This window comes from Scaptodrosophila lebanonensis, unplaced genomic scaffold (assembly GCF_003285725.1).
Source record: "Scaptodrosophila lebanonensis strain 11010-0011.00,11010-0021.00 unplaced genomic scaffold, SlebRS2 tig00000024-arrow-pilon, whole genome shotgun sequence".
In the NCBI taxonomy this organism is placed as follows: domain Eukaryota; kingdom Metazoa; phylum Arthropoda; class Insecta; order Diptera; family Drosophilidae; genus Scaptodrosophila; species Scaptodrosophila lebanonensis.
Genome location: NW_022060538.1, coordinates 16,748,896 through 16,820,984, shown reverse-complemented (window position 1 = coordinate 16,820,984; position 72,089 = coordinate 16,748,896). Strand labels below are relative to the sequence as shown.

At 38.9% G+C, this 72,089-nt stretch overlaps 1 protein-coding gene across 1 annotated transcript; it reads right to left on the bottom strand.

Annotated features, from left to right (window-relative positions):
* Positions 1–29,472: 29,472 nt before the first annotated feature.
* On the bottom strand, positions 29,473–67,015 carry LOC115621286. The gene is made up of 6 exons (XM_030514889.1): positions 66,487–67,015; positions 47,162–47,376; positions 44,816–44,951; positions 39,397–39,530; positions 30,452–30,734; positions 29,473–30,284 (listed from the first exon to the last, which is right to left on the bottom strand). Exons 1-6 carry the CDS (start codon positions 66,716–66,718, stop codon positions 29,962–29,964), a joined length of 1,323 nt encoding a protein of 440 aa, XP_030370749.1. The 5' UTR covers positions 66,719–67,015; the 3' UTR covers positions 29,473–29,961.
* Positions 67,016–72,089: the final 5,074 nt, after the last annotated feature.

The following is a 72,089-nucleotide window of genomic DNA, read 5'->3' as shown; positions in this document are numbered from 1 at the left end:
GAAACGACAAGCGCAATAAATACTGCACAGTGAAATCATTTGATGGAAAAAGCTCTTTCTATTGCACTCCATTAGCATCATTAGAGATTTGCAATGGATTTGCTCGTTCCTGGTCTTTCTACATCCTTGATTTCACGCCATGTAAACAAGTAAGTTAGCCAGAGAAAATGCTGTTCAGAAATTTCTTAATAAAATGCATCACATGTTAAGCACGATTTAGGATTTCAATTTTTCATAGAATTTTTTATAAGGTAAAGGAATAATATTGGAGACGACGTATCCTCAGCACATATCGCATGTTTTTGAAATACACTACAGATATATTTACAAGAATTTGAATTTCCCGAGTTAGTCAAATCCGAATTGCAATCTTTTGACCGTTTGGCTTTTTCAGCGGATCAAAAATCAAATATTTACAATAAAAAGGAATTGGAATTGTCGAAATTATATGAATTATGAGCTAGTTTAAATCGAGGGTATTGTATAGTGTATTTGTAGATTGCAGCAAAACATTAATAATTTTTCGGGAAGTAAAATGGGATGAGCTTATGTTATCTAGTTCGCAACTGAAACAATAAAAGATCACACTGTAGCTAGAGGAACAAGTGAAAAGACTACATAGGATTAGTCGCCACATTACATGGATGCCTGCCCGCTCGACAGTTTGCCAGCCTGTTGGGCAACAAGGTTTTCTTTTTGGCCAGCCAACTGGCTGCATTTTAATATAAATGAAATGAAATTGGCAACAGCAGCCACAATCACGCTTACTGAAAAAAAAAAAGGAGTCGGCCCAGCCACAAAGTTGTGTTTGTGTTTGCATTTGACTTAAGCCCCCGCAATACCCATTGTTAAATCAGGAACAAGTGGATGTAAAAAAATTGTACACTTTGCAAACATAAATTCCTTTTTTGCAGCAACATTTTTGCATATCAAAGCCATCAAATATTTATTACAAAATGTCATCGCTGTATTTGATTTTGTGCAATAGCAGCTCAGATCAGCACAGCATTCATTCCCCAGACACGTGTCACTCTCACTGGCAAGGAGCAGTGAGTAGCAACCAGGACTCAATATTCTCTACATACGTTCATATTTATGAATGAAGCTGCTGTGGCTTCAGCAAATGACGATGGCGTCAACGATGGTGGCTGCCTCAGAAAATGAAAATAGCAATGGCAAAATAGCAACTAAATCTCAAAGGGGCATGCAAATAGAAATGCCAACACAAAAGCATGAAGCGAAAATAAATTATTGCCCGGACCATCATGGCGATAGTAATGCCATCAGATGATGACGATGGCATCGGCGATGCGAGAAATCCACACAAATGAAATCGAATTGGTTATTGGATTTTATAATATATGCACATACCTTGGTATTGGTATTGAACGAAGAGTTTTGGGGGTTTACTTTAAGAATTTATTCTAAATTTGAGGTTTTGCATTCACTTAGTTAGTTGGTTTTATCTGCTAAGCATTATAAATGATGAAGCTTTTTTGAATCATCTGCTTTCGAAGGCATCATTTATTGTCACATACTACTGACTACAACTAGAACTGTTAAATTAATACGCCTACAATTTGTTACTTCATATTTTGACTATTGGTTCAAAGCTATAGAATAGGTACAAGTATAAACACCTATATAAACAAATCCTTATCTGCATCTCAGATTTTTTATTGTAAGAGTCTACTCGACTAGGCACAATGGTATGTTTATAAGTAGTGGTAGGCCACATCGCTTTATAAAATAAATCGGTTATTTCGATTCATGAAATATATAATAGTAGATGAGCATGTACGGTATATAATTTGGTTTTTAAGTACTGTTCTATGAAATTAAACGGTTGATTGTAATATATTCTTATTATCAAATTTATGAAATAAATAAATATCAAAAAAGAATGGGGAATTTGGCGTTTGAGCTGCTTGAATTCTTAATATATTGTTTACAGCCCTTTTGTATGCCAATCACAAACAACTGGATCTAATTGGTATTCATATAGCTGCTAAACAAGCTGAATCGAAAATAAAAAGGCTGTTTATGTCAAAGCATCAAATAAATATAAATAGACACTTTTTTTGGAACGCTGCCATCGTTGATCTTTCAATTCTTAATTTTAAATCTTACGAACAGATACGTGTTTGTATTCCATACGTAGCTTAAAATAATATTCATAGCAAATATAAAAAACTGTTGACGTACGAACGAACCAAGCAAGTATAGTAACTTGTAATAATAATCGTGAATAATAAAGCTGAAATAAGCTAAATTTGTTCAGAACATTTATGATTTAAATATTCTAGCTGTTGGCAAGAATTACGACTCCGGCAGTGCTCAACTTACCTTCTGGCTGCCTGGCATGCTGCAAAGGCATGAAAATCCACTGTCGTGACAATAAAGTTCATAACTTAACAACACAGAAGCCAACGCTTGAGGTACACACACACACTCACTCACACATACACACACATGGACATGCGCCTTTGTAAAATGGAACGCGACGATGGTTAGCTCGAAAATGCCGAAACTGCAAAGCAAAACACAGACGTGCTTACTGCGCTTGCATTGTAGGGATGTGTGTATATGTGTGTGTGGCTGACGAGTGGTTTGTGTGTGTGTGTAAGTGTATGATCATAATCCAAAAACGTACTAAAAATTCCAAAAACACTTCATGTGTGAAGCACTTTTCACATACGATTTGTGTTGAAAGGCGTCAAGGGACATTATTTAAAGGTGACAGGCAACATGAGATCTCCACGACGATGCCAACAGCAACAACCAAAGCGACAGAGACGGGAGGAACAGCAACATACGCTGCACGGTCATAGAGACACAGTATGCGCATTTTCAAATTTTGGTAATCAAAATAACGTTTTTATTGAAACGGTTCATGCACAAACATAGGCAATTAAATACAATCGACAGTTATGATGGATTCATTCAGTTTATTTATAGGATCATCGTTTTATTTGAAAGTCAATCAATCAATTAAACCAAAAGAATCAAGCGCATTTTATGGTATTACAATTTTACTGCATTCTATTCTTTATTTGATTTTGAGGTTTGAGTTTGTTTAAAAATATCTTTTTATAGCACATACTTGATAAAGCGTTTGACTAAAATTTAAGGCCCATTCTAAATATTTATAAATTCGGTTAAGTGAGTAATAAAATACTTAGTTATAATAAAATACTACTTATACTTAAATAATACATAGCTCTACATTTAATTTATTAAGTACCTTTTTGTCATTCTAGCAGTAAGAAATGTTAAAGCAAGGTACTACAATGCGGATATCATGATCTTTTACTCAATTCAGCAACCGATATGAGCTGTTTCTAATTAAAAGAATGCTGCTTCAAATGAGTATGGAGTGCCATATCAAGCTATGAATAAAAGCAAGATGTGCGAAAATGTATTTCTGTTCACCCAGATTGCTGGATCTGCACACTGTAAGTCGTCGTGTGGCCTCCCTGTCTACCTGCTTGTATGTATGTACCTTCGAGTGTCAGTAGCACACGCAAGCAAAGTTGGCCAAACACAGCGACCAGAGTTGGGTCAGGTGGCGCATTTTAACGCTCACAAAGGTCACTTAGTCAACGAGCAACTATCAGGCCGCAAACGGCAGCAGTGAGCAGCAGCATCCGTGCACTTGGTGGGTGCAATGCCAGCACTTGTCAACATGAGTGGAGAGCAGCAGAGCGGCTAAAGCAGCAGCAGCAGCATCAGAAGCAGCAACAGCAGCAAAAACTGTGTGCCAGGGCCAACTGTCCGCCTGCTGATGGCTAAGGCTAAGTGCTTGTGGCATTTGTTGTCGTTTCAAATGTGACGAACTGATGCTCGCTGTGTGCTCTCGACGCTGCTTTAAGGTTCGCAAATAGTTTTCTTGAGCATTATTTTCACGCATTTAATTTGCTTATGCAAATGCACAAATTTTATTGCCTTGCCACAGTTGAGGCCCAATGCGGCTGGCAAATTTGCATCTGCGTTTTGCGTTTGCTCATTTTCTTGCTACTGCTACTGCTGGTGCGGCAAATGAGACCACAGCCATCGTAGCTTATTAGCATAGGCAACGAGCAGTTGAAAGGTGCAAAAGCCGAGACAGTGTTTATTGCTCGAAGCTAACTGGTAATGTGCGGCCAAAACTAAGCTTATGCACCCGAAACTAAACCTCTGCGGCTTGTTTGCCTAGAAGCAGAGGCGTTTGTTATTAAAATCTTGGCATCTCCACTGAAATGAGCCCGACAGTCATCCAACTGCAGTTGCCGACATCCCGTCATGCTCTGGTTTTACCCTCACAAATGTTGTGCAACTACTTCACAGTTCAAATAGCAGCAGAATATGTGTTTATCAACATTTTCACGATCATAGAAACTTTTCCCAACCTTTAAGCAACAAGAGTGGCTAGAAATTGAAAGGTATTGTACGTGAATACACAAAGCATACCAGAAACGGTTATTCAAAATAAACATAAAATATATTTGTGAAACTTTTTAAGTGATTATTGATTAAAAGTTCACGTTTTCTTCCTATTTAGTCTATAAGAAGCAAATTTCGACTATATGCATCAAATTATTCCGACTACGAACTAACAAGTAGAGAAGCTAAAGTCGGGGTCCCGACATTGAAGTACTCTAGAATATTTATGCGTGCCTATCGTGTTTGTGTGTGTCTCTGTATGTCTCGTGTGCCTGTGCAAAGCAGCAACAACAACAACAGCTGTAGGCAGTTCAGGTATAACTTCCTGCTAAATAGTCCTGTCATAATAAAACTTGGCATACGGACTTAAAATCACTAAGTGGATTTTCTGAATTTCGTTTTCCAAAATTCTAGGAAATACGGGATCTATGAATCAGTGAATGCGGTGGAGAGGGGGAAGAAGGGAAATATATCCAAAATATTAGGCATCTGGGACTAGGTGTCCCTAGATTTTATAGTCTCCGAGATATAGGTGATTATACGAATGGAAAAACGGGAAATCCCCGATAGGGGTGCAGTGGGGGAAAAGGCATCTTTGTGCAAAATTTGGTGGACAGACAAGGCTAGATCAACTCGTCTTATCATGCTGATCAAGAATATAAATAGCTCGCTAAACAGTCGTAGCTTTGATTTTCCATTACAACATCTTACAACCTAGAGGTATTTACTTGTAGGTCTAGAATAAAGTCTTAAGTTCGTGCTTTAAGATTCATATTAGCGTTTTGGTGTTATGCGTTTATTAAGTTTCGGACAACTTTATTAAATAATCTGGCCGATTTTAATGTGCTCAAGAAGTACTATTTTAGACTTTTTTATACTCATTTCAGGTACTCTCTTCTAATACCAGAAGATGGCAAGTTAATGATGTTAAGAAATTGAGCTTAAATGCTTTGATCTTAAACGGACATTCTGCTCTAAATATACTTATTATGATTAGGCAGCTGAATACTTGATATCTGCCATATTTTTCAATATAAGTATAAATAATGGTTAATTTTATTGCTGTAGTTAGAATTTCGTCACAAATTTAGCAACATTTAGAATCATCGTTGTATCGTGCGGGCACCCCCACTGTATATGCTTCACTGATTCAAAGTATATTTTTATTTTAAAAGTTGTATGCCTTACTCCCTGCAATATATGAAGCTACAGCAAATATAGTTGTAAGCATATTTACGAGGAGCAACAAGAATCAAAACAACTTTTGGCAGCAATCAAAAGTCCAAGAGTTTATTAATATTGGACTTTTTAAGCACAAGTTTCACCCTGGCAAATCAATGTCTAGCCATTCGCAAGGCAATGCACGTCTATCATGTTTTGATTTGGGACAGGCGCCAAGACCACAGGCTTATGTCCGCCCTGAAGGCAGCCAGGCGAACACCCAGCCAGTTAACAAGGCAAAGGGCCTACAGGCAGGCCATGTTAACACGTGGCAGCAAGGCGCTGATGTAAACTAATAAAATCTTTATTTGCTCGAAAAAGGATTGAAAAGCGATAAAAGATTCTATACACACATGCATACACAAAAGGGACGCTAACTGGGCGATTGACCCGCAGCAGCAGTAGCTGGAGGAGCATTAGGGACAGCGCAAACAAACTCAGATATTAACCCTTTGATATTTGTTTGCAATTTAATTTATGTGCCAACGCATTTGGTAGCAAATTTATTTATACTTACTAAATTAAAATCAACACGCTGACGACTGTTCCGCAAATTGACGAGGATGGGCGGGCTGTCAGAGAGCCAGGGAGGCAGGGAGCCAGAGAGCCGGGGAACCAGGGAGCAAGGAGCCTTCTTGGCTGTCTGGGCTAATAAATAGCACATTGAAAGTGTTTTAGCTGTTGGAGCTCGTCGTTTTATGTGCTACGAATTTCCTTCATTTGGCGCAATTTAAAAACATTTATGCGTTGACTTGGAAATTGTAATGCGGCCGTCGCACAACATACGTAATAAAGTTTGTTCTCAAACTTTTCTCCTTTTTTCCTGGTATATGTGGGAACTTGATTCAACTTCAAACTAATGCGACGTTGGTTTATAACGCTGATGATGCTGATTGTTTGGCAGCTTGCGCATTCTCATTCCATCCGCATACCGTTCTACATAAATTTCGATTAATGAGCACAATTTCAACATCCGCTTCCGTTTGTGTTTGGCATATTTGATCGATTTTATGACGCATACGTTACGTGTGCCAATTCTAAACAAGTTTAATATGAGATTTGGCTTATAAATGCAGAGTTTTTAATTTCAATTTGGATACATCTAACAAAGGTTGCAAACTATATAATTTTCTAGTTAGTAATTAAAATGCACCAAAGATTCAAGGCGCGGCGCAAACTGTTCATGTCAAAAACGACCCTGGCCCGGCCAGGAAGGCAGGCGGCAGGCAACAAACATATTGTGGCAATTGCGCTGCAACGGAACACTAACCAGGCCAACGAACAAAAACGAAACGTGGTCAGAAAGTTGAAACTAATTATGTTAAAAGCTTTCGCTGAGCCACGCCAAAAATTAGTGAACTGTGCAGCGGGCGTCCGGCACCCTCATCTAACAAAACATGGAGAGCAAAGCATAATATGCTAAATTAAATAAAAACACGCAAAAACGTTGACAACTACAACAACAGCAGCAGCAAAAACAGCTATCTATGGGCGAGCCAAGCAACCAAAGACAGCGCCAAATGTCAAAGGCAGCCATCAGTCGGCGGTTGGCGGTTGACGGTCGCCATTTTGAGTGTCGCTGCTCTCGATGTGGCAATGTGCAGAGCTTTAATGAGCTGCGGCCAGGCGGTAACGATAGAGGAACAGCTTTGTTAATAATTTTCATAAATATAACTTGTGATCTGGCACCTTCAGGTCAACAATTATAGCGCTGACATTTTCGCCCCCTGTCAGTCAGTTGTCTACTTTTCAGCATTTTGATTACATTTTCCCCAATCTGCCGATTGTTCTATTTCTCAATATTAGTAAGGTACTCCAAGAAATTAAATCAAATTCGCGAATGAAATAACCAGATTAAAACAGATTGCTTAACTACTCCTTAAACAAGCCATTAAAAAATCCATAGCACTTAACTGAATCAGCAAATTCAAACATACACGATATTGATCGAAAAAAATACACATTTCGGAGCACCACACACTGAATAAAATAATAAAAGCAATATATGTATATAGTAAAATATAATTTTTCATTTTAATAAAACAGATAAAAAATAACACCTAAGTATGTATATCTATTTACATCTAAGTTCGGCCATTCTACCTCAGAATTTTAGAGATCCCTCCGTTCATATACACGGAAAGACAAAAGCAAAAACTCTGCCCTCTGTTTTATTCTTTTGTTGATAGTCATCATAGTAAAGTTGAATGTTTAAACAAATTTCAATGTAAATCAGCAAGTAGAATTTTTCTTATTTAATTTCATTTGTTTTAGTTGTGTTTAGTGGCTGGTTGGTTGCTGTGTGGCAGGATTTACACTTCATTAGTTTCAAGTTTTTCTCAAAAGCAAATTTTGCACTAGTTTGTTGAGTTTTTGCGTTCCTTTTGCCGCGGCCAGCTGCCGCAGGGAATGGTAGAGAGGAGCAGAGCAGAAGGTGGCACCAAGTGCAAACAAAAGAATTCATTTTGTACTACAAAGGAATTTCAATTGCTGTGCATACAAATTACTTTGTGTAAACTTTGTCAGGCAACCGCTCGACCCAACTCGATCTTTAGCTGCTCAGCTCGTGCTGTGTGTAATATTTTTTGTGCGCTTTACATGGCACTCCATTCTTGTTAGCTTATGTTTGTAAATATGGGAGTGAGTAGGACACTTTAGAATTGGAGAACAACATGTTGCTCAGGTTATTATTGTTGCTCTGACTGTGCGCATAAATTTCACAAGTTTGCTTCATTGCACAAACATTATGAAATGTTAAACAAAGTGAAGCAAGCGTTGAGCAGACCGACTCAACCAATATGGACAAATAACATATGTAGAGGAGCAGCAATATACACGGACAACATACCTACAAAACATAAATCATTTATTTGCAAATATGCATATTAAATATTCTATGAATTTATTGCCTAGCAGGCATAAACACACACACACGCACACCCAGTCTAACACGACACATCCAAATGCTGCACATACAGCCATAAAGCACAGCAGAGCTAAGCAAAACAAAACAGAGCGCAAGTGTTGAAGATGTATGTAGAACATATACCAGTAGAGCACACAAAGAAAGCCACACGCACGCACACGCACTCGCACGCACACGCATGCACATATACGCACGGGTAGCCACGGCCATAAACTACAACAACCAACAAGTCCAGCTGCACATGTTTACTGCTGCTGTTGTTGTTCTTGTTGTTGCCACACTAAACTTTAAGACACACACACATACTCGCATATTTTAAGAGTAAAACATTTAAATATTAAGCTATTTATTTTATTTAACGCTGTAAGTGTAAAATGTCGTATGCCAGGCCACAGAATGTATGCATCTGTAGACTGCAAGCACGCATACACGCATTAACGCTCACACAAATACAAACACATATACAAACACATATACAAACACACATACAAACTCATATACAAACACTGCAGCATACTTCAAGGCGGCAACAAGCGGCAAAGTTTGCAACAAATTAAAGTTAAAAGTTCTTTATTTTTTGAACGGAAATCGCATTAAGTGTCCACTTGAGCTTCATACAATTAACTTTAACTTAGACTTGGGCAACTGCATCGGCATCGGTTCTCCAGATATAACAACAACAACAAATAGAGTGAACTTTGGGGCCAAACTGCTGCAGAAATATGTTAAGGTAGCAGAGCTAACGCATGGTATGTATTTAATTGTACCCCACTTACGAGGAAAGAGTAATTCCTTTTAAATTGCAAATATATAGAATGAAAGGTAAAGGAAAAGAGAGGGAAATGAAATGTACTTGTACATGTCATGTTCTCCCCTCTTCCCGCACTTTAATGTGAATTGTCGGGCTTACTGAAAGACATAAACATTGAAAAATAATCTGTTTAACTATTTTCTTAAGCTACGAAATTTAATTTTTTACTTCAGTCATCACTTACACACTTATTCCACTTTGAACCATAAATACTGCAGATTTCACAAGACTATTTTAAACCATCCGCAAATAACATATTTTATTATGCATGGTTAATAAATCAGCAATATGCAATGACATTAAAATAGCCTAAAACTTATCTTATGTAAGTTGTTTTGTTCATACCCATACAAAAGTAAGAAGACCTCACCTGAAGTGCAACATTGCTCTCGACAGGCTTTTAGCTCAATTTGTTTCCATTAGCTCAAACTTTAAGGGCTCAAAGAAACCCAGATTTTAGTTGCACGCGGAAAAGCAGACTTAAAGAATGAGTGGTGCTTTTTGTTTTTGTTAAAAGTGAGCATTTTTAAAAGTGTTTTAATTTGTTTATTTTTAATGACTACATACATAGGTAACGAGAGTTCGAAATCATAAATATTTTATTGCAATCGTAAATATTTACACCTGATCATATTTTTAACACTGTCGATAATTGCAAATTGTGGATGGTATGCCCTATTCTGTTGCTTGAATAATTGTGTTTATGGTGAAATGTATTTTCATAGACTTTAGTTTGTCTCGAAATTCTAATCGGACGGAAGTTCATGCTAACTAAGTTGAAATTGCAAATCCAGTCGACGAAGTTTTTACACCAGAATATAAGCTGAATAAATGTGGCAAAACAGCAGACATACAAAACAACAGCCGAAACTCATAAAAAAGCTAAACAATTTTGTAGTCATTCAATTCAAAATAATGAAGAACGTGAGACATTCGCTTCACGCTCGACGCATATACGATTTTGGGCACTGTACTCGTAGTTCCCATCAAGAAGTAGCTTTTGTATTTGCCACAGACTTTTGGGATGCGCTGGCACATAAAAACAAATTTTATCACAAAACTTTTATGTTTGTTGTTCTTGTTACAGAGCAATGACAACAGTGAGATAGATAGAGAGAGAGAGAGAGGTGAAGGTGGAGGAGGCGGTGAAGAAAGTGTAAATAAATACAAAATAAATTTGACGAAAATTGTATAGAAAAGTTCATTTAATATGGATTAAAAGTTTTCTATGGGGGCTACGACAAGAACGACGCAACACGTCCATTTTGCCTCCTCATGTTGTGGGCTAATTTGATTTGCTGATTTGAAACAAGAGTGGGGGGATATTTTTCAAATCGGGTTCGAATATTTTATTATGATTGGCATAGCGTTAAGTTTCGCAAGTAGATACTACTCCAAAGTCAAATTGAGCAAATACAAGTACAACTTCCCTTGTGCCCAACAATTCATGCGTGTCTAGTAAAGACTTCAAGAAAGCATCATAGTCCACGGAAACTTGACTAATCACCAGTGTTCAACAGTCTGCCTCTTCCCGCTTCTGTCACATGCTCGCTTTCTTAGCAAATTAAATTATACGTAAACTTTCCAGCAGTTATTTTCCACTGCATAATTCATTATGACCCAACAAACAAAAAGTGACAACAAAAGCAACAGCAGCCCTCAAAATTTCGATAGCTCACAAGTTGAAAATTTGTGCACAAATTAAATTAAGCTTTCAGTGCAGTAGACCATCTTCCTCACTAAAACGAACGACCCACATGCTGGCCTTCCAAAGAAGGACTCTCAAAAGTACACACAACACTCAAGCCACACAAAGTTTCTTTGCAAAGTGTCAAGTTATAGTTGTTGTAGACGTTAAAAATTATATTTTTAAGTTTATTACGAGACATGTGTGCGAAGGTGTGATGCATGAGGCTGAGATCATTGATTCGAACCAAGAGGCAAGACCACGGGTCAGTTTAGAACTGTGTTTGTATTCGTGTGGTATATACATATTTCTATATGATGTAGGAAAAAGTTCGAATTTCTCAGAAGTCTACTATTATTTAACCATCTTTTTTTTAACATAAACGTACTTAACGGAATTCCTATATCACGATGGCTTTAATGGTCAATTACACTACTTGTATACAATTACCAATATTCAATAATTCGATTCTTATAAGTGCTTGACCATTAAAGGACTAAATGCAATTCGAATGATTTTTTTATCTTTATGGTTTTTGAGAAATATATACTCGTATAAAGTATATACTTAAATATGTCGTGTCATTTACATGCTGGAGTGAGTGTCATAGTAGCTGTTTCCATAAAGAAGTTGCAGTTGCAAACAGAATTTAATTGCTTTCTCCACAGCAACAGCTTGCCAAGCAATGCTTATGCATAAGAATAGCACAAAGGTATATTTAAGTCTGTCGTTCTTTCCAACTGTTCTTTATATTCGCCCAAGCTATTGGAACTATCGTAACGAATTTGTTGACCGAAGTATATATTTAATTTTCAAAAAGAGCGGAAAGGAACCACGGTCCTCATATAATATCAAATAAAAATCGTTCATTACTCATTTCTTTTTACCTGAAATATCTAAAAATTAGTTAAATACAAATTGGGAGAAAAAGCTTAACTTCAATAAAAACAAGAAAGGAATGCTAAAGTCGAGCAGGCTCAACTCTTAAATACCCTGTACCACCCCACAAAAAAGTAATTAAATTAATTAATTAATTTAATTTAATTAATTAACTAAATTAATTTAATTAATTAACTAAATTAATTAAATTAATTAACTAAATTAAATATAAAATATTCCATGCATGCATACATACATTTACATTTACATCAGAATCGTGCCTTATGCGTGTTTGTGTACTTGTACATATGTATGTATGTGTGCATTGGGCCTGGTTATATGGCTATAACTTTCTTTTCGATCATTCTGTCAATAAAACTTGGTATACAGATATATATTTACTAACCTAATATGACTACCAAATTTTAGTTCAAAATTCCAAGAATTACGGGAGTTATAGAAAATCGGTAATAGGGGGGGAGTGGGGGGGTGGATCAGAAAAAATGAACAAACTCGTCCTTTCTCGGTCTCAGGAGAATCTGTTTACCAAGTTTGGTTATTCTAGCTCTTATACTTTCGGAGATCCTTGCGTTCATACAGACAGACAGACAGACGGACAGACGGACAGACGGTCAGACGGTCAGACGGACAGACGGACATGGCTATATCGACTCGGCTTGTCATGCTGATCAAGAATATATATACTTTGTGGGGTCTACCAAGCCTCCTTCTGTGTGTTCCATGTGCACTCGCACAAAACTAATATACCCTTGTACCCTTTGGGTACAGGGTATAAAAACAAGAGAGAACGCTACAGTCGAGCAAGCCCGACAGTAAAATAGCCTGTACTCTCCACAAAAACGGAAAACAAGAACGGAATGCTAAAGTCGAGCAGGCTCAACTCTTAAATACCCTGTACCACCCCACAAAAAAGTAATTTAATTAATTAACTAAATTAATTTAATGAATTAACTAAATATTAACTAATTAAATATAAAATATTCCATGCATGCATACATACATTTACATTTACATCAGTATCGTGCCTTATGCGTGTTTGTGTACTTGTACATATGTATGTATGTGTGCATTGGGCCCGGTTATATGGCTATAACTTTCTTTTTGATCATTCTATCATAATGAAACTTGGTATACGGATATATAATTACTAACCTAATGTGACTACCAAATTTAAGTTCAAAATTCCAAGAATTACGGGAGTTATAGAAAATTGGTAATAGGGGGGAGTGGGGGGTTGGATCAGAAAAAATGAACAAACTCGTCCTTTCTCGGTCTTAGGAGAATCTGTGTACCAAGTTTGGTTATTCTAGCTCTTATACTTTCGGAGATCCTTGCGTTCATACAGACAGACAGACGGACAGACAGACGGACAGACAGACGGACAGACGGTCAGACGGACAGACGGACATGGCTATATCGACTCGGCTTGTCATGCTGATCAAGAATATATATACTTTGTGGGGTCTACCAAGCCTCCTTCTGTGTGTTCCATGTGCACTCGCACAAAACTAATATACCCTTGTACCCTTTGGGTACAGGGTATAATTAAAAAAAAATTTTTTTTTTAATTAAATTATTAAAAAAAATGAATGAATTAATTACTTAATTAAATTAAATTATAATACATGTTTATGTTCAGTTTTAACAGCACACATGCGTGTTTATATGTATGCAGCACAAAGTTGAACCAAAGCAGCAACAACAAAAGCTGCGGGCAGCGCTGCCGCGAGTTATGGAAAAAACATGAATTGCGGGGGAGTGGGGGGGTGTATCAGAATAAAAAAATAAACTTCACCTGCCTAGGGCTTATGGGAATCTGGATACCGAGTTTGGTTATTCTAGGTTCTCTAGTACCTTCTGAGATCCTTGCGCTCATACAGACGGACGGACAGACGGACGGACGGACATGGCTATATCGACTCGGCTTGTCACCCTGATCAAGAATATTATACTTTGTGGGGTCTGCCACGCCTCCTTCTGTATGTTACATACATTCGCACAAAACTAGTATAGCCTTCCACCCTTTGGGTACAGGCTATAATGATTAGCAAATTCATAACAACATAGGGAATTTTAGGGAATATCTTGTTTTAACTGTTGAGGGACAAATCACTGCAAACAGTTTCCTGCGTTGAATTTAAATATTTGAATACTCGAACTTCCTCTCGGGATGCAACACGCATGCAGACAACCAGAGACAACAACTCATTCCAGATTTTATTTATAAGTGCCAACACTTTCTTTAATATTCACGCTTCCCACAGACTGTTGGTCTGGCTCGCAACTGAGGCCTGTTGTGTTCTGCATGCCATCTGCAAAATGTGCAACTCTCCCCTACTGCGGAGACAGATGGCCGGCCTTTTTCCTTGTGAAAAAGTTTTGACTTGGCAGGTCAGGCCTTTTCATTCGTGTATTTGTGTTTCATATGCATTTTACGTAAATGACAACATAAAAATAAAGGAGAAACTTTTGTTACTGGCACCACTCTCCCTTAAGGCTCAACACAGCCGTTTTAAATGACTGTCGTTTCTCGTGTCCCCAGGGCGACTGCGTCGAGATATGGTCAGATATCGCTGATATTGTATTTATATCGTTGCACTTATTTATTGTGCACTCATATTACTTTGTGTTCGTTCTTTGCTCTTTAAGTAATTGCAAATAATTCGCCCGAAACTTTGTAAATTATTAAAGAGGAGGGGGGATGTGTCCGCAAATCCATCATGAGCTTTACAGATTAATCAATGCATTCATGCACAATTAATGCACATTTTCGTTAATAACGCTTCATCAGCGCATCACGAGTGTCATACACTTTCAAAAATACACACACACTCACTTATTTGTATATATATTTAAGCATATATATATACATTCAACTTTCAATCACCAACAATTCAAGTGCGTTGATAACGCCGAGTATCCGCTGCATTGGGTGCATCCTACAGGCACATATAATATACCCATATAACAATTGAGATACTCCTACATACAACTATGTGCAAGCAGGAGAAAATGCGAGCTGCGCATAAAAGTCTGATAAATTGCATAAAGGACAAACGTGAAAAATACATACTATAGTATACATGCATATACAGGCACATCATCATTTGTGATAAGCAGAAAATTTAATTGCCAAGCCATTTAATTAAAAATGTAAACCCTGACAAGATAAAAATATTTAAACAGTTATGGAAGTGCAAATTGCTGACGGGCTTGGCAGGGTTCCAAATATACTATACTTTTACAATACAATACCTTCACAATAGAATATCATTCACTACTGCTCTGCTATACGATATTCTTTTTATACTCTGTACATGAAATGTACAGAAATGTAACAGGCAGAAGGAGGCGTGGCAGACCCCACAAAGTATATATATTCTTGATCAGCATGACGAGACGAGTCGATCTAGCCCTGTCTGTCTGTCTGTCCGTCCGTATGAACACCTAGATCTCAAAGACTATAAGAGCTAGAGACACCAAATTTTGCACAAAGATGCCTTATGTGTGTATTCTATACGAGTTTGTTTTATTTTTTTGATTTTCCCCCCCACTTTCCCCCTATGGGGGTTTTCCCGATTTTCCATTCGTATAATCGCCTATATCTCGGAAACTATAAGACCTAGGAACATCAAATTTTAGTCCCAGATGCCTTATGTGAATACGCAGAAAATGTGTATTTTGGAATTTCCCTCCCTCCCCCCTCTACCCCGCAAATCGTAACTCCCGTAATTCTTGGAATTTCGCACTAAAATTTTGGAAATACCCCCAGTTGGTTATTATGTGTCCGTGTGCCAAGTTTCACTATGATAGACCGGTTTAACGAGAAGTTATAGCCATAAATATATTTGCTGCTGCAGCGCTGCTCAAGCGCTGCCCCCAGCTGTTGTTGATGCTGATGCTTTGGTTGACTGCAAACATGTTTACACAGACACGAATAGATGCGCATAGGGATACATACACTCACACAGACGCAATTGCTATGTAAATGTGCAATTATAAACCCTTTACGTGAGTTCGAATACCGAGAGAGGTAAAATCGATCAAATTTTATTTTTATTTTCCTAATTTTTTTTATTTTCTATAATTATTATTATTATTGTAAACATATGTACAGAGTATTTCAAAGTCGGGACACCCGACTTCAGCTTTTTTACTTGTTTTCTGATACCACTGTATATATTTACGAAACAATATGCATACTGACAAAAATGGTGTAATAACATTATAATTATTTTGGTTGTAAGCTCTACATAATTATATGTTATATTACTCACTGCTATCAGATATGTTTATCCTTTATAATTATTTAAAAAAAAAAAAACAAAGTAAATTAATATAAATTGGGTGCCGCGAGAGCAATCGAAACCTATCATCCCCTCGCGCACTGTATTAAGTATTTTATACATATGACCATTTTAATACCCTTTACAAAAAAATTTATATTAAATGTTTTTGTATTAATATCATGAATATTTCTAAATATATAATAACCAATTGCATATTAAGATGGTTAAAGATATTTAACGTTAATGGTTCTGCATTATTAGTGTGTCGCGAAGAATGAAAATAGCGAAGAAATTTTGTTGTAAGATACTATGAATATAACTTTTAAAGGGTCATGTCATTTTGGAATCTTAACTAGATTCTTTCCATGTTTATTTTAAAGATTTCAGATACAATTCTTACAACAACTAATTTGTGTACCAATGATCAGGCCTTTATATAATAATGGCAAATCATTTTTTATGACCACTATACTAACGAGCTGGGAACAAGATTTTGCTTTAGACAGATGCTTTGGTAAATGAAATTTATTAAATTTTGGCTAATTTAACATTTTGAACAAATTGAAAACTATACAATAGACGATTTCCGAACAAAAAAGTAAAACTTAAGTAACCAATTTAACAAAAATAAAATAAAATAGATGCCTTAACACATAAATACATGCAAATATGTGCAACCAAATATTTTTAAACATGCTTTGCTCAAGTCGATTTAAAGTAAACTTGTTTGCTCTAATAGCTAGAGGAAAACTTCGAAATGTGATGTCGCTGTCTATCACAAACAGTTAATTTTCCAGATAAATGCCAATCACAAAAGCGATTGGTGTTAGATCCTTGACATTAATGGCCAAGCTTAGACGAAATGCTTCGCTGTTTCTGCAGAAATGCGTATTGAAGGGGGGCAGTTGCCTGAGTTTTGTCATGATGTTGTCGTCGGCAGACTATGCCAGTTGATATGCTTGGCGCGCGAGCAATACCGCATTACTCTGATTTCTTCGTTATACTGATGTATTGGCAATCCTGCTGACAAATTGCACAGACTGCGAAAGGCGCGGCTTTATTTGCTTTAATTACGCATGCTACACACTGCATTTTAATTTCAACACAAATGAGTTTTTCTTCAATCACCCTATAGTATATGTACTTGGACACCCATACAATATACTTACATCATATACCAATCAGTGCGCGACAGTGATAAGAATATTGTTGACGCATTTTGTTCATGGCAAGGCAACAAATAACTCAACAGATGTAGACGTGGGAAAATCTCGCCCCCTGCCAATCCATAAGTCTCTGCTCAAACAGCGAGTTACAGGGGTAAATGCAACTCTGAGTGCGAGGACAAGGACGAGAACGAGTTCACCAAAGTCAAAGTCAAGCGTTGTGCGACCCGCTGCCAATTCCTGTCGTGACCAGCGACGCCTTAAGGACTGCTCACCATAAATTTGATATGAATCAGTGGAATCAATTTACTGCACAAACAAGGACAATGGCTGTAGCATCAGCCAAGGGACGCTAGCTCGTGTTGATTCGCACAGCTGACAGCTGGCGACACGCAGGTTGCGGAGAACGCCGGGGCATCGGTCAGGATATTGCCAGCGTCGCCTTTTGAGCATTGCACTTTGTGTGAGAAAAGTAAACAAAGTCGTGAACAGGAGGATGCGCTTATTGCCAAACAGATCGCTGCATGAGTGTGTAAACATCATAAATAAATCAATTTGTAATTCGATACGTTTCATGTCTAATTGATTTTAATTGTGCGCTCTGTGGTTTTTCAAATTTAATTCCACGCTGTACGGCGGGTAAGTAGCCACAAATTAGCATAAGTTACCAGCACGTGCAACTGCGCAACCATCACCAATTACAATAGTTATGCATATGCAGAGGCATAAATAGGCTGCTGTACAAAAATGTGAAATGGGCATGCGACCAAGCCCTTTGCATGTTCGTTACATTTTCAAAAGCAATTGCAAATTAGTTGACTTCATTTAGCAGACAGAGTATCATTCATTCCAACAAATACGTGAATGTACGAGAGTGTATACATGGAACGCATAAATTAGTTTCTGTGGCAGCGAAACCCCTGTCCACATCGTCATCGACAACATTATCAAAAATACGTGCTATGTACTATACATGGCAACTCACCTCAATTGCTCGAATGACTGGGAATCCGTACACGATGATCACGTGGAACTAATTAGACCAAATTAAATTTCCATGGCTACAATCAGCGGCATGGCACAGCAGGACACAATGAATAGGTGCCGGCTTTGCTGCAGGCACTACCAGTGTTGGTTGGTATTTGAAAAGATTGGATTACTTCAGCCTGCAGAGTGGAGCGAGCGTTCTAAATGCATATTCTGCCACATACACAGGCATCGCATATTGATGGATGGATACAAGAATAGGCAAACAAATTCATCATAGTTTGACTGCGAATTACTAAAACCAATGCACACATAAATACCCGTACATAAGTTGTACGCTCGCAGCTGTATGTGGTTAAAAATTACCCCGGAAGTCGTTTAAAAGAGACGTTTTTCGCCCTGTATATACAAAATATATAATAGTTTTCGATCAATATGACAACGCAAGCCAATATAGGTTTGCCCGGTAACCAATCTTGATATTATGCTCTCTTAAGTCGCAGATAGGACACATTTGGAAAATTGTCTCATGTCAAGTTTAATTGTGATAGGTATTTTGTAGCTAAATATTTTGTAGGAAGGTATGGCCATAAATGTAATATCTGCCTATGCTGCTTTGTCTTAACTGGATACATACTTAGAGTGGGTTTAGGGTAATAATTATTTGCCATTGCAAAGTTAAAGCAAGTTGCAAGTTAAAGCAGTTGGGTGGCAACGAAATTCTTTCAACATTTGGGTCTTTGCATAACGATAACAACTTCGTTCAAATTTTGGAATTCCATGCATAATAAATGATATCTGAGTAAAAAGACACTTTTTCTATGGAAGGTATTTTATTTCGTTAAGCCGAAAAGACCGCATATCAAAGACAAAGAACAATTCAGAACTGGTGGAACCAAAATTATTATTTTTGTTTTGCTGCTACTTGTTGAAATCGAATATTGCATTTCGGAACATTTCTATAAAGGCCGAGGCACGATGGAAAATAATACAGCAGTAATTTTGCGGTTCACTTTTCGCATTTTGTTTTGTTAAAATTAACACAAAGTAGCCAAATGGGTTACTCCTGTGTATCGACACGCCCACAATTTTTATACCCTGTACCCAAAGGGTAAAAGGGTCATTATGTCAAGTCATTATGATAGGGTGATTAGAAATAAAGTTATAGCCATAAAACCAGACCCAATGCACACATACATACACATGTACAAGTACACCAACACACGTGTATAATTTCTTGTTAAAATCGAGCTATATTCAAGCCATCCTAATGAAGGCTTTATTAAAAACGTGTAAGATCACCATTTCACAGCGTTTAGCTGTTCCATTTTGGATTATTTTTGATTCGAAGAATATTTTATTACTGAAGTAAGTGGGACTATAATGACGCAACCAATTGGATGATGATATATGTTCCCAAAAATTATAAGGTTCATGGTTGGATATCATGACGTCATATACTCAAGCGAAGCTGGAATTTGAATGCAGACAATTAGCGACAAGGCAGACTTTCAATAAGCAGCAAACGTAGCAGCAGCAGCGGCAGAGAGAACTTAACTACTACCACGACTCCAGTTGTTCCCTACAGAACAGGGGAAAGAGCCACATATACATATATGTGTACTAACGTAACAAAATTTGATTGTCCTCAAAGTCAAGGCAGATTTACGAATGTTACTATTTTTCTTATGGTTAACCTATAAGCAGAGCACTGGTGCGTACAAGTTACATGTGCATTGCATTTACATAGTCCAACCTCATTGGCATTAGTTATCTAAGCATCAGCTGGTAATAGTAAATACTTATACTTATACTTATATACCATCAGACTTGAAACTGACGTCACCAAGACCAGACACAGAAGCTGACGACTTGGTCTTTCGAAGATGGAGCCGGTGAGCGAATCGCGAAGTTATAATGTGCAACTGTGATCCGGAATCGAGCAGTGCACGGCAGGGTACCCAAGTCCCAGCGCGACTTTGAATGAGGGCGAAACAGCTGCGAGAGCGCTACGTGGCAGTAAAGATAAAGACAGTCGCGACTGCAAGTCAGAAGCGGACGGTTGCTCAGACATCAAATTTACGGCAGCTGAATTATTAAAATGCAATAAACTGTGATGTTTGGCACCACAGGTTCTGCACGATCCAGAATTGCAAGTTCTCATTCTGTGTCCTTTTCTAAGACAATTTATACACAGAGAGAGGCGTTTCGCTTCCTTTAAACGAAGTACAGGCGACAAATTACCAAAAATTGGGCAACTGTATATTTCGTGTGCATTATTGTCACAAAACAGACAACCATTTGCGGATGGGTTAGTGGCGACAAACGAGCGTTTGGTGTTGGTGTTTTTATTCTTTCCCACCTGATAATTCGACGAATATGATGCCATTGCATGCTCGATGTTTTCCAATTTTTGGCACCTGCTATCCAAGAACGTCGCAAATTGCTCCCATGACGGTATGACGTTTAATGGGGCGGCTTCTTCCCACTTTGCCTGTGTCGCAGCATCCACCTTGCCCAAAACTGTCTGAACGACGATGCTGCCAGCTACATCTTGCATATTGCCCAAGCTCAAAAGTGCACGCATATTTGCGTTGACTTTGTCGGACAACTCTCGCAGCTTGCTTGTAGTTGCAGCCTTTTTAATGCCCAAAATCTCGGAGATGTGTGCCTGGAAAATAAGATGCTTATTGTTAAACCGCTTGTCGAGTAGGTCTAACGCCACTGAATAATTTGCACCACTTATCTCAAGCGCACGAATCGTGTCCAACGCAGATCCTCTTAAGCTTGACCTAAAATGCTGCAACTTTTCCACATCGGAGATATCTGGATCCTTCGCAATCATTGATGTGAACATCGAAGCGAAATCTGCATATTTAGTATATCCACCACTGAATGTAGGCAACTTAAGCTCAGGCAAACGAGACCGCTTTATCAAAATAGTAGACTGATCATCGCCAGATCGCATCCTTTGTATTGCATTTACAGGCCCCCCAAGCAGACCACCAGCTCAGCAAAGTTGCAGCGTAAACTGCTGCCAATCTCGTTAAAGTCCAGCTCCAAATTAAAAGAGGCCTGAATACTTTGCTGCATTTCCAAACATTTTCGCAGCTTGCTTTCTGAAATATTGTCAATTTCACAATCATTTATTTTATTTTGAATAAAAAGCGCCCACACATATAATGATTGCGCCTTGCGCTTATAAAACTCAACATTATTGTTTGTAGCCTGCACTGCATTGCCCACAGCTGTTGACGTCGAAGCTGTTTTTGCATTTGACCGTCGCTCTCAGACATTATGAACGCGAGAGAGAACGAGAACCGAAAATAGCAGAAATAAATGACGCGCGCGATTAACTGCTTTATCTGCTGATGTTTCGTTGCCCTCAAAAACGGTTTCACACGGCTGTTTATTGGCGGTACAGTTGGCACTTTGAACTTATACTTTTGCACTTATGTACTTGAATCTTTTTTGTGTACATGAACTCAATTAAGTACACTTTTGTTTTTTAACGCGATTAAGCAAGGTTTTGTGGAATTATTAATCACGTCGGGGTCACCAAATGTATAATCATAAGCTTTTTTATGATTCCCAAATATGCGAAATTATGTTAGCGAAATAATTGCAAAATAAGCGAAAACGAAAGTGTTCAATTTAAAAATGGTTCACAAATGTTTATTTTGCACAGGTAGCGATCACCGACTACGATTTTGTGTGTTTTGCGCGATTTACAAAGTTTATGCTGGTAGACGCAAAGCTAAGCTTCTCCGTACCAGATGCGATAACGAAAACGAAACTTAACTTGCAGAGTTAGCGACAATAACTAGTACATATGTGGCGGCTGCGCGCCAGCCTATGCAAATTTATGGCAAGCAACAAAAGGAAACGTTAAGTGCTCAGCTTGCTATGCCAAGAAAGCGAGCACTTTGTATTGAGTTATTTACGTTACTTATTAACTATGATGCGGCAGCACATTATTTTGGCTGTTTTTGGCCGGATGACCAAACAGTTATGATTACTTGAATTTTATAAATGAAAAAGAATTAATTGGAATTTAGTATTTTTCATTATATATTGAATAAAATAACTATGACTTTGTGAATATAAATATATTTTTCCTAATGTAATGAGATAAGGTAGGCGAAGAAGACCCCTTCTTGGGAATTTTCTTAAAATAACGCACAATGGAAAAATCATTGGTAGGGTGGGTAGAGAGCGTAGCAACCACACCATCTGGTTAGCTTTTAAGAAGGTATTGCTGTTTCCTAATACATTTTCCGATTCTTTTCATAATCTTTCTTTTTTTTCTTTCTTCGACTGTTAGTCTAATACAAGTGTCGCCCCAACTCACTCTTTTTTTTTCTATGTTCCAGGCATAGGGATTTCTATAAGTTACTTATATCTATTGGGTGTTGATGAAGTGCTATTGGCCATATGCTATTGGCTGTTTTGCTAGCCGCAGTCAATGTATCCCACACCGACCCTCTCCCCTAAAAACGTCAGCCCATAAAATGTGTATGGTTGTACATTATACTTGTCTAATTGTGTGTACAATAAATCTCTGTACATTAAATAATTTGGCGTGCAACCTCATCTGCTCTCACCTTACATAAATTTGGTGCGAACCACACTGTTTTCACATTACAATTTCAAAAGCTACCTTAACCAAACATTGCACACATAATTTGTTTATAATTATTTACTTTATGGTAATCGGTTAATTCTACGAAAAGTTATTAGCGAAATAATTTCACTCCGGTACTACGCCCACAAGCTGCAGCATCAAGTTGGCTCTTCTTCTTCCTTTTTATTCTGGTAGAGGCGCATACTTGTATACCTGAGTGTCGGAAGTTTACCTGGGTACAGGGTATTTCACTCGACTGTAGAGTTCTCTCTTGTTATGATTTGCAAACGGTACGCGTTGCTTAATATTTGCCAAAGACCAGTGCACCCTTTGTATGGAAAATCCTTTGACACTTGTTTGTTCGTGATGCTGCTGTTGCTGGCACTGTGCAAACAGTGATGTTATACGTCGTTTCTTCTACACTTACTTGTTGCGCTTTTGTTTCATGCATCGCATAACATTTTGCTTGAGTACCCTGCTGGACGAACGCTTTGTCTGCCGTTTCTTCCATATATCGACACACCCAAAATTGTTATTCCTATTTTGTATTGGCAGCTACTGGTCAGTCACTTTGTCAGGCACAACTTTTGCAAGTTTTTTTATTTTTCTGATTTGCATACGTCGTTTCTTCTACACTTACTTGTTGCGCTTTTGTTTCATGCATCGCATAACATTTTGCTTGAGTACCCTGCTGGACGAACGCTTTGTCTGCCGTTGCTTCCACATATCGACACGCCTACAATTGTTATTCCTATTTTGTGTTGGCAGCTACTGGTCAGTCACTTTGTCAGGCACAACTTTTGCAAGTTCTTTTTTTTTTTTGATTTGCAAACGGTACGCGTTGCTTAATATTTGCCAAAGACCAGTGCACCCTTTGTATGGAAAATCCTTTGACACTTGTTTGTTTGCGATGCTGCTGTTGCTGTCACTGTGCAAACAGTGATGTTATACGTCGTTTCTTCTACACTTACTTGTTGCGCTTTTGTTTCATGCCTCGCATAACATTTTGCTTGAGGACGAACGCTTTGTCTGCCGTTGCTTCCACATATCGACACGCCCACAATTTTTATTCCTATTTTGTGTTGGCAGGTACTGGTTGCCAGTCAGTCACTTTATCAGGTACAATTTGTGCAGGTAACATTTCTTTTTATATCCTGTACCCGTAGGATAACAAGAGAGAACGCTCCCGTCGAGCAAGCCCGACAGTGAAATACCCTGAACCCAGGTAAACTTCCGACACTGAGGTATATGCGCCTCTACCAGAATAAAAAGGAAGAAGAAGAACCAACTTGATGCTGCAGCTTGTGGGCGTAGTACCGGAGCGAAATTATTTCGCTAATAACTTTTCGTAGAATTAACCGATTACCATGAAATTTGAAACGAAAGAAGATCATTATAAACAAATTATGTGTGCAATGTTTGGTTTAGGTAGCTTTTGAAATGTGGACAGTATTGCTACAAAATTTCGTAAATACACTCCACTTTACAAAACCTACATAAACCAAACTTGCACACGCAGAAGGAGGCGTGGCATACCCCACAAAGTATATATATTCCTGATCAGCATGACAAGCCGAGTCGATATAGCCATGTCCGTCTGACTGTATGAACGCAAGGATCTCAGAAAGTAAAAGAGCTAGAATAACCGAACTTGGTATACAGATTCTCCTGAGCCCGAGATAGGACGAGTTTTCCCGATGCAACCCCCCACTCCACCCCTAAGAGTTGAACCTGCTCGACTTTAGCATTCCTTTCTTGTTTATTTTGAATAACAGCTTTAATTCTCTTTTTAATAGTATTAACTAAATTTAGACATTCTCCAGCCGTATAAAGTCCAACATTTTCTGAAATTTTGATTTTAATCCAGACAGAGCACGTTGTGGGTCGTTGTTCAGCTTTCTTTTGTTGTTTTCTATTGGACTTGAAGCTGCCCTATCTAGGACATCAATACCATTCTTTTGAGCCCAATTATCGGTTGTTTTTGTGGGGTGTGTAGGTGCAACATCGTGTTGAAAAGTATTCCGCACAGTCACAAGGCTGTGAAATGAGGTTACTTTCTAAGATAAACTTGTATTTTTTCTGCATGCACTGCTCCATATATGAAGTAAAGTCTTCCACACCCTAGGCTAACAAGCATCCTCACCATTGTGATTGCTAGAAACTTGGTTTAACGCCTAAGACAATCTTTGTGGTATGCCTCCGTACGCTTTTATATTACTTTTTTTAGCATCACCGACAAACACATAAAATTTGGATCGCTAAAAATAAAAGAGTTCCTCTGTCCCACTACCCAGTTCGGTCTTTCTCTAGCACATAGCAGTAGTTTTTATACCCTGTACCCGAAGGGTAAAAGGGTATATTAGTTTTGTTTGAAGGAGGCGTGGCAGACCCCACAAAGTATATATATTCTTGATCAACATGACAAGCCGAAGCGATATAGCAATGTCCGTCTGTCTGTCTGTATGAACGCAAGGATCTCAGAAAGTATAAGAGCTATAATAACCAAACTTGGTATCCAGATTAGTTAATGAATTAATTAAATTAATTTAGTTAATTAATTTAATTTTTTTTTCTTTTTTTGGTACAGGGTATTTAAGAATTGGAAGTTTTCTTTGCATTATTGTTATGTGAAACGTGAGCATGTTTTGATATGAAATTAAAGGTAATTCAATGGCCTTTTCAAAAAGCATAAATATGTTTGTGCATTCATCGCCCACAAATAAAAAAATGTCATTGAAAGTTGCACTATCGAAAAAAATCTAGCCGTACCAATTAATAGTAGTTAGGGCTACGCCCACAATCTGCAGCATCAATTTCTCTCTTCTTCATCTTGTTGCTTCTAGAGACGCATATAACTCACTGCCGGAAGTTTGTCTGGGTACAGGGTATTTCACTGTCGTGCTTGCTCGACTGTAGCGTTCACTCTTGTTTTTTTCTGGTCTATGTAGTGGGCCGCTTTTCGTTTGAACGATATTTTTGTTCTTTACAAGTAATTTATCAGCGTAGATGAACAAGTACGCAACGCCAGCTATTAATTGTACGGCGAAAATAGTGATGTGACCTAAAGAGTAAAAGAAGGTATAAATTTACGTTTGTTTTATTTTTGGCTAGGCAAGCTCTAAAATGGGTAAAGATATCTCAAATGTTTGGTTAAACTCCCCCAGTTAGCCATCGGAGTAATTAGACATCTGTCTCTTGCTGCTGTCTAAAATTAGTTGGCAACAGTGAAAGTTCGGCTCAGCTGATTGTTGAAAAGAAATGACAGGTCAGGCTGAATACGAAAGAGTTAATAAAGATTTCCGGAAGACGAAGTTTCCTTTTTGCGAAAGTCTCCTGGGTTTGTCTTTTCCCTCGTGGTCGCCCTAGCAGTTGGATGTGCGCATAAAACGTTTATATTAAATCGCGCCAAGTTTTTTCTGATAAAAAAAAAATTATATACACCTAAAGTAAAACAAGAGAGAACGCTACAGAACGCTACAAGCCCGACCCTGTACCCAGGTAAACTTCCGACACTGAGGTATATGCGCCCATAGCAGAAGCAAAAACAGGAAGAAGAAGAGCGCACTTGTTGGTGCAGTTTGGGGGGGTTGTACTGGCGAGAATTTATTTCGCTAATAACTTTTCTTAGAATTTCTTAGACCGAATTAAATCAATTTTAAAACAACAATAGATAACTTTATATTAGTTATGTGTGCAGTTTGGTTTAGGTAGCATTTGAAATGTGGACGCTATTGACGAAATTCTGTAGCGGGGGAAAATTCCAAAAAATAAAATAAACTCGTCATTTCTCGGACCTAGGAGAATCTGGATGCCAAATTTGGTTATTCTAGCTTTTATAGTTTCTGAGATCCTCGCGTTCATCCAGACGGACGGACATGTCTAGATCGATTTCTCTCGTCATGCTGATTCAGAATATATATACTTTATGGGGTCGGAGATGCTTCCTTCTGTATGTTACATACTTTGCACAAACCTAATATACTCTTTTTACCCTACGGGTACAGGGTATAATAATATGGACCACTGAACGATAATAGTCATGCTAATTGCGAAGACTCATCGAAGACTATTCACCAGCATGGTTTTACTATTTGTATGAACCAATCCATTTTGAATATTTCTTCATTGATATTTTTGTTGTTGCACATTCTGCAATCTGATAACAAAATTTGCACCCATAACTTAATGATTACACATTTATTTATGTAAGCATGTTTGTATGTCAATATACGAGTATTTGTACATAAAAGTACACATTTGCAAAGAAATGACATTTTCTATGCAAAATCACGCACAAATCGAATACAGAGAACGACTCGCCCTTTTTCCGCCATCGTCATTGTTAAATCTGAGAACAAGATTGTGAATAATTTTGAAGCACAAGCGACGTATAGTCATATTTACATGGATACACAATAATATATAGTACTTTCGTATCAGTGCAATTATTTGCGACAACAATGCAGGCAACTAACTCTTCGACCCGCCGCGCCGTTCTACTTATATTTCCCTTCAAGTTTATTCTAGGGAACGACTGCTTTGCTGCAATTGAAAAGAAATAACAAAGCGCGCTTCAATAATTTCCCAACGAAAAACAAGTAAAAAAGCTAAAGTCGGGTGTCCCGACTTTGAAATACTCTCTACATATGTTTACAATAATTATAGAAAAAAAAAATAAGAAAATTAAAAAAAAAATTTGGTGTCTCTATCTCTTATAGTCTCTGAGATCCAGGTGTTCATACGGACGGACAGACAGACAGGCAGGGCTAGATCGACTCGTCTCGTCATGCTGATCAAGAATATATATACTTTGTGGGGTCTGCCACGCCTCCTTCTGCCTGTTACATTTTTCAGCTCCCGCAAACCTAATATACTTCTGTACGTAGAGTATAATAATACGAAAAATGCGCATGCCCAACGGAAGTGGTAACAACAAGAACTCCGATAAGGAGGAAGAGCCCTCTGCGTACAATGGCAATGTAGTTTTTGTCTAGTTTTGCTCTTTCGTTGCGTAACTGCGATTTTTTCACACTTTTGTGGGCAAACCAAATACGGACAATAAAAGCGACTTTGCCTTTGTTGCGAAAATGTTGAGTAAGATTTCTTAACGCCAAAAATCAACAGCGAAAATTTGTTGAGTCGGAAAATGCGCAGCCCATCGCCGGGAAGGCTGTTGTGGTTATAACAATGCAGTTGTTCCGCCGTGCATTTGAAAAGAGTTGTTAAAAAGAATTGGCAGAGGGCACACGAATTTTTCCTAAAGCTAGATTTCAAATTGTAGATACATATTGTAGCGCAGTAACAAATCTGGATCGCGGACGCGTTCGTGGCGCGCGCCGACGTTTGGCAAAGAAGGGTCCACTTCGAAAGAATTAACAGCAGCCCCAACCAAAAAATTTGCGCCGTTCAATTCAGCTTTACTTTACTTCACTCTATCAGCCGTCAATGGCGACCAAAACAGGCAGATGGCCCAAATACTTAAGGATTTAAATTACACATTGAGATTCTTAATTGATCCGCATCAGCGGCGAACACAACCGTGTCGGTCCAGAGCACACCTTAAAGTTAGTTGCGGTTGAAGCCTTGAAGTTTGCTGCAGCTTGCAGCAGTGTGGATCGTGAAAAAACAGCTATTGGTAGGTGGCGCAAGTGGGCGTATCGATTTGGCAATTAACATTACCAATTTATTTATTTAATACAAAACGAATATTTAACTTATTATAATTACGTTGATGCTGCCGTTCGTTCGCTTCTCGGTAAACAGAGATATCGCCCCTCGTTAATATCGATCTCGATAGCCAACAACCATATGTTGGTTTGGTGTTGCCACATCGATAAGCACAAATCGATAATTGAGCGTCAAGCTCGCGATTTGAACAATGCACTACAAATTTGCAATACAATATTATTGCTTGTCGTACATGATTTTTGGATTTTAAAACATAATGGAAAATGCTTTTCACCATGCATTGTTGATTAGATTAAAATAAAATAAAATTTCTCATAGTATTAGTGCTTCCAATTTTATGCAGACTTTTTTATTCTTTTATCAAAATTAATGCACAAGGGACCCAAACCTCTTTCTTCACAAAAATCATTTATGAGTTACCAACATTTTACAACAGCTTACTTCAGCAACTAATAGAAACAGATAATTGTCCCAAAATTCTTCGAGTGCTTCCAATTCATACTTTTATATGCAATGTGTATGCATACGTCGATATGTGTTCAACAAAGATCCTCTAATTGTAAACTTTCTTTGCAAAGTCATCTGAAACACAGAACAGCTACTTAAAAAAACACATTAGAATTATTTTAAAATTAACACCGTTTTTATTTATTTTCACCACCATTTACATTATGCCCACACGAGGCTTTTAATTCATTTTGATTTTCTTTTTATGTATATGCTTTGTAGTTGTTAAATATATTTTACACAGTTTTTCTTTTGTTTTGAATTTGGTTTTGCAACACATATAGTACCTTTGGTTTTTTGTCTTTAATTTTATGACGCACACTGAAGAGCGTGGGCTGCTCTATAATCTGTGTTATATTTCCATTTTTCTGCATTAACATTTATTTTTTTAATTTATGCTCTCACGCTATGTTGTTAAAACTATGCTAGTTTTAAATGTTTCTCTTAATTGTAGTTTGTTTTTAGCTCGCTAGCTGACGCACACACAATAACTCGTTAGATACTCGTATTGAATAAATTATAGAGCTGCTACTAAAAATCATTTGAAATACAAAAACTAATTCCGTAACCTGGCAAACCAAATATTCTGCACACCTTTACGATTAACTAGCGTATAAAATATATGTTCAAATCACTTAATAATTAACTAATTTGTAACACACAAGGAATGGGCGCGGTCGTAGGCCCGGCCTGCTGCATTCCATCAATCTAGTCCGTGGCGGATTTAATTTAGTTATCTCTGAGATATCGGAAGCTGCTGTCTTGGCTCAACTGGCGCCTTTAAGGAGCTGTCGCTGCGGTTTCTCTGTCCATTGGAATAAACTATTCTGGCCACTGCAAGTGAATCGGCAGAGGCAGCAACATCAACGATATCGGCGCCTAGCATAATTAGCTGGCCCATATGGGTGAGCAGTGAGCCTCCGCTGACAAGCAATGCTGCCACAGCCATGGCGACTGGCGCCAAGTGGTATCCAATGCCGAAGCGACGCGACGCCGCCGATGTGGAGAAATACGTGCTGAAGAAGTTTTTCATGCTAGAGCCGGATGAGAGCGTAACTGCAACGGAAACAAGCAGAGAAAAAGGACATGAAAAGGCATAGAGACATAGAAAGCATATAGAGGCCGGAAGCAGGAAACAGATACGATATTGCGTAATTAGTTTAGAGACAAATGCGCAACCGAGAGGCAGTTGCCACTGGCTGACCAAAAGTTGCACAACGTACCGCGAGCCGGCACCGGATCCTTTTGCGGCGTGCCCAATTCAATTTCCTTGTACTCCTGATACAACTCGCCGATCTGTGCAGTGCAGCGTAGCACCAGTCCACCCGGATTGGGCGCATACATAGGACCTCCGTGGCCACCGTACACCGAGTTCAAGCCGTAACCATTGTAGACAGGTGCATTGGCGCTCGAAAAGTGCACGCCCTGCAGTTGCAGCTTGAGCGAGATCCTTGATGCAATCAGATTATCAATTGTGCGAATATATTGTGTTTCGGCATTGGTGACCTACAATGAAAGATAGAAAAATACCGATATGTTGAACAGAGATTATAGGAATGTAGCACTATCGAAATATAATTATATGTAAAGTTTTATCTGGCAGGAAACAAAATCTGAAATTTCGGTTTAAACAAACCAAATCAATTTGATTTCAATATATTTTTACTGACTCAGTTAGGCGTTTGAAGATACAATACATACTCCCCATAATTAACAAATATTTAAGCTTGGCATTTTGATTATTACAGTCTGTACCAATAGGAAGCTTGAGTGACTCCACAATATCTTTAACTTATATTCTAAGATATAAATATAGTTTAAAGCTAAACATATACTAATTCAATAAAAATATTTGAATAACCAGTTTTGGGAATTCTTTCTTCTATTCTATTTAATAATTTATTTTTTATATAAGTTCAATAAATTCTGGGAATCCACCTTTTTACTAATATACGAATATTGAGTGAAAGTTGTTACTCATTAGAGCATAAGAAGTCCTTTTTGTTATACAAACAACATATACACGTTTATAAGAAAAACCCATCTACATATAAAGTACAGTGGGATGAATAAGACGTTGATATATTTTTAGTATGTAAGCGGTGTTTATTTTTCGCTTGCACATCCATTTGCATATTTTAAGCGCTGGGGCACTCGGGTGTAGCGCCATGTGCTCCTCTTTAGCAACTAAAACTAGTATTATGTATAAGAGCAAGTGCAAGAAGAAGAGCAACAGCAATTGAAGCTCCACTCCTTGCTTCTTCCTAGACGAGATTTGGCAACGTTTAGCGCATTTGCCGCTTGTAATACTTTTGTTTGCACTCGGACAAATGCAAAAGAAGGAGCAGAAGCTGCAAACTAAAAAGTAGCAGAGACAGCCAGCATGTTGTCGCCATTTGTGAGTTGGCAGGCAAAATGCCGATGGAATGAGGTGGAGCACATGTGCAGCCACTTGTGTGGATGTTTGTAAGTCTCTTAGTAAGTGTGTATGTGTATGCATGGAAATTATGTATCAAGGAACTTTATCTGTGTTAATGTAATGCAGCAAAAGGCGGCGACGTGGCCAAGATGCCGTCGTTGTCGTCGCACTCGTAGACGTTTCCATCTTGGTGCTGGCAACAAAAACAAAATCTAAGGACGGAAGCAAGATTTTCACAATAGCACACATTAGTGGCTGACTATATACTCGGCCGCAGACAACAGCCCGAAAATGGAAAAGGGGCCAGGGAGATAGGCGACCATTGATGAAAGTTGTTTCTGAAATGCCTGGACGGGTGCTGCGCTTTTCAGCCGCTACTGTGTTGTTGCCGTTTTTCGTACTGGTCCTGCTGCATCCTTTTTTATGCATTCACGCTTTGCTGCGCTTTTGCTCTCGTTGCTAAGCCATTTCTGTTTTATTTGACTTGCATTTGTATGTTGTATGTTGCATGTTGCACGAGTACTCGTATGTTGTGTATTGCATCTTATCCCCTATATCTATATATGAATGTGTGTGTGTATATGCTCGTGTCTCTGTGTCAGTGTGTCGTTGTGTCGTTGTCTGCGCAAAGTCCACTTTATTTCAGCACTTTCCAAGATGCTTAAACTTGCATTTGGCTTAAATGCTGCCAGCAGCTCTTTCATGCGCAAACAGCTTTTATGCTTAATGGCAGTTATTTAGTGCAATTCACTGTAAAATTGTTGCCATAAGAGAATTTACCGCTCGCCATGAATACCAGCGACTTTGTACGCATGAGTGTGTGTGTGAGAGTGTGTGTGAAAGGATTTTCGCTTAGATAAATATTGCTTATACAGATTCTAAAACTGGTACGTCCATATGCGAGTTTGTGTGGTAGACGGAAAAGCTCATGTTTTTGGTTTCAATAATTCCTTAATTTATACAATTTTAAGGCGCTCAACAGTTCGTTTTTGGAGAAAATGCAAAACATTTTTGTAGGCAACTGTTTTTGCCATTAAGTGAGCAAATTGTTTTCACAAACATCAAAGGTGCAATTGCTTATAGAGATGGAAATAAAAAGGCATAAATTCATAACCCTGCAGATGAAAAGCATGAAAGCATTTCAGTTTTAAAACCACACTCAATCTACAAGGGCTGTTCCAAAGTAAACATGACTTTAAAAAAAAAAAAACAGAACAAATGGTTTTTTCGGCAAAATCTATTTTTTTTTATTCAAAATAGTCTCCTTCTGCTTCAATACAACAATGCATTTTTCCGAAAAGGTAGAAGTAGCACAGTGCCATATCAGGTGAATACGGCGAGTGGTTAATGGTTAAAATGTGATTTTTGGTCAAATAATCGGACACATCGGTCGATCGATGAGAGCAATTTTTGGTCAGTCAGTTTGTGCGGAACAAACCGAGCACACACCTTTCGTAAGCCCAAATCGATGTTTTGGAGATGTTCAATTCCATTTCCATCAATTCCAATGATGATTTCGGCTGATTTCTGATGAAATTTGCGATGCGATTTTCGGTGATTGGCCCACATGTTGATCGTCATTTATTTGAAAACTTTGAAAACGTTGAAACCACTCGTGCACTCCGCTACCGGGTAGGCAATCATCGCCATAAACTTGTTCCATCAATTGAAACGTTTCGGTAAAAGTTTTACCAATTTGAAAACAAAATTTAATGTTGGCTCTTTCTTCGAATCTCATTTTCGCACCGATAACACAAACATACTGACACTTAAAACGCAATACCTTCACTTCCAATCGATGAAATGTCATGAAATTCTCACTGGACAATCGATAAAGATAGCAGATTCTAACGCACTAGTCGACATATAGATAACGCCACCAGGAGGCGCTAGATTCAAAAAGTCCTGTTTACTTTGGAACGCACCTTGTAAAACACAATCTGACTGCAAGCGCCTAATTTGGGAAACGCAAATAGGTCTTAGCATTTGTCCGAGTCTCAATTGGAGAAAACTCAGAGACGTAAAGAGACCTGCGCACCCAAAACAAAAACGAATTGAAAATTTTAGAGGAAGGAAACTTTATTGTTACTTAATTGATTTTAGGAAAAAAAAAAAAAACAGAACACCTCAGGCCCTGAGAGGAAATATTTGCTGCTCAAAGCCTTGTGCAGCAAACGTTTTTCCTGAAAAAGTTGATAAAAGAAGCTTTAAGAAATGTAAGAAGCAGGTGCAAAGCAGCATTATTATTTGAACAGGACTGTTAGTGCTTAATTGCTAATAAGTATTTTATTACGTTTTTCATTTCATTCTTTGTGCTGCATACAATCGCTGCTAATATAAGCATATATAAAATACCATAAATGGAATGATTATTTTGAGAATGTACAACAGTTTTGAAATAGCTGCTACTCCTATTCTACCATAAATGCTTTATAGCTGTAAAGATGAATTACGCAAAATTCTTGTGTTTAAAGTGAAACGAAGATACATATTTTTGCATTGCTGGCAAGAAGTTTCGTTTTTTTGACTGAATAATAAATAGACGAATACTTAGAAAATGAACGCTTCACACATTTTAGCTCACACATGTGCATCTAGGAATATTTTCAATAAATGCAAAATCTCAATTAATTCGGTAACCACATTAAAAGCGATTTCTGCATTGAAGAATTCGCAAATTTCCATTATATTTGTAAATATACCATGGTTCCCACTATGATTTATGTTAAACAGCAAACTATCATTTTGGTTGCAAACATAAATTCCAGTGCATTTAACCCATGGGACTGCATGGTGCCCTTTCTCTGAGCCATCTCGATGCTACCAGCTACCCGATGCGCAATCCCACTTCGAGTATAATAAATATACTTTATACTATCTGAGGCTCATATTGTGTGTACAATTTGTCGATGCGCTTGGTGCAATGCATTGCTGGCGTATCGATAGCAAATAAATTCTAGAATGGCACTGCAATGTCTCGTTGGAAACAGTTGCCAAGAAGTTGGCGCAAGAAGCTGCCACACATCACGCTGTGTGCCACAAATGAAAAACCCTAAAGCTTTTTTCAATTTTCCGCTAAATTTGGCAATGCTCAGAGGCTATTTGTCTTCATTAAGCGGTGATGGCGACGCATGCATGTGATTTCCTCACACAGTGAGACAATTGCGCTGCGCCTAAAAGCTCACTTCTTTAGCTTTTACAAAACTTGCCTATAACATCCATAACATTTTAAGCAAACGGCAAATGACATGTAGGAGCAGCAGCAGCAGTTATTAATTGGCAATTTACATACCAAATGATTAATGTGTGCCCCGGCGGAAGCAGGCAGCCAAAATGAAGCCACAGTAGCCGTAACCCAAGGCACATATGTCACTGTGTGGTTGTGTGGGTGTGGGTGTGCCTGTGTCATGTGTATGTGTGTATGTGAGTGCCTTGCAAATTACTGCTGTGGCATTTTACCGCAAAAACTTTGTCAACATAAAGTTTGGCTAAGGCAATGGGTTCGACTACAACTGTGAGAACGAATGACTGCGACTCTTGCCTCAGGCTTGGTCCTTGCCGGAGCACCTTTTAACGAAACTTTCCCGTTAGCTGATGCCGACAGTGGTAACCTGACGACGACGACGTGCAATGTCGTAGCTTCTGTAGCGGAAGTCTAAGACTATGTGAGTCTGTGCCTCTGCCTCCTGCCTCTCTAACCCCTTGCCACACCTTCTGTGTTGATTTGCACAGCATGAAATATTCATTTGTTTCCTGTGATCGGCAATTGTAATATATCTTCCTCTTGCGGTATCGTTTTCTACTCAATTTTAGTCAGGGGCTGTGTCATTGCTGCTTCCCCCCTCTTCTCTAGCGACTGCTGCTTTCTCTCCGTTTGTTGCTTTGTCGTTTGCCAAAATTCGCTCCGTGTTCGTCGACGTCGCATTGCCGATAAGCTATCTTTCCATTTCCATGCAACAACGACAAAGACATTTGTTGATGTTACTGTTGTTGGTTTATTTGTTGTTGTTGCTGTTGGCTGCCACTTCGAGTTTGGCTTCGTCTGCTTGTGCAGCATTCGAGTTATTGCGGTGCAAATGATTTGAATTCATTTATCATGTTCATTGTAACGAAACCCTTCTTCAAACACAGCTTGAGCATTTGAGCAGCAATTTTTTTACGCTTTAAAAATTATTGCAAATAGTTATATAAGTAGATGCATCTATTAGCTATGTCGGAAAAGAAAATAAATTGTCCCAACATTTGTAATAATTTGAACTTAAATGCGACCACTACACAGACCACGTGGTCAGAATAATTATCAGAAGACTGTATTCATTTCTCTAAGAAACTACTGCTCAAAAAAAAAAAAAAACATTTCATGGCAGAGATATACTAAATATTACTAAATGCAAATAAGGCAAAGATTAAGAAACGGCTCAGCGTATATTTAACAAACTTGGTATGCAGACGCTCATAGTCCCTAGTATATACGAGTTTATTTAATTTTTTTGATTTTCCCCCGCTACAGAATTTCGTCAATACCGTCCACATTTCAACAGCTACATAAACCAAACTTTGCACACATAATTAATATATAATTATCTACTTTTGTTTCAAATTTCAAATTTCTGCTTGTCTGGGTACAGGGTATTTCACTGTCTGTCTGTTTGATGACAAAAACAAATTATAGCTACTTTTTATACCCTGTACCCGTAGGGTAAAAAGGGTATATTAGGTTTGTGCAAAGTATGTAACATACAGAAGGAAGCATCTCCGACCCCATAAAGTATATATATTCTTGATCAGCATGACGAGAGAAATCGATCTAGACATGTCCGTCCGTCTGTCCGTCCGTCTGGATGAACGCGAGGATCTCAGAAACTATAAAAGCTAGAATAACCAAATTTGGCATCCAGATTCTCCTAGGTCCGAGTAAGGACGAGTTTTTTTTTTTTTAATTTTCCCCCCCTTCCCCCGCTACAGAATTTCGTCAATAGCGTCCACATTTCAAATGCTACCTAAACCAAACTTTGCACACATAATTTATATACAAGAGAGACCGCTACAGTCGAGCAAGCCCGACAGTGTAATACCCTGTACCCAGGTAAACTTCCGTCACTGAGTTATATGCGCCCATACCAGCAACAAAAAGAGGAAGAAGAAGAGCGAACTTGTTGCTGCAGTTTGTGGGGGTTGTACTGCCGAGAATTTGTTTCGCTAATAACTTTTCTTAAAATTGACCGAATTGAATAAAATTTTGAACAACAGTAGACAATTTTATATAAATTATGTGTGCAAAGTTTGGTTTAGGTAGCATTTGAAATGTGGACGCTATTGACGAAATTCTGTAGCGGGGGAAGGGGGGGAAAATTAAAAAAAAAAAAACTCGTCCTTACTCGGACCTAGGAGAATCTGGATGCCAAATTTGGTTATTCTAGCTTTTATAGTTTCTGAGATCCTCGCGTTCATCCAGACGGACGGACAGACGGACGGACATGTCTAGATCGATTTCTCTCGTCATGCTGATCAAGAATATATATACTTTATGGGGTCGGAGATGCTTCCTTCTGTATGTTACATACTTTGCACAAACCTAATATACCCTGTTTACCCTACGGGTACAGGGTATAAAAAAAAAAAATACAGACGAATTGATAACCTCCTCTTTTTTTAAATCGGTTAATAATCTTGAATGTTTTTCTTGTCTGTTTTATTTTCTTTTAAAAATAAATGTACACGTGTTTTATAAAGAAATGTGTCTTTTTACTGATCACAACTTAATCATCTATCTCATATTCTGCACAATACTTATTCCTGTTTCCAAGAAAGTAAAACTCTTTTTAATTCGGCTTAACCCTTTTTACTCATAACACAAAAGCACAAACAAAAGACCACATGCCAGTCAGGTACTGGACTTGTCCTAAAGCTGGCCATGATACATGATGTGCTTCAGTAAAGCCCCAGCTTGCACTCAGCTTAAAATAAAAGCCATCCAGCTTCATTTCATGCAAAAGTATGCACCCCTATCTCTAGCAGCATACCAAAGCCATCAATGCGCATCTTTAACATCCCAGCCATCGATTTGGGGGGAAATCTGTATGCTCTGGTTGTGGTTGTAGTTTTTGTAGTCATTGTTGCTGCTCCAAATGTGAAGCAGCCCGGCAAAGAGCTAAGTCAAGCATATACAACCTGTTACCCAAAAAAAAACGTGTAGTCCCACAGCCTCTCTCTATCTCTTCGTCACTGCATACAAAACAAACACAAAGTAACAAAAAGTACGAGTTTGTAATGCAAAGCAAACAAGAAGGATTTCGCCTTGACCATTTAAACTGCTCTTGACATCTTGGCTTCGATGCCAGCGCACGTCATTTGAGTCGAGCCGAGACACGCGAGCACTGTTCAAAATGGTGGCAACCAAACAGACCCATTAACACACACGCACACACACGAAGGGGTAGCGGAAAAGCAAAAGTTGTGCGGTGGAAATATGTAAAGAAAGATAGAATGTGGTTGAATAGGGAAAGAGTAGAAAACATACATAGATGGCAGCATCGCATCCACCATGCATATTCATAAAATTGCAATGCAAAAAAAAAAAAAAACACGCCACTCGCACTGACAGCTCGACAGGCTTGGGCAGCAGTGCCGCCACAAGCTAAAAGTGAAAATTAACACAAAATGACAGCCACGAAGCAGCCGAACAGCTGAACCAGCATCAGCAAGAAGAGAGATCGCAAAAGGAGAGAGGGAGAGAGAGAGAAAAGCGAGAGAGAGCAGCTTTTGTGCTGCCTCAGCAACGACAAAGGCAATGAAATGCTTCCTACATCCTCAACTAAGCAAGTGGTATGTGTGTGTGTGTTTAATGAAATTCATGCCTGGCCGCAGCTGCGTCACATGTTCAGCAGACTTAATACAACAATGTCTGACTGTTGGCTGTGAAATTGCTCATATGCCATGTCGGCAGACCACGAGCACGGCAGAGAAACACATAGACAAGCCCACAAGCCTTTGCCTTTAAGTTTTAACATGGCACATTTTCGTTTTCATTTCTCATTAGAATAGGCATCCCTACCATCTAGGGGATCAAAATATGTTGAAACTTCAAAGGCCTCCGACAAAGACGTTACAGCTTGACCCACTGTCTGTCAGTCGGCCGGATTGTGATTGTTATGTGTATAACGGCAAAAATATGAAGCAAAATAAATTGAAGTTGCATTTCAAGTTTTTTACTTTACATTTGTAATCAGCGCCTTTGTGTTCACGACCATGGCTCAAGGGGCAAAGCGCAAATTCTTTGCGGAAATATTTCATTAAATTTGCCTTGACGCTTGGTTAGACGCTGCTGGGTTGATTTGCCGCTTCACACGGACGGATGAAGGGCTTAAAAGCTTTTTTATTTATATATAAATACCAATATATTTACTTATAGTACATATATAGATAAATACTTAACATCTTTTTCGAGCACGGACTAAAAAGTTATCCAATAAAATAATATTCTTTAAAAATTTTTGTTGATAACTTATAAAAAAAAAGTATGTGTTTGAAGAGTACATATAAAGATTTATATTTCTTTATTGCGACAGTAATTATAGACTCTTAATATAGACAAAAAAAAAAACAATAATACGTAATCATTTCAACTAACAAGCTCGAATAAACTGTGTGTTTATTTTCAAGTGTTGATGTAGCTTGTATTTTCGGTCTTTTAATTATCGGGGCAATTACGGCTTACGTACTTAAAACCGCTGGTTGGGCACTACTTACCACCATATTGTTGATTGTGAACTTAAGCTCAGCACGTGGACGCGAGGGCGGAGTACTACAGTTGGCGCGCAGGACATCGCCAGGTTCGTAGCGAGTGTGTTCAGTGTAGAGTTGTGGTCGCTTGTCTGGCAATTCTGCAACGAAGAGTGAAAGTTGAAGTAGAGTAAGCGTGAAGTTGAGAAGGGTTCAATTAAATTGCATGAGCACTTCAAAAACAAAAAAAAAACCCGCCTCCTAATAGGCGCATAAGTGGCGCAAAAATTCGCCTAAGCCGAAACCTGAGGGCAAACTGGCAGAGAGGCTCAGGCAACCAGCAAGCCGGGAAGGGCAGACTGTTCAAGCATTATGCTCAGTATGGGAGCCTTGTTCAACTTTTTAATTAAGTCAAGCAAAGCATTGAAGGCAGCGAAGTAAAAGCCAAAGCAACAAAGTAACTAATGAAGAAAGTAATTTCCATGACAAAGGCAACATTGGGCTCTTGGCTCTGGTACTTGCTGCCGAAGGCTATTCTGTGCCGCTGCCCCTCGGATGCTAGGGCACAGTCAATACATACACACACACACTCATACACCCACTCAACACAATCCTTTGCCCCTCTTAGCGCATGCAGCTTTGAACAGATTTTGACCTTTTCGCCGGGTTCTGTGGTTGCCGCTTTTGCTTTCCACAGTCGCCTGCCTGCAAGTTTTGTGAAAACTGTTCGTCAAATTCTTTTAATGAGGGTCAGTTTTTGGCAAGTTTCGAGTTTAATTTAGCAGCTGGACAGCCCAATTTACACTTGAGCATCAAAATATAAAGAAAGGAGACAAACTAAACAATTTCGTTTGACCTTTTCGTGACTTGTGCCTCTGCAACTTTGACTTAGGTCATTAAGTTATTAAAGGCGAAGCATCACTAATATATTTGCCAACTATAAACTTTATACTTGTCCATGGCATGATTTCAACAGACTTAAGACCAAGCGGTGTGGGTGGCATTGTGACTTAATGAAAGCATGAATTAGCATAACTTGAGACAAGCGCTTGCTATACGCCAAGACCTGCTGCGACACACTGGAACAGGGAGGCGGAAACCGTGCCACGCTGGCATTTATGGTGTCGCCAATGCCGCCATTTTGTTGTCGTTGTCGTCCTCAAACAAATAGCATTGAGTTTGGTGTGGCTGCCAGCCTAGTTGCCTACCGACTGCCATTCATAAAGCGCGCAAGGACAAAGTGTTTATTTTACGACTATGTGTGTGGGTGTATGTCTGCGAGTCTGCCATTGTCTTCTCATCGTGGCCCGCAATCTGATTGCCACTTGAGCTCATTAACACACGATTAAACCTCAGAGTTATTTAAGCTTGCGCTTGGCAACGGCGGCCACGAATATAAATGTGAGGCATTTCATGAATGGTGGGATGCTTTAGTAGAGCTAAAGATGAGGACGATTTAACTCAATAGTATTGGCTAAAAACGAAAATGGCATATCGCGCAAATTAAAGCCCAAGTCGTGTGAGTTCACCAATTTATTCACACTAATGAAAGAATACTTCGATTCACAGAATTGACTTATTTAATGTGTCAGTTTTACTTATTTATGTTAGCCAGTATTTATCTATGCACATCAAGGATTTCATAAAACTAGCGTGGACTGTAAAATGAAGCGCAAATAACTGCGGCAGCTTTGAGAGTAAAACGAATCATCGAATCACTGAACATTGGATTTATAATTTACATTTATTTATAAGAAGATAAGTCCGAGCACCCTTGCGATACAGGATAGACAAAAATGTCAGCAAATTTAAATTTCCATTTTCCAAACCGAATCCAACCTTTGATATATTCATTTCGATCGAATTTGTATACTCTGTACATGAAATGTCCAAGAGTATATTAGGTTTGCGGGAGCTGAAAATGTAACAGACAGAAGGAGGCGTGGCAGACCCCACAAAGTATATATATTCTTGATCAGCATGACGAGACGAGTCGAGTCTGTCTGTCTGTCCGTCCGTATGAACACCTGGATCTAGAGACACCAAACTTTCCACAAAGATGCATTATGTATGTACGCTGTGCAAGTTTGTTTTATTTTTTTGATTTTGAGAAAATAAGCAGTTGCTACTCGATTTTAATTGGTTCAGAACAACGCGGATTGAAGTTAATCTGAATATTTCAGAAACGGTGGCTTTATTATATTGCTTTTATGTGCAAATCAAGCATATATCGACCGTGTCCATTGTCTCTATGCTCAATGTTTGTTGTTCCGCTTTAGTAATTTATTGTTTAGCCCGCAAGTTATTGGGGTTTTAGTGTCGTCGATATTACGCCTAAGCCGCAAAAGCTTAACTATAACACAGAGACAAACACGGCTGCACACTCTTCCTCACACACACACACACGCAGACATACACTCACTCATACATAGGCCTATCTGTCCTGTCTGCCTGTCTGGCTTTTTAGCCGACGTCCATGCACGCGCGCCTTCTCGCTGTCATTGTGTCAGCAAAGCTGCCTTATCTCACGTTGATGAATGTGCAGGGGCGCTCTATTAAAATGCCGTGCGCACACATCGACATCCACGCCCACAGCCAAAAAAATCAACAAACCAATTAAACGCCGACATCTGTTGTGCATTTAATAAAACTTTAATAAGCAAACAGAGGTCAGAGAGAGAGGGGGAGAGAGCGGCGTGTCCTTGAACTCGATGAATTTAAAAGCAATGCCTTAATCCCTTGATGGCAGTTAAGCAAAAGCGGCCAATTAAATGAGCTAAATGCAGCGTTAAATACATGGAGCAGGCAGTCAAACAGATAGATCCGCTAATGAAATAAAGGCTGACGTAGAATAGAGACAGAGCGAAACAAAACGAGAGAGAGAGAGAGAGAGAGAGACAGAAAAACTCGTCTAAATATTTAATCCTGGCCTACAAACATGCAACGAGCAAAGCAGCTAGGCAGCTACTCAATCATGCCAGCACACATGCACATACCCACTCATACACATACGCACACACACACTCACACTCACACACTGAGAAATGGCGCGCAGCAAGTGGCATAAAAAGCAGCCACTGTAGCAGAATTTAGCTTTCAGAGCGAATTTCTCGAATATTTAATGCCAAACGGATATAAGGATTTACTGCTATTTGTGCCACTGTGGTTGTTGTTGCTCTTTTTATTATGGCTGGCTTCATGTGAGCAAGGCTTCCACTTGGGCGAGGGTGACCGGTTTTTATACCCTGTACCCGTAGGGTAAAAAGGGTATATTAGGTTTGTGCAAAGTATGTAACATACAGAAGGAAGCATCTCCGACCCCATAAAGTATATATATTCTTGATCAGCATGACGAGAGAAATCGATCTAGACATGTCCGTCCGTCTGTCCGTCCGTCTGTCCGTCCGTCTGGATGAACGCAAGGATCTCAGAAACTATAAAAGCTGGATTAACCAAAGTTGGCATCCAGATTCTCCTAGGTCCGAGTAAGGACGAGTTTATTTTATTTTTTTTAATTTTCCCCCCCTTCCTTCGCTACAGAATTTTGTCAATAGCGTCCACATTTCAAATGCTACCTAAACCAAACTTTGCACACATAATTTATATATAATTGTCTATTGTTGTTCAAAATTTTATTCAATTCGGTCAATTTTAAGAAAAGTTATTAGCAAAACAAATTCTCGCCAGTACAACCTCCCCAAACTGCAGCAACAAGTTCGCTCTTCTTCTTCCTCTTTTTGCTGCTGCTATGGGCGCATATAACTCAGTGACGCAAGTTTACCTGGGTACAGGGTATTACACTGTCGGGCTTGCTCGACTGTAGCGTTCTCTCTTGTTGTATTTGTGATAGCTAGCACTTTTTTAAAGTGCTTGTATATGTGTAGTAGTGGCTTTCGACCATACCTACTATTGTATATAACTTTGCCAAACGAAGGTCTTCGATTTTTGAATCAGTAAGGGAAATCAGCTGTAGATAGATTCTGCAATCTCAATTTACCATTTCTGCTCTTTACAATTTTAAACCTTTTTCTTGTAAAGGAGTAAATTTTAAATAATTTAAAGGTTAATATATTAAGGAGAGTGGTGAAGAGAAAGTTTCAGCTTTATTTGTTGGTCAAAGTGAAAGAAGCGAGAAAGGTCCACAGAATATGGCATTGTTATAAATATGACTTAATACTTAAAATCGTTAAGGAATTATTACATTGGAAAAATAAAATACTCTTTTGTATGACCGTCACTAGAAAGTATAATGGCTTATTGTTTTTGGTGCCTTAGTTTCTTGAAGTATTTATTTAGGCCCACACCGTATCTGATCAGACGAAACCAAATCGCAATGTCCTCTTTTCTACTTTAATCGATACCGACGATCAGATAGACTTAGAGCTGTCCTAAACAAACTTTACACCCTTTACTAATAAATGAAGTACATATGTATATCCTTATAAGTTAGAACCTTAATATCACATATGTAAGCTTAGCGCACAAACTAGAATCTTCAATCAATTGTGATTACTTTGTACCTTATGTCAAAAGGAAGGTAACTGATTACGCTGTGGCTGATTCCATGGCTGATATTGTTGTTGGCACTTATTGTCAATGCTTTTAGCTGGCAGCAGTGTGTACTATTTTTGTTTCAATCACCACCCACAGTCCCCTTTGTGGGCCATAGATCTAATGACTCCCTCTTATTGAAGCACGGGCCGCTTTCTTTTATTGCTCGATTCACTTGCTGCCTGAGTAAGCCCGTGGCTGTTCCGGTACTGCTCAAGCTTAATGCCCAATGAAACTAAATAATTGCTAAGCGCGCACATTGCTTTTCATGGCGACCATTTGCCACGGCGAGGACCGTGCTTGCCGCTGATTAAATTCTTAATTCACAACGCGCCGCGACTGGCTCATTTAAAACGCATAAGGCCGTGAAATGCGTGTGGCGTGCAGGTAGAACTCAGAACTCGACTTAGGACTAGAGCAAATGGCCACAGCCGGCGTCACTCAACGCCAAGGCGCTTATCTTTCGCGCTATGGCCTGTTAATGACGCAATTTTCAACGGAGCGTCGAGCAATCTAAGCAAAGCTGCTTCTTTGAGGTAACACTGCTGCCTGCTGTCTGCTGACTGTTTCTGTAGCTAAAGTTGTTGCGCTGCTCAAAAAGTTTCAGCAGATATGACAAGGTCACATAAGCCCCTACCACCCTCAGCAAATTGCTTTAAATTTGCCATTGCCTTATGCCAGAAACTTTTTCTATCCACCACCAGAGTCGGTTGGGGTCGTCATAGCAGTTAGCCTAAGCCACAGGTAACTCAAAGTTAACGCGACGCGCTCAGATTTTCGCAAATGTCAAAGTAAACGCTGCATGGCTCGTTGGAGCACCGGCTGTTGGTTAACAAGCGCTTTTAAGCGCGTATTATGCCAATTTGGCTCAGAGTAGCGGTGAAAGTTAACTTACCCACAACTTGCATTTGGCCCACAGCGGTGGCGGTGGAGAAGAGAGGGGCATCGGCGGTAACCTCGCATGAAAAGTTGCCAGAGAGGCCGAAGCCAACGTTGCGTATGAGCACCTGGGTGGCATTAGAACTAGTTACCTGTTGAAGAGACGGGCAAAGAATGAAGGAGGACCCATTAAATACGCTAGTTAGTGTGATTGACATATCAAATAGCTCAAAGATTTTTTAGTAAAAAATCAACAATAAATAGATTTTAGAAACAGAAAAGTGAAAAGAGCTATTCAAATCAGGAACTTATTTATAACTTGTAGGGTAGAGCAGCGTGGCCTGTGCTTTGGCTTTAAATCTGCAGGCTAGTGCACTGCAAATATATCTGTAAAGACTCAGTTGTTCGAGTGGACCATTTCGTATATAGCGACTAATGTCCACTATACAATTTCGTATATGACGTGTGTCCACTGTAACCGTTGGCGCTGGAGTAGTCGGGAGGCAAGAACACCGCGAAATAATAGTTAAATGTTGTTATGGCTCTTTTATTTTCATTTGATTCTTCACACTGCACCACGATTACAATATTAGAATGTTGATAACCTAAAATAACTTGGACGACGCTTGAGGTTCACTTTTCATTGTTTTCCGAGTTTACTTCGAGCGGGGGTCACTCGGGTTCGCGGTTTACGGGAGAAAAGATCGCGCGTCCGATCTAAAGGTGGCTGCTAGCCTCGTTCTGTGTGATGGTCTTCTTAATCTTTTCAAATCTCTACTTTAACTCTCTGTCCTTACTTATTAAGATAAGATAGTAACGATATCTAATATGATTTCATGTGCAATAACATTAGGTAATAATGTGATCATTTCATGTGTAATATTAGGTAGTTATAGTATCAATAATTAGGAAGTAATGTTAATATTTGTTACCTACAATACAGTAGTTTATCGGACTAGTAATCAATTTATCTCGATTTATTTTGAATTAAGAATGAATGCATTAAAGATATAGCTTTGTAAATTTTAAGTACACTGTATGTAAGTTGTTAAGTCCTAACTTCGCTAACTTTCTGATCCATAATAAGCATATGGGCACGAATCCAAAGCGCATTTTTTTATTGGTCGCCTGTCTCTCTGCATGTCCGTCGGTCCCTCTGCCCGTTTCACTAATCCTTCAATAGTTCAATAGACAAACCATATCAGATCACTTCCCCATATGCATGTCATGAATGCGATAGGATTTAAAACTTGTTTCCTTAAAAAGGTATTCCAACCTAATTCCAACAATATTATGTTGTTGCCATGTCTTGGCTGGGGAATGGGTTACCTATTCCATTCCATCAGAATAGCATAACGACCCTAAAATCAATTATGTCTTAAATATGGCCTCGTCTAATGTTACACCTTTCAACTGACACTGTATCCATTCGAATCTTCTAAATTTATGTGATTATAACAAGAAACTGCACTTAAATTTATTAAATCGAAGATAAACCGCAGGACAGCAAATAAGAAGGCTAAAAAGCAACCTAAATGCCAAACTAAAACTTTTGCACGACAACAAAGACAAAAAAAAAAAAACTAAAGATAAACTCGCTGGCAAAAACTCAATAGCCTGATGAAATATTTAGACAGATTCAGCGAGGCAACTTTATCGAAGCTACGAAATTGCTGTTGTGGCCTGGGTTGCTGCCCTGCTGTGCAGGATAAACTTTTTTAATAATCTAGCCAAGGCAACCAAGACCCAGACTCTGCAAATGCCTGAGTAGCCAGGTAACCAGACAGGTGCAGAGCGACAAAGTCGTCGAGCAAATTTAAATGGCCATTTTTGCAGATAGTCGCGTCGATAGTGGCAGGTGTATGCCATCCTTTTGCTTTTTCTCCGTCTCTGCCACTCCTATCACGCCTCATCGTTTGAGTCGCCCCTCAGTTGACTTTTTTGAATAACCGCCAATAACAATAAAACTGCCAAACTGAATATGCATGAGAGGCAGTTTAAAATATACAGTATAAATAAATGCAGTGTGCGCGCAATTAAGGGCATCAAACTGACGCTCGCTCACGGACCATGATTGGGCCAGGGCTATGGCTAGAGATGCACACTGACTGGACAGCTGAACAGGCTTGCATTTGCATGCAACGTTAACTAGTTTCGAAAGTTTCCACAGCTCTCGGGGAAAAAAGGAACACAATATAATACGTCCTTTAATGCCAACAGTGAAGTCGCCGGCAAACAATGACGGTGTTGCCCTTTACGGCCAGGACCGAAATGCCTTCCACTTTTTTCCCGAAGCCTTTGTGTGTCTGCGTGCGGACAACACTTTTTTGTATACTGGATTCGCCATTTTTTGCATACTTACATCCACGTGTATGCCCGGAAATGGAAACACTTTTGTGTTGGGAAACTCGCCGGGCGTATATCGGTAAAATTCCAATTGACCGCGATAAAATTTTGCCGAGTAGAGTGGTGCACCCTTCAGATCGTACATGCAACGCAGAACAGCATGCTGGCCACGCCGGACTGCCGGTGGTTCTATGATTAAATTGACGTTCCGCAGCGCGCCCTCAACGAGCTCTGTAATAACACAAAAAGAGAGAAGGCGGGAGCACTGTAAGTGAGATTGTCGTTTGGATTTTGTAATTTTTCCTATTTATATGAATAAGTTATTTAAATGTTGTGCAGTCACTCATTGGCACCATTGATAACAAACAAGCCATGACATTTTTTATAGATCTTTGACGGAGCATCAGCCATTTAGTTTGTGTCACTAAATAGATTTCATTTTTCATAATTATCTGCAACAATTATGTTGGTTATATTTCATGAAATATAGGTGTGTCTACGATTTAAGTTTCCTAAAGATTTATTTTAATGCAAGAGTTTTAATAGAGCATGATAAATATTGATGAACTGAGTACTACTTTCACAATTTTTAGTTGCAGTATTAAAAACACTTCACTGTTAAACTAGCTTCATGTTTGTGCATACATGTACTAACATTTCCTAGAAGCAAAGGGTCAACTCACGCGATGTGTCAGAAACAAACATTGCTTTAAGTTAATAATAAACGATCAATAACGTGACATACCGTGAGATAAAATCATGTTCGGATAAAATGCATATTACGAGCCCTAACCTAAATCAAAATTTCAGAAAATGTTAGACTTTATAACGCCTGAAGAATGCCTAAATTTAGTTAATACTATTAAAACGAAAATCAAAGCTGTCCTTAAAAAGAAAAATTACGATACTCAGGCTTAATTCGTAAATATTGTTGCCGTACCAATTACTAATGGTAAAAACATTTCTAGTATTATGAAGTTGTCTTATTTAAATTGATTTTTTGCATTATTGTTTGTGAAACATGTGCATGTTTTGAAACAAAATTAAAGGTAATTCAATAACCTTTTTAAAAAGTATAAATACGTTTGGGCAATAATCACTTAAAAAGAAATATAAGTCATTAAAAGTTGCCCTATCGAAGAAAACGTAGCCGTACCAATTAATAGTGGCTAGGGCCCGAAGTGCCTGAAAAGCGATTCTACATAGTTTCATAAAAAACAGCAAAGTTCAGCTTCTCATGCCTGACATTTTAGTAAGAAAACAGCCTGCTAGTAAGCAGACAAGACAGGATTATTATATAGTAATATCCACACCAGCAAAATCTTAACCATCGTAAAGAGACATAATAATAATTTTAATAATACTAGCGTCCTGCCTCTGCTTCGCAAGGGTATTTTTACAAAAATTTTAAAAATTATACCTTTTATGACACACACACACACATACACCCTTTTTTTATTCTTTATTAGGTCAGAGGTACTCTGAGAAATATATTTGATGTTTTATTTTGTGACAGCAAAATAAATTGATTTTCAGGAGCTGTGACCCGTGATAGGTCCACATACAGTAAAACATTGCTTTCGTATGACGATCCCTACTAATTCCAAGGCTTGGCCTCGGGACTACCGGAAATTGAAGCCATATAAATGATCAAATGGGATCATCGGTATTCTCGTCATATGAGCTAGTTGCCCAGTTGCTGAGACGTTGATAATAGTTGCTACACCTAAATTATCGTGAAATTCCTTAATAAACAGCCTCGTCCCATTGCAAATGCTTCTAAGGCTTTAATTTGTCAAAAGCATGATGTGGCGGCAGTCCAGAAGGGTTTAGTGAATTTAAATGTCTTCAATATTAATCGCGGTGTCGATCGATTTGTAATCTTTTATTTGGCTGGGGGCTTTTGAATAATATTGCCTTTATATTTATTTAAAGTAGCAATGTTTCGAGATTGTTTATGAAGGTAATTTTAAGGTAATTTTGTATACATTTGGTTACATTATTGGCGTTTTAGTAAGGATTCCATTCTTTTTTGCAAATATAATATAGCCCATTTTAATCGTCGATAGTGTTGCTTCCCAACAGTGAAGGAATCCATTAAATCGGTCCAGTAGATTCGGAGCCTTTTCAATACAAACAAACAAACAATCAAACAATCAAATCTTTCCTCTTTTTAATATTTGTATAGATAAGTCAGAGTCTTGAAAACATTTTTCTGTAAATTCACAGCAACTGAAGTAGTACTTATCAAGATCTTATTTTCAAGCACAAATAAACCATTGGCCTGCAACAAATCATTTAACCCAGTTTAGCGGTGTGGACCCCAAAAATTTTTATTAATTACCAAACAATCAACGTCAATTTCCGCAAACTTTATTACCATCATTCTAAAGTCGTTTGTCAACAAATGCGTAGCATAAGTCAAGGCGCCCCAGCTACATCCTCAAGCAACGCACTTCATCACATACTGCCCCAGTGCCGGCGGCACCGGCAACGTTGCTGCTGTTTACAACGTTTTTAACATAGCCTAACAAGGCACTCAAAAATTTTTATATCTTATTTGGGTCACATTTCATGCGGCTGCGCCCTTAAAAATAATGACACATAATTTGCGGCTGTGGCGCTTCTGAAGATGCCCGACAAGCTTGCCAATGTAAGCTTGTCGGTGAGTGCTGGTAGACGCCGCCTACTTTAATTCCGTTGGTCCTGGCTCTGGTCCTGGCCCTGGGCTTTGTGTCTGAGCCGAGACGATGGAGAGATGCCGGGTCGAGTTGGGTCGGTCCGGGTGTGTAAATCTCTCATGAGGCAAATAAAATGAAATTGTTTTCATTTTTTTATGCCAGCTGCGCGTAATTCATTGCCTATGGGAGCTGTTTGCATATCAGGCGACGGCGCATGCCCATTTCGCTTCTGCGTCCTTCCACGCAGGATGTAGAATATATGATTTTCATTATTTTCTTGCTGTACGGCTTCATTTGTTTTCTCTTCTTTCATTATCCACTCACTCTTCCCATTTGCAGCTTGTAAAATTAATATTTACACAATGACCTCAACGACTTTGGGTTCTCTTAGCGATCAAGGCAAGCCTACTGCAGCAATTGGCAGGCATGCTTGAACTTTACACTGGTAATTGCTTATTGAAGCTCTCTGGCATTTTTAAAGCTATTGAATAAATATTTGCAGCCCGAAATCGAAAACAGCGTTTGTTTGCCAATTGAAAATTGCAAAAGTGTGTATAGTTCAAACTTTTGTACATACAAAGCTACCCAAGACTCCAGCAGTGAGTTCGAAGTGCAACCACAAATTCTTGCTTATTGCTGGGCAAAGTTGCAACCAGGCAGCGCATAAAACTTTGCTTGTTAGTGCTTGTATGTGCATTGCAAAGGAAAGAAAATAGAATAAAAAATAATCATAGCATACAACAAGGGGCTGCTATGTACACCGCAGCAAACGCCAACAACAAAACATAACAATGTATGTATATAAATCTAGAAGCACAGACAGAGAGGGAGCGAGGGAGAGAGCAGCCGCAGGAAGGGAGAGGCAAGTTAGTACACAAAGTTTTTACGAAAGTCACATATTTGTTCGATTTTGCTAAGTACTACCGAAGCTTACAAGTGCCTTACCTTTAGCTCAACCAAGTTACCAAGCAACATGGCGTGCCACTTGCTTCTGCTGCGGAAGAAGCTGCAGCTGGCACTGCCATTGCGGGCGATTTGTTTACATGCAGCTGCAGAGCAACAGAAACTACGGATTGTGGCCAGCAGTCCCAGGCTCCTTAGAACATGACTACCGCATTTGTTTCACGCCAACCTTAAATATCAACACAGTTTTGGAGCTTGTTCAGCTTTTCCTCTTTTGTTGCTCGTTTCGGTTTCGATCTGCCACAGGTCGTCCCTGAACGCACTCATCACGGGCAACAAAAGCGAGCACAACTTGGCGCTGGGCAAACACTTTTCACGCTGCTTTCAGCGCAGTTTCTTTACCTTTGGACCTGCCCTCCAATCCCCCACACATAGCCTTGTTTATTGTTTTCCAATCTTGCTATTGTGCGTCATTGTGGGAATTGTTTGGGCGCAACGGCGTCAGGTTCACCAAATAAAAAGAAGGAACCGCAAGTGATACTAAATTGAAAAGTTAGACGCTATTTTTTACGCGCTGTGCTCTGCGCCCGGCGCCCTTTGCTGGCCACGAACGCCAGCTCGAACACCATTGCCTGCCCCTGGGCGCATTGGCATCGAGTTTTTCTACTGCATGGGGACCGGTTACAAAAGTTACCAAATTTGTTTGTGTAGTTGTGCACATTGTTATTTTTGCAGATTATTTAGTTTCTGTTTTACTTTCCCGATTCCATGGCGAGAATGAATTCAAATTGATCAATTTACCAGTGACTGCGCAAACGTTGTATTATGTTCCCAGTTTGTTGAACTCACTGCTTGGCATTCGAATAATTAATTGAAAGCCCTCGAAAAACTCTCAGTACTATATTCTTCAGTTAATATAGTCTGATCCATCACTTTGTATAAACGTAAGGATATTGGAAAATAATCCATCTAGAGACACCAAATCTGCCACGGAGATGATCCACAAAAAGATAAGAACGTAATTCTTTATTTGTATTATAAAATATAGTATATCGTACTACGATACTACTAGTAGATTTAGATAACAACTCTGTCTGTAATTTGTGTTAAGTTCTTAGTTTGTTGAACTCACTGCTTGGTATTAGAGTAATTAATTCAGAGCCCTCGAAAAATTCTTAGTTCGATATTCAAATATAACCTATAGTTTATATAGTCTGATATATCTCTTTGTATAAAAGTACGGATGTTGCAGAATACATATTCTTTCTAGATTTAGAAAAATTGACATGCTGGTCGCATATTGTATGTCCGAAAAAAGGTAAAACATAATTCTTTAAAGATTCTACAAAGCTGTGATAAATAATCTTTTGAAGTAACTAGTAGCTTTCAAGCCTCTTAGATGAGAGCTCTGTCTGAAATTTTGCATGTTTTTATGCTACAGGTATCAAAGAGACAAAGTAAATCATATTTATAAGCAAGTTTGAAGCGTGGTCCAAGCAACAGGCATAACAACCAACTGCTGCACAATCGCATTCATCACAAAAACACACAGATAAGCACAAGCACACTCACATATATGGATGGATGTACAACATGTGAAATGTGGGAATATTTATCACTGCATAATAATTTGTAGACTCACCCGCATGTGAGCCAGCAACAAACAAATAGACAACGAAATAGAACTGAGCTGCAAATGTTCGTTGCCGAGCTGGGTCGTTGTTCCTTGGGGGATGGGGCGATGAAAGCATGTAATATATGTGTATTGTTTTGGTATTTAATAGGCTTTTGTTGCAAATTCAAATGAAAATTGTTGTTCTTCGTGTTTGCCAGTGTGCCAGTGTGTTGTTGTTGCTCTTACTGGCATTATTGCTGTTGTTCCTGTTTTTGTTGATGTGTTCGCCAGCATATTGAAAGATTTATCATGCAGCCACTAACCAGTTACACACACACACACACACACATACACAGAGAAGCGACAGGAACAGCAACATCCACGCACAATGTTCGGTTAAATGAACCAGAGGGAACAGAGCCTATAGCCAGAGGTAATGACTGGGCTCACAGAACCCACAACTATACTCACAAAAGCTTACACATACACTCAAGCGCAGAAAACGAGGCAGCTGGCTGCTGTTGTGTGGATGTAGACACAGTGCGCACGGGCACACATAAGTATGCTACATATAATGGAATTTCTAATAACTGCGACATGCTGCTCTTAGCGTGAGTATGTGAATGTGTGAATGGGTGTGAGTGTGTTGATATGTACTTGTGCTTGCACTTGCTCTGCTGGTCAGCTTAGTATTCCAAGTTGCTTTTGAGTCTGACAATAAACGCTGAACTGTAGTAAATTTTGTTTGCACCCTGTGAGTTCGCGGACAGCGACCCTGCGCCATTTCTATACCCGACTAGCAAGTAGGTACACATGCTTGGAACTGCAATTGAAGTTGAAGTACACTAAGCCAAGTATGTGGTTACAAGCACTTCAAATGCCCGAACATCAGCGAGTACAGCGTGCAAAAAGCCAAAGCAATTTAATTAACATAAAAAACGCAGCCTGCGCAATTCTAAGCCATAAATCAAAAAGCGGCGCTCACGCCCAACACTAAACTAATGCTTTGCTCGGCATAAAAAACAGCTTGCTATTGTCAATGTGCGTGTGAGTTAGCTCACAAAAAACGCTGCCACAACAAAGTGGAAAAAAACGTTGAAACAATGAAACCAAAACCGGTTGTTTGTGCTTGTGGGTTCGTTATGGCGCATAGTTTTTACAGGCGAGCTACAATTTATCTAGCCGGGTCCTCACACTCCTGTCAACCCTTCATTCCATGCTTAACACACATCGACATTAAAAACCAAAGCCCGCGCCAACATAATTTTTTTATTTATTCTTCCGCTTTGTATGCGAGGTGCGGCCTGTCGCACACACCTTAAACTCCTGCCTTTGAAAAATATTCGAGGCAGTAGCAACAAAAACAGAACCCACTACAAAAACAAAAACAAAACAAATTATGGTTTATGAAAATGCCAACATAAATTTCCGTGTCTAACCACTAAATGAGTTGTAGCAGGGTTACAAAGTCATTAATTTTCTTGTTGGTTTGTTAAGAACATTTGAAAAAATGATTGTATATAAAATTAGTAACAACTAATCAATTGCACTCTGAAAAACCGGTCACTTAATAAAATAATTAAAATTATATTTACATATAAAGAAAAGAAGAAATAAAAACGTTGAAAGTGAAAATGAACCATGCAACTGTGGACACAGATCTTTACTAAAAATCAGATGTTTAATGATAAATAATAACAATACGAAATTACTTATTAAAATAAGCGGGCTCCTGGTAGGCCAAACAGTATGGTTAGCATGGTTTAAATATCGTGGAATTAGAGAACTGCACAGGATAACATTTTTAATAATACCAAGAATTCGTATACTTCTCACTGAATACTTCTTACATATGTGTCGAGGCCGATCTTAATCGATTACTATATCAAAAGTATAACTGACTTCGAAAAATATTTTGTAGATATTTAGTATATTTTAGAACAAAAGGATGGTCGAAAATCATGTATTGTTTCTTTATATTCGAAGTTTTGTTACTTACTGCCTTTTCCACTACTAAGTTTATTACCTCATCAAGAGATTTTTAAAACGATACCTTTAGTCTTAAAATACCGCGACTAAGTTCCATATGAGGACAAATGAGCCCTTGCACTACGTAATTGCCAAATGGTTTGAAAATCCAATCGTACGGCAGCAATGGAAGCCAAATTGTCCTTTCATGGATTTATCTCATAATATTAATTAAATATTAAATATTCATAAAAATTGGTTTGCTAATATAAGTCAGTGGGCTAATGATCTCATATAATATTGTTTGGCTATGATAGTTTTCATTGTTTCTTGTAGGTGTTACACCTATCGACTTTATTTTTTAAGAAAATATAAAACTTTTTATACCCTGTACCCAAAGGGTACAAGGGTATATTAGTTTTGTGCGAGTGCACATGGAACACACAGAAGGAGGCTTGGTAGACCCCACAAAGTATATATATTCTTGATCAGCATGACAAGCCGAGTCGATATAGCCATGTCCGTCTGTCCGTCTGTCTGTCCGTCTGTCTGTCTGTATGAACGCAAGGATCTCCGAAAGTATAAGAGCTAGAATAACCAAACTTGGTATACAGATTCTCCTGAGACCGAGAAAGGACGAGTTTGTTCATTTTTTCTGATCCAACCCCCCACTCCCCCCCTATTACCAATTTTCTATAACTCCCGTAATTCTTGGAATTTTGAACTTAAATTTGGTAGTCACATTAGGTTAGTAATTATATATCCGTATACCAAGTTTCATTATGATAGAATGATCGAAAAGAAAGTTATAGCCATATAACCAGGCCCAATGCACACATACATACATATGTACAAGTACACAAACACGCATAGACACGATTCTGATGTAATTGTAAATGTATGTATGCATGCATGGAATATTTTATATTTAATTAGTTAATATTTAGTTAATTAATTAAATTAATTTAGTTAATTAATTAAATTAATTAATTAATTTAATTACTTTTTTGTGGGGTGGTACAGGGTATTTAAGAGTTGAGCCTGCTCGACTTTAGCATTCCTTTCTTGTTTTATTTAAACAAGTAAAAAAGCTAAATTCGGGTGTCCCGACTTTGAAATACTCTGTACATATGTTTACAAAAATCTATTCGTATGTCTATGCGCATCTATTCGTGTCTGTGTAAACATGTTAGCAGTCAACCAAACAGCAACATCAACAACAGGCGCGGTCAGCGCTTGGGCAGCAAATATATTTATGGCTATAACTTCTTGTTAAATCGGTCTATCATAGTGAAACTTGGCGAACGGACACATAATTACGAGCTGGGGGTATTTGCAAAATTTTAGTTGGAAATTCCAAGCATTACGGAAGTTAGAGAAAATCGCGATTTGCAGGGGAGAGGGGGAAGGGAGGGAAATTCCTGGACTAAAATTTGGTGTTCCTAGGTCTTATAGTTTCCGAGATATAGGCGATTATACGAATGGAAAATCGGGAAAACACCCATAAGGGGGAAGTGGGGAGGGAGGGGAAATCAAAAAAATAAAACAAACTTGCACAGCGTTCACACATTAGGCATCTTTGTGCAAAATTTGGTGTCTCTAGATCCAGGTGTTCATACGGACGGACAGACGGACAGACAGACAGACTCGACTCGTCTCGTCATGCTGATCAAGAATATATGTATATACTTTGTGGGGTCTGCCACGCCTCCTTCTGCCTGTTACATTTTCAGCTCCCGCAAACCTAATATACTCTTGTGCATTTTATGTACAGAGTATAATTCCTCAATGAGAAATATCTTCAGCGGTGGGTCCCTGACCTCAAAATGCGCCCTGAGTCTGAGTTTCTCAACGAAGATTTGTACAAATTTGTCAGAATAGAAATAAAATACCACCACCTGTGTCTTTCAAGCAACTGCTTCAACTAATAGACTTAAAGCTGTGGCGATTGCGTCCCAAAGAGCAACAACGACAACTGTCTGTTAAACAAAAAATATATATATACAAGTAGTATAGTGTGTATGTACATACTCGTAAGTATATGCGATAAATGAAAAACTAATAACAAACATTAATTTGAGTGGTTGTGAGTGAGTGTGAATGCGAGTGTCGCGCGGTAAGTGGTAAGTGGCACTGGGAGGAGCAGGAAAAGCTTGTGGTCGTTAGTCCCCTGGTAGTCTTTCTATGCACAGACGCGCTCGGCAAATAAAACAAAAAGGATAACAGGACAAATATTGTCTGCCATCCAGGGGATATAGTCACAAGCATACATACATACCACACACACAACAGTAAGTTAGCTGATAACGGTTGACATTGTACTGCATAGAAGTCGCATGCTTATATTTCTATTTCGCAGTTTTCATTTTTTTTGCACTGAGAAACGCACTCGTACTCGTACAAAAGAATGTTCTTAGTTCTTAGCCATTGCTTGCTTTTTCTCATTTATGTATTTATTTATTTAGCTTGCGTTTCTCTCTTACTTCCACTTTTCGCTCGGTATTTGCTCACTTGAGCGCGACGCATACGCGGCGTATACGCAACGTTTGAGTTTCAAAAGGCGAACGCGTGCACGGATTTATTTGCTGGTAGCAAGAACAACAACATAGACATTCGCATGACCGCCTAGCAAGGATTTTGTTATCTCAGCACCAGCATCGATAGCAACTTTGCTTTGGGTTTTCATTTCGGTATCTGTGTATGAGTTGGTTGGTTTCGCATTTCATTTTTCCATTCGGTACTTTTACTGGCCTTTCATTTCGAGTTTTTACCAACACTCGGACTGGATTCTTATCGCGCATGTTGCATCGAGAACGGTTTACAAATGCCATTCATGGCCTGACACTAATGGGACTCTGTCTGTTTGCAGTTGCTGCTGCAATGGCCGCTGGCCGTGCTACACCACACGCGTTTCAAGTGGCCGCCATCGATGCGACGACGCGACAGCATGACGCCTGCTGATGGGCTCTGACCGGAATTGATGCTCAGCCGGTCCAGATCCGGTTCATTGGACAACCTCTGCATAGTTTGCTTTATTAGAAGGCCTGCCATTTTTCACTACTCCTGTTTTTTATTTCTCCCCTGTTGATTTGAAGCTCAAAGTGCTCCACACGTTCATTTCTTTTCCAGACCGTATTTTTATACCCTGTACCCGTAGGGTAAAAAGGGTATATTAGGTTTGTGCAAAGTATGTAACATACAGAAGGAAGCATCTCCGACCCCATAAAGTATATATATTCTTGATCAGCATTACGAGAGAATCGATCTAGACATGTCCGTCCGTCTGTCCGTCCGTCTGTCCGTCTGTCTGGGTGAACGCAAGGATCTCAGAAACTATAAAAGCTGGAATAACCAAAGTTGGCATCCAGATTCTCCTAGATCCGAGTAAGGACGAGTTTTTTTTTTTTAATTTCCTCCCCCTTCCCCCGCGACAGAATTTCGTCAATAGCGTCCACATTTCAAATGCTACCTAAACCAAACTTTGCACACATAATTTATAAATAAATATCTACTGTTGTTTAAAATTATTCAATTCTGTCGATTCTAAGAAAAGTTATTAGCGAAACAAATTCTCACCAGTACAACCTCCACAAACTGCAGCAACAAGTTCGCTCTTCTTCTTCCTCTTTTTGCTGCTGCTATCGGCGCATATAACTCAGTGACGGAAGTTTACCTGGGTACAGGGTAGAACACTGTCGGGCTTGCTCGACTGTAGCGTTCTCTCTTGTTTTTTGTTACAATTTTTGGACCAACAGCTCGTCGAGTCCTTCAACAAGTTTTCAGCCGTTTTATGGTCGGCACAATATTGAATGGTCAGACTATGTCTGTGATAATTTGAAACTTGGCCATTACCTGAGGTAGCTGAGAGCGATGCATGCGTTGTAGATTGGTTTCATTTCATTTTCGAAACACAAGAACGGTAACAAGTGTATCTATATGTTTTGTATTCCAGCTTGGATTAAGATAAATACTATCCTATCCTATTTCGTGGTATCATTGTTGTCTACTATTTTCGCTTATTCGCAGGTCGAAAGGATTTGGTTGTTGACTACTTACTGATGAATAGATCAATCATTACATTAATCTTTGTCAATAAAAAAATAAGCAAAACACGAAATACTAATTTTATAATATTATTCCTTTGTTTCTTTCTCAACTGCTGGGTAACAATAAGTATTTTATTGAATATATAATATCATGTAATGTATCATGTAATATCATGTAATGTAACATAATGTGCTAAGAATCTAGCAGTTTGTTGGTTCCGGACCGTGTTGCGGTCTTTTTGGAATATATAGGAATATGTATGCCACGAACACGAAAACTTTACTGATGCAAGAGCTTTATTTACCGGCAGCGCATGCGCAAATTGATCGCGAAGCTCGTCGTGAAGCATTCTCTCGGCTTTCCTCTTGGATTTCCCTGACACTTGCATTTGATACGGAATCGTTGCATATAGATATAAGGTTAAGGATCTTTATAAAAGTTACAATTCTGCGAGAGCTAAGCTCACGCAGCAAAATAAATTTACGAATCTATGTAACAGTCGAGTTAAGGTCAACCACGGGGCCTATATAGAAGAGACCCGACCATTAAGAGCTAAGATAAGCGCAACAGTAAGCAAATGCTAAGTAGGTATATTTAATATAGAAACGGGACGTTTTTGCATAGCCGAGGGAACTCTTTGTGGCATATGAAGGCGTGGGATATTTATATGGTAAAGAGCGGTAAAGAGCACATAGTAGGTATGGTTGAGTTATGCTCAAGTGATAGTCGGGTCGATCGCTCCCCGCTGGCTTAGAGAAGCCAGTACATTCACACTTTGGCTACTATGGCTGTAGGGAGACAAATTAAAGCGAAACAATATGACTTAATACTTTTCTTTGTTTACCTCCTACAATTTGCCCTCACAAGTTAAAGTCTGTCTGTCTATCTATATAGTATCTATGTATTCATACTCGTATGTCTGTCCCAACTATTATGCGAAATGTATCACACATTGTCAGCCTTGAAAATGAAATTCCAATATACTTATTTTCCTTTTAACTGCTGGCAAAAAACCTTGTATATAGTACATATTAATTTCTGATCGGGCAATTTCATAGCTAGACATCATATATAATGAGCTTAGTATGCTTAGAATGCTTAGTAATTGGGAGCTTGAAAACTTGAAGCCAATTAGTACTAAGAAACCCATTTGCCAACAAATGAGATACACAAGCTCCGAATTTTGGCGATGGGTTTATTGCATTTTAAATATGCCACATCAAAAGTTGTAATGAATTTTTGTTTCTGACAAAATGCCAACAACAATGTGCCAGCCAGAGTGCCGCAGAACTCACAGCAACATTGTGCTTGTTTGGGAAATTAATCTGGACTGTATTTTAAATGAAAATATGACCAAAGGCAGCGACAGCAAATGCATATGGAGTGACATTGTTCCAAGCACGGCTCAGTGCGAGCGGGACAGAGAAAGAGAAAGAGTAGGACTGAGAGAGCAGCAACACATTGAGATGCAACTGGCTGGCGATAAGCGGCAATGGCATTCGGAAATTTCGTTTTTCGTTTCTAAAATACACATATAAACACACACACACACGTACAAACATATACACAGTGTGGATATGGCAGACATTTGCCAATGTGGTAGCGGAAGGGACGGAGGGGGGGAGGGGGGGAAGGGACATGGATATTCTGTTAGCTTTTGTGTACAATTTGGATGTTTTTGTGCCATCATTTGATTTATGCATAAATTGATGTCGCTTTTTGTTTATTTAGCTATTTGTTGTTATTGTCTTTGTAGCTGTTGTTGTCGCTATTATTGTTGTTGTTGTAGTTTTTCAGCAAGAAGCATTTTCATATTGTTGCCAACTAAAACAAAAAGCGCATTTTTGGCTAGTTGCACTAACAAGCATTCATAATTTTAATTAAGTTATAGCAACGTAAACTAGTAACAAATATATATGCATATAAATATATAAATGGACGTGCTTACAAACACATCCACTCACACAGAACTGCTCGCCAGTCCTGAGCAATGATTGCATTTGGTTCAGCAGCTTCATGTGTTTTTGCTTGCAAAATTAAACTTGAAATTTATCCTCGAGCCTTATTAGTTATTTACGCAGCAGGCCACATTGCTGCCATATTTCTGAAGCTGTGTAGTGTGTGTGCGTATGTACATAGGTCTGTCTGTGTAAATGTGGAAATGAGTTTATGCAAAAGCCCTGGCAACATTTGCGCAACCCTGTTAACTGCTGTTGCTGTTTCTGTTGCAGATTTATAGCCCGCAGCAATTTTCTGTTTTCTATTTTTCTTCATTTTGGTGTTAGATGTTTTCTGTGTTTTTGCAATAGTTAAAAGTTCATAGAGTTTTTGTTGCGGCTGTTGCGTTTTCACACAGCTTTCTCTTGTCTTTCCACTCGTCCTATCTGTTGTTGCCGCTAAATTCCGCATATTTGTTTAGTTTTTTCAGTGCTAAGCAACAGCCATTTATTCGTAGTATTTCTATGCACTGTTGGGTCTTTTCGCGAGAATTTGCGCGGCTGCATGGCTTAATCAAACTTGATTTATGCTATTTGCTTTTTATGTTCTATATAGTATTTGTTTGCCATAGATAAACGGCATATGGTTGGCTACATTTGAGTACAAATTTTTTTGTGCAGCATAATAAATGATGAAAAATTGTCTGTCAACTATAGTTTCGTGAAAAAATATCAGCAAAGCTTATTTACATCTTCCTAGTAAATAAGCTACAGCAAACAATTGCTGAGCAGTCAATGGTTTTTATAATTTTACAATTGTAATGTTTCTCAATGCATTTGTAATCAGAAAAGTTTTGTAATAAAATTACAAATTGTTCATTTACATATTTCCTTATTTTTGCAACAGATCCTCCTTTTAAGCAATACTTGGAGAATATTTCGGAATATGTGCACGAAGTATGAGGAACTGCATTGTAGGGGTAGAAATTTTGCTAAAATAGTTGGGCGCTAGTCAGCACCCCACCTGTAACCGTCTAAGAAGAGCTGACTAAAGTACTCTTCTCACAAACTACTAATGAGCTTAATTATTTTAACTATTTAGCCGCCTCAGAGCAGAGTGCCGAGCTTTGTATATTTTTAGCAACGTCTTGCGCCACCAATACCCTTATGGTATGCCCGAATTGTGCTAATGATAAATAAATTATGCGGCGGCAGCCAAAGAACAAGCCACATGGAGTGCTCGGTGGGACTGGCTGGAAGGCACAATGCGATAACCGCAAAGAGAAAACAAATAAACTCTGTGGAAATACCAAAGAGATAAGTATGCGCCCCGTCGCCCAAAAATAATGGCGGCGTATTACTAAAAGCAAACTCGTATGCGTTAATAAACAAAATCTGTTGCTAATGTACAAAATAAGTTAATTATGGCAACGCAAATGCGCAAAATGCTGCGAAACAGACGCGGCCAATGGCAACAGCTTTGGAAATCAAGTTGACAGTTTATGGTGCATGTTTGTGTGTTGTTGTATGTGGTTCTGTGGGTATGAGGAGCTGGCGAATGGAGAATGTGGGAGGGCCAGGAGTATGCACTGCATTGACATTAATATCCTGCTGGTTGCGTTTTGTTGTTTGCGCGCAATAATTACGTTTTGTGGCACAGACAAACAAATAAATAGACAGACAAACAGGCAGAGAGAGCCAAACAAACTAGCAAACAAACAGACAAGCGGACAGTTATAGAATGGAACCAAAACCAAGACTTAGCCTGAAGCATTGCTGCATATGATTGTCAGGCACATGCTGGCGCATAAATAACAACAAATAATTACAAATTGCATTAATAATAAACAAACACAGCAATGGACACCACACAGCATGCAGTTAGCGTGTGTGTGGCTTGTGGGTGGATGTGTGTATCTTTGTGTGCTTGTGTGTGTGTATTTGTACTTTGAATTGGGAAACCGGATAAATGAAATGGCGTATCTATTTTACCTTTATGCCATTTTTGCGTGCTTGGCATAATATTGTATACCCCAGCCCCTGCTCCATCACTTAGCGTGTGTTGTGATCCTCCCAAAAATATAAATGTATGCTCATAGAGATGGTGACATTTGCAAATCAACTGCAAGGAAATGTGCATATTTTATTTTATAATTTGTTTGCATATGTCGTTGCTATTTTGCAATCAATATTTCAACAATATATTCGACGTCTGATATTGTTATACTCTGCTCGAACGTAGAAGGGTATGTTAGGTTTGTGGAGACGTACGTAATGTGCAGATAGAAGCATCTCCGACTATGAATCGTAAATATTCTTAGTCAGCATATTAAGACAAATCGATGTACAAGTAGACAAGTCCGCCCGTCTGTCTGCATTTCAGATACGGATGAACAAGCAACTAGGTATAGACCCATCTAATCGATTTCATGAACACATATCATCTATATCAAATTTTATTCAAATCAGTTAATCCTTAGAAAACATATCAGCGAATCAATCGCCAGCGGTTTCATTCTTTACCTATTTTCGTCTACTTAGGGGCCTTACAGTACCAACATGACAACACACTGTATATAACATATAGAGTATTTCACTCTCAGTCTATTAAGTCTAACCACAGCTCTTGTTGGACTGCTGCGACATACATTCATTAGATTTTCATAACTTTGACAATGCCAGTGAATAATTTCTGGTTGTGTTTGATACATGTTATAATGGCATAGTTGGTTGTCCACGTCGCCTGATAAAAAATACATTTAAGTGCCGATTAAATATACACATCCATCGAGTGTAGAGAGGTGTGTCGGGCAGTTGTGGGTAATATGGCATTACGTGCCTGGATTAATAAAACTGAACAGCATGAACAATCGTGCTATTTCGACGGTCGACCCGCAATTGCTTCGAAATAAAAATTCAATCACAATTACACTCCCTCGCCAAAACATATAAATCATGAGAAAAAAAAATTAAATTTATTTCAAAAGGTATTTTGAATGCTTTATTAATGAAGTCAATTGTTTACTGAGTAAGCGAGATTGTTCAAATCAATTATGATTTGGCTTTAAAATAAATGACTAAAAACAGAACATACACTTCTTATACAAATAAAGACCATTTCCAAAACTAAAGGAATAAATAAACACTACAGAAAACAGGCAAGTCAATAGGAATGGCTAATTCGCTACTTAAACATTGTAATATACTCCAAAATAATTGGCTGCATCTCCAACTAAGTTTTCAACAACACCATAAACAACGAAAAGCATACATATTTATAGTTATCATTACACATCCACACTATAGACTTAATTCATTCATATTTTACACCCTTTCGTTGCACATTCCGTTCTGCCATCTAATGTCATGTCACACAACTGTTCACACATCCATTAAAAGTTCCTGACTTACTCTGACTGCCCCGCACACAAGCAGTTGCTGCTAATTTCCACTCACAGTTGCATGACCGACCTACAACAATATAAAAGTCACAGCCTCAACACACAAATCTCTGGCTCATACACCCAGCACAGCCAGAGCCCCCAACCCACAAGCACCCCACACCCGAACTACTAATATTTCTGGAACAGTCGAAAAATGCACTTCAATTTCAAGTCCTACACTGTGAAGCCCATTGAATTGCGGCGCACACTTACCGGGCGCTACTTAAGCTGTTCATTAGCTGGATGGCCCCCCTTTCGTTCCCCTAAGCACAGCCGAATGAGCGGCATGCAACAGCACACACGTTGCAGGGAACACGGTGAAAGCGACGCCATTAAAAACTTTTTACAAGCATTCACCATCAGCATTAACGCGGCTGTCGTCAATACCTACGTCATCGTCGTCCTCATCCTCATCGTCGACGGCGATGGTGACGGTGTCACCAGAGCCAACAAGCCAGTCAGACTGGGATCATCGAGTCAGTTTTGGCACCATTCGATGCAGTCGATGTTGACTCTTAGGCTACCACAGCCCTTAGCCCATTGTCATTCGACACTCGTTGGCTGAGATTTAGACTGGTTGTCAGAGTTTGTCATTGAATATCGTCGCTTGTTGGTAGTTTGTTGTCGATTGTCGGCCGTCGCTTGTCGCTTGTCGCCTATCGTCTGCCCATTGGCACCTACCGCCAATCGATTGGATTCAAACGAATTGCTTAGATACACGATCAGACTCTGGCTGCCGTTGGCCCCGCATGCAATCCTTTTTATTGTTTGCCGCTTTTAATGTCAATCGGCTGGCGCTTGGGCACAAAACTCAAGTGGATTTTTCCTCTCCCGTCCGCACAAACTCGTCTCCGTCTCCATCTCCGTCTTCATCTCCGTCATTGTTCTTGTTCCCATCAGTCGCCGCGCATTTGCCATCATCAAGTGGTGGCAGCTTGTTTCTATTGCTGTTGTTCTTATTGTTGTTGTTGTTGTTGCTTTTATTTGTATTTTATTATGCCAAAGTGTTGTTTCAAATGTCATTTGCTGCGCTTCCATTTCAAGTGTCAATTGTGCAGAATGGAATGTGTGAGTGTATGGGAGTGTGGCACTCTTTTAATTTCGTCCCCCTATCCGTTTGTCGGTCTGCCTTCCGACGTTCTGTATTGGTAGAGCGGCACTTTCTCGATTTACGACTTTGTTTGGCTGCAGTTCGGTTTTATAGCTCGGTTTTGTGGACGTTTGGCTTGGAAATGACACAGTTTTGTACACTCGTTCGTTATTGTAGGCATTTCATTGGCAGCTCTAGAAGTGCACCTTTTTTCAGAGTGACTTACTATTTCTGTCAACGGGAGAGAGGGGTACAGGGAAACAAATAATTAAGCTATTGCAAGAGTAATGTATATTGTTGGCACAGGGTCACTGTAACAATTAAATGGTCCTTGTTCCAGACACACTCATTATGGGAATGCAGTTTATAGGTTTCATATGTCAGATAATTAGGATATTGAATTTCTGCTATCTGTGAACTTCCTCGACTGCAGTTCATATTAAAAGAAGCACAGCCGAACGTAGAAATCTGGTCATTTAAGCCCTAGGAAACTAACTGGTACTCCAAAGCGAACTTATCTTTTATTAGTGAAATGTTTTCTTGAGATCGTGAATCTATGGCGTAAGCATTTTATGACTATTTTACAGAAAAACGGATTCTTAAGTTCCTCTCTATGAGTTTGATTTTGGCTTTAATTACTATATACACTGTACCTAAAGGGTAAAAGGGCATACTAGTTTTGTGCGAATGTATGTAACACATAAAGGAAGTATATATATATTATTGATCAGCGTGACAAGCCGAGTGGATATAGCCTGTCTGCTTTGACTTACAAGTATTTCTTTACTGCATACAAACACGCATAAACACGATTCTGATGCAAGTGTATGTAGTTGAAATTGCACATAAACACTTATGTGTGCATGTATGTATGTGTTAAATATGTTATATTGAATTAAACTAATTAATTTAATTAATTAATTTTTTTCCTTTCGATTATGGTTTAAAACACGCAGAAGTGTTTTTTCGGAGAAACAATTAATTTCTATTTAAAGTAATTTTGTTTGCCTCTTAGCTCTTGTTTGTTTTAGTTTCGCTTGCAAATATTTTGCTACGAATCATGTTCTCTTGGTGTTATGAGCTCTCTCTTCAAGATCAACCCACATTTGCTCTCACATTGCTGACGGAGCTTTGTAATGCAAATTAGCTTTCTACTGATGCAGCCGTTTAGATCAGACGCCCTGCAATAATATTATGTTTTATTGAATATATCCCGTATTTTTTATACCCTGGTACTATTCCACAACTTTTATCGCATATGATTTTTCTGCTTTTTATTATTTTTTTTTTATTTTATAAATAATTATTATTTTATGATAACGCTAAAACAAACCCACAATATGTTTCAGTATTCTTTTTTTGCTTTTACCATTCCAAAGTTTCTTTTGAAAAACTTTCCGTTCCGCTTCAATGTTATCAAATGAAAGATAAATAACAAAGTATTTGTCGTCACTAAGGTTTGCCTACAATTTGTACGAAGCAATTAATTTGTCTATTATTTTCTAGCTTTAATTAGGAAATTCATCGTCAACTGAAAGCCATGTCCCCCAGGTTTTCATTTCCTTTTCAAAAAGAGCTGGGGTAACTTTGCAAAATCAATAACTAGTCCGTAACTTGGCGCTATCATTAGCATATAGAAACAACACTTTCGACTTACCCAAACTCGCAAGTAGCATCAGCAAAACTCCCGAAGCCATCAAGAGCAAACGGTTCCTCCAGTTAGCTGACCCATCGAATGTCGTTCCCTGTCGACGCTTTCTATGCTGTCTATTCTTCTCCGTAATTATTGTTGTATTTGTAGTTGTATCCATAACCGCTGATAGGTCGGTGCACATTTTGCTGGCGTTGTCTTTGGCTGACAACTCGTTCGACGGGCCACACTCGAGCATGGCTAGGCAGAAATACCCTAGACTTCAGTTCTGCAACATGCGGCACATTCGCTGCGAACTTATTTAATAAACACTTCAACCGATGCGTCGACTGTCAGTTGGGCGAAAATGTTTACAGCCGGCCCTGGGTGGGGAATGTAGGGAACGAAAGAGCGAGTGATGGCAAATGGGCTCATAAATAAATGTCTTATTTGAATTGCCGACGTTAGGCGAATACCGCTAATAAGCATAGAGGCCCACAATTAATATCGTTTCCTCGTTGCCCTCCGATAATTGAAATTTACTTTGATTTGCACTTTTTGATATTTTATTTACACAATTTTTTTTTTTACTTTTGGCACTTCTTGTGGCGCGTTCAATTTGATTTTGTGTACTCGTATACTCGTATTTTAGCTTCCTGCTATTAATTGTTGTTTTCTATTTAGACAGCGCCCATTTGTCTGCCCGAAACGTTTATTTTTTCACTTGGCACTGCGTTTGTACATATATACACTTACATATGTACTAGAGTACAACGAGTATGCATGAAACAAATGATGTTTTATAGCGGGCAGTTTTTTGCTAAAAACGCTTTTATTACGCTAATTGGGCCTGTTGCATGCCACAAAATGTTGCATGTGTGCGCAGCTGTTGCCGGAAGTGCACTGCAAGTAGAACAATAAACAAAGCACGATTTAGTATTGCAATCAATGTATTCGTGTATACTTGTATATACAATTTATAGTTTATAGCACCCAAACATGCTCAATCAATAGCACACACCACTCAAAATCAAAATGTATTCCCGAACGAATGTATTCCCAATGTTTAAAGAACAACACTCGTATTGTGGAAGCGCCACCGGCATGGCACAGCTGTTGAGGCATAAACACAATAACCACTCGCAACAAACCGCCGCCCGCGTACGCATTGGCGACAAGTTGAAAAACGACTGAGCAGACTCGAGCAACATGCAAAAATTCGAAAGACGCGCCAAGAAATGCCAAAAACACACCCCGAAAATAAGACGTGACGTATGTAGCAGCACAGGCACTGGAAATGTTGCAGCAACATGTCGGCACGTCGCTCCAGGAACATTTGATGCGATGGAAGTGTTGCTGGGGCGCTTGTGAAACAGGAAGCGTGGCGCATGCCACTTGAATGTTGCAGATATTGTTGCTGTTGTTGTTTCTGCCACTGCACATGTGAAATATGACAAAAAATAATAAATAATAAGCATAAGGGTAGAACTTCAAAAAAAGAAACATTTGTAAAAGAGAGAAAAGTAATTCTACTAAAGTAACAAAAAGCAGCAAATGTTTTGTGCAGCGCAAACAAAAACATGCGACGCTTTATGCGCAAATTTGTTTTTGTTTTAGCTAATGAGGCTGTGCACAAGTGGCAGGCACTTGAGTTTCCTCCGCGTGTGTGCGTGTGACGCTTTTTAACCTCGTTCACAGGCCGTACATCCTCATCAGATTTATGCCAAGCGCACTCCAAGCGCCCGTCGTTGCAACTTCAGGCCCACACACTCGAAAAGCCCTCCCAACTGTTTACAGTTGCCACATGCGCCTCATTGCAAGCTCGCATTTTGTTTATTTAAGTTTCAATTACTTTGCTGCTGCTGTTGCTGCTGTTTCTCCCACCCAACGCTTTGCTTTTGCTTTTCGACTGATTGGCAGGCAGTCATCCGGGCAGTCGTTTTTGTTCAACATGTTGCGCACATGTTGCCATTACTTGCCAGCCTAACTGCCTGCTTTCTTCCTGTCTTTGTGGTCTATACATACGTATAGTCCATTTTGTGCAGCTTTTGTGCCATGCAATGAGCAGGCGCTTTTGTCGTCATCATAAGTCATAAAAATTCATAAACGCAAACACACAAGTGGCTTTAATGTGCGGCAAGGCGATGCAAGAGGCTGGGTGCGTACGGCACTTGTGGGTGGGGCAAGTGGATGGCAGCCATGCGGCAAATTGGTCGTCTACCTTGAAGGTCGCAGACTGTAGCCAAATCAAATGCTCTGCATAAATAATCCACAGCACTTGGCTCTGCTCACCCACTCAAGTCATTGCCTTGACTGCCATTAATAGTGCTCATTAACTGCCAAGGAACTGAATGCGCAATGTCAGTTTTATGCGCCACACATGTTACTAAACACAATACACCATTTATATAAAAGCTCGTAAGTATATACTACCTCTGTTAACTTTTATAGTTGTATACAGTATGTACGTCCTTACAAATGATAAGAACACATTTCATTTAATTAACCGAAACTAGGCACCTCCTTTTAGAAGCCGTACCAAAAGAACAAAGGAATTTAGTGTGGAAAGGATTTTATTTTATCTAAAAATTTTTAAATATGCATGCGTCAACAAAGAATTTTAATTTCCCCTAAATAAAAATGCATTCTCTAAAGGAATGGAAAATATTTAAAATGTTTAATTGCGAAGTAACTCTGAAAAGTCGACACCTGCTGAATTTATTCAAAATTCTGATTGTTGAAGTGGTGAGATATCCCAATTATTTGTATGCAATTGTGTTGTTTACACGTAGGCTAGAAAACTATATTTTATTAAAGAATTATTGCTGGTTTCGATTGCAGTACCTTTATATTTAACACACACTTCAAAAGTTTGAATAGTTTGTGTGCAAATTTTTTGCTGGTCTGACCTAAATCAATGAAAACGTTGTTCTTATTAAAGTTATTGCAACTGAATGCCAATTTAAACAAATATTTATCCCACATAGCATTTCATTTCTTCAACTAAGAGTTTCCATTTTTGTTGGCCAAAGGAATAACAAAAATTAAATTATTTAGAAATCTTCAATGTAAAGTTTCTATGTACTTCATACAGATCACTTATATTTTCCTAGGTTTCACTGTTTGTGTAACTGCAACAATTCCACTTGGTTTTTATTACAAAATACACACCTACACTCCAGGGCACAACACGGTCATGCACTTAGCAGTTTTATTGTATATCCAGCTACCCCTTGACAAGCGCAACACGTGCGATTTGAGAATTTTATAAAAGTGTTTATTAGCCCCGTTCCTGGATGGAGTCATGCACCATGTGCGTGTGCTTATATCACATTGGGGGCGCGAGCTCGCTGTGCTAGCATTAACGAGGACAGCGGGGCGAGCGGGGATGTCGACGATGTTGACAGTGACGGTGACAAGTTTTAGTGCTCCAATGAAATTGAAACTCATAAAAATGCATAAAAAACCGCACAATTAAATGCAAGAAGCGGGAAAGAGGGCCAGTGGCATCCAACCTGAATCGACGTGGTATACTTGAATTTTGGAGCAAAGACTTTTCTTTTGCATCAAGAAGAGGAATACAAATGTTCTCGTTGACACTTATATACGGAGTTTTTTCGCCCCAAGCGACTAGTTTCAGATAATAAATAAATATGTATATGATGAATCCTTTTAATTCTTTAATATTTTTAATATGCGATATCTAGCATACAAACTTGGTGAACATAAAACGGATCTTTTATTCGTAAAATAATTTAGAAACGGAGAGGGATAAGGGCAGGACCAATAATGTGTCCTTTCTAAGATGACATAGTACACCAAATAACCAAACATGGCAAAATAAATTGTTCCCAATTATTCCATTTATCAATTCCAATTATTATTTTATAAATCAAATCAAAAATTTAAATATGTGTTGAAATTAAAATGAAATGTCTTAGAAAACTTGGAAAAACTTTTACTGGTCATCCCTTATACAAAAGCGATTTATCCATTGAAGCTCACAAAGTACGAGGACATACATCATTCCACATTCACATTCCCGTACACACTTAGAAAATCCTTAGGCTCTGCTTAATATAGAGTTCGAATCAACATGTCATGACAACACATGACAAACAACAACAGGGCCTCGTCCCTTTACGTACGAGTATAGTATGTGGTGGGGCCCTTTCTTAATATTCAAAGATGCAAATTGTCTTTGACATGGGCAAGTACAAGATAATAATTCTCTCACACATGGCACCTAAACAAAGGCCCCACCTTTCCGCTCACACCCTCTCCCAGTCATCCACTGACTGCTGCTGGCAATTTCCGGTTACAAATGTTTGTATGTCTACTAGCTCCCCTGTTCCCAACTCAATCTAGGCATTCCCTGGCACATAGTACAAGCAAACATATTAACATTTATAGTCGTCATGTGCGCGTTTATTAAAATGTATGTCCTCGTTGTCAGCCTTGGTTACCTTGGATTCAATTAAAAACATTCGAATGCAATTAAATTTCTACATACTCGACTGTATATCGACGGAGGGCAATAGAAAAATCTTTTTTGTTCCAATTTTGACAGACGATGCCATGCCATATTTTCTATTTTTGGCTACAATGTTTGACGCATTTCCATTTCATTGTCATTTCGGGAAATTACAATACCATATTTTGTTCCTGTTGTGAATAGGTACTATACTATATATGTTGTTTGTTGTTTATTCATTGCTGTTGCCATCTACTGTGTATTTAGAGGTCGTTTTCATTTCGCTTGTATGGCTTGTGTTTGTCTGGCACATTGCATTTCAAATGAATGAACGCGAACTTATTCATGCGGCAATGATATTGAAATGCTGAGAAAATGTATTTAACAGATACGACTATCGTACAATGCCTGCGGTTGTTAATCGTTCTAAGCGGTCGATCTTCAAAGTGCCTTTTGACCAATGCGGCCACATTGATGAGCGACCCAAACTGCCCGCGGCTTCCAGTAAATCCGTTAATTATTATTGACCGCTCTATTGCTATGCTCTGCAAATACACACACATACATACATATACATAATCACACATAAACAGATTGATGGTTTTCATTAGGCGGTCGGCTCGTTAGAATTAGATGCCTTCCCATATTAATAAGCTGCAGGCGGCAACAAAGCAACAATGTGGCATGACCTGCAGCTGATTGCTTGTCATGGCAATGCACAAAAGGCAACCAACCACCAACCCACTCACACATATACACACATGCACACATACATCCTCACTCATGCATAACTACATTTGTAGATGCAATATACTACTACTGGTGGGCTGCATGTGCATTGAAACACTTGCGGGCATTTATTGAAATAGAAAATGAGGCACGGCTGCTACTTGTACAACCACAGCCGCTGCAACTGTGCCATTGCCAATCAACACACCCATACATACACATATAGACGAGTCCAAACATAAAACTAGAGTTTAGACTCGCGTCTTCTTTTGTTGGGCCAACGATGAAGTGCGCAATACTTACACTTCAACGGTTAAACACTTTCATTGTATTCGACGCAAGGCGGAGTGTTAAAAAAAATGAGTCCATAACAAGCTTTTGTTGGTCACTTTTGTGAGCCTATGTTTATTAAATACATTGCACAACT

What these genes read in the sequence shown, in the direction of transcription:
- LOC115621286 (XM_030514889.1), bottom strand. Translation starts at nt 66,718, where the DNA reads ATGCTCGAGTGTGGCCCGTCGAACGAGTTGTCAGCCAAAGACAACGCC. An exon ending in GGGCCAAATGCAAGTTGTGG is followed by an intron (nt 39,531 to 44,815) that starts GTAAGTTAACTT and finishes TCTTCGTTGCAG; the next exon opens with AATTGCCAGACAAGCGACCA. An exon ending in TCACAATCAACAATATGGTG is followed by an intron (nt 30,735 to 39,396) that starts GTAAGTAGTGCC and finishes CTTTCATTGTAG; the next exon opens with GTCACCAATGCCGAAACACA.